Source organism: Rhodamnia argentea, chromosome 3 (assembly GCF_020921035.1).
Source record: "Rhodamnia argentea isolate NSW1041297 chromosome 3, ASM2092103v1, whole genome shotgun sequence".
Classification (NCBI taxonomy): Eukaryota; Viridiplantae; Streptophyta; class Magnoliopsida; order Myrtales; family Myrtaceae; genus Rhodamnia; species Rhodamnia argentea.
In genome coordinates, this window is record NC_063152.1 from 34,301,915 (window position 1) to 34,357,325 (window position 55,411).

Consider the following 55,411-nt stretch of genomic DNA (forward strand, 5'->3'; position numbering starts at 1 on the left):
CTTTCAAGGTAGGTCTCTTGGACGATCCGCATGAGTGCATAGCAACTCAATAATCTCATTGTTCATCACTTGTTTATTCACTCGATAATACAACGAGCAAGGCCAACGAGTCATTATCAAAGGAATTGACTCAAATCAAGGCCCCCGGATCTATGGGGCTGCTTGGTCGATGTTGTGCCCGAGTTCGGATGGCACAAACATCAGCTCAATAATAACTCACTCATTAGAACTCGGACTGAATAATTTCTACAACATTATGAAGTTTCAGCAAAAAGCAGTCGATCTCGGTCATGCTTGCCTCTCGCTTATCTAGCTTCAAATTTGTAGTTCACCAAATACTATATATGATATAACAAAATACTTGGATTTCTTATCCTATCATATCTAGTCTTATCTTGATTATAAATCTGGACTGACCAAGCACACACTAGGAGTTGATAGGCAAACCGCACATGTCTTGGCTAGTATGTATTTTATTAGGCAAATTGATGGAGTATATCCAAAAATTTGTACCAAAAACAATAAAAGGTTCGCTTTTATCGGGTGTTCTTGCAGTAATGGTCAAATATGTTGAAGGAAATATTTTGACTTTCTTAATTACGCATATTGCAAGATAATTCAGTGCATTGGAGATTACAAAATTTTCATCCGATTGCTCTATGAGTGCTCTTTGGGAATTCTTCACTGAGATGCATAGATAAAGCACACTGTAACTACATATTTCTTTTACCAACCAAAAAAGTATGGTAAAATACGGATTCGATTGGCTTTGAATTTATTGATTTGACTTCTTACTTTTAACTTCTGTTCATTTATGGAACTTAATTGGTAAAACAAATCAAATTGACCTTGACAACGCACGTGATCTTGTTGGGAAACAACAGGACATGGACATTAAAGTTTGAATCCGGACCCGACAATTGGGTCGGGTCACCGGTTTGACCTAAATGGGTTGAGTACCATTCTTGCACCCGTAATGAGAAGACATGAGAAAAGTCTTAAAATTTTGGTTTTGTTAGGTTAGGTATTGAAAATGTCCCATTGAACTCAAGTTAACTTTAAAAGCATCTCAATTTTTTGCAGAAAATAAATAATTTAAAAAATATTTTCTTAAAAATGATTAAACATAAACTGCTATCGATAACGGAAATTTTTTTCAATGACTAATTATTTCAAGTTATTTAAGTAATCATTTTTAGGAAAACGTTATCCTAATAATTCATTTTTCGCGAAACAAACGGAGCCTATATTTTCAATACTAAGAAAGTAAATACATGGTAAAGATCATAATATTAAGTAGACATATCTTGCGAAAATCATGACTTCACCAAAGATGAAAAGAGCATCAAGAAAAGAAATTATAAGCTTTAGAGTAAAAAATCTAATTTTTTTTTTTTGTCTATCCTATCTTTAACTCTTCTCTCACCAACTTTTGTTCTGTCTTTTTGCCGAACGCGGTAGTCGAACCCCGCACCTTTGTGATACTAGTATCCCATTCTCCCAATCCCTTTACTAGTAAGGCCGCATGCCTATTGACAAAAATAAAATAAAATCCTAAGTTATACAAACCCGAATGAGCTTCTAGAGAGACCTTCCCAATTATGAACATCGAAGTCGATTTGAGAAGCGCATCAACCATGCAAGGCGACCGACAGATTACAACATATCAGTAGTGCAAATGATGTATAAAAAAGCTTCCTCCATAATGGGGCTCCCGGCGCTCATCTTCCCCGTTTTAGGTGCTCGGAAATAGAATCAACGGGTTGTTGTTACAGGAAGCTATTTTCAAGAGCACAATCTCTTAATTAATATAACTCAGAAGTGGCTTGTCAATAATTCTCTTCCGGTGAATAAGAAGTTCTCATTGGATGGTAAGAGGAATACAGATAAGAGAAGACCTCGTTTGCTTTTCGATTAGAGTTGATCTTTTGGATTTCTAATCAGGATAGAATCGTATATGATATGATATGAAATTCAAGAATTTCGTTATATCATATGCACTGTTTAGGAATCGCAACAATAAACTCATATTTTCATATCCTATCATACCTATTGTTTGATATGAATGACATATTAATATAAACGAATCTAAAAATGTACAAACGAAGATAGTAAGAATTTCTCATGATTTACTGCTAAAGAAATCACAAATGCAGAGATGGAGATAACTTTTATCAATCAATTCATAATTATAGTACGATCTACATCTTAAACAGAAAAATAGCTCATTACAGCATTTTGAAGGCACATTTTTTACAAGAACAAGATGTGTAAATGGACTACAACAATAATAACAAGTTAGATCAACCAGCAAAAGTCAAATCTAATAAAAGAGAGAAAATATGATTATTCATCTTTGCGATTACAAAATGTATAATGCTTTGACTTTTTCGTCACTTGCGTGAAAATTTCAACATGAACCACATAGCTACCGAAAAGAGGAGTTTTCGACTCTTTAGTTGCTTTCATGGCTTTTGACATGGACCAAAATTCTATAAAGGAAAAGGAGCTTCTACTCTCTCATTGTTTTCGTGGAATTTTGACGCAAACAAAAAACTATGGAGGAATTCTAAAGCTTCAACTAGGGGTGAGCAAATTGGATCGGACTAGGAACGAATTGGACCGGTTGAGTTGGTATGGTCCTTAAGAGGGGTGGTCTCGTCCCCGGCTCCATGGTGGATGGAACCGGACTGGACCGTCCATAATATATATAAATATATGTTTATAAAATTTGAAAAAAATATAAATTTTTGAAGAACTAGTTAATCTAATTTTCCTATCTTCTACTCCATACTCACTCATTTCCTCTCCCTCGACGCTCGCGTCTCGCCTTCGCAATGTAGCTCTGCTCGGCGCTCACTCCTCTGGCATTCTCCTTTCCACTCGCTCCTCTAGTGGTCTCGCCTCTTACTTGTCGGTGTCGTCACTCTTCTCATGTCTCGCAGCCACTAGCGAGACCTATAGCGGCTCTTGGTGTCTTCGACTCAACGCTCCTCTCATTGCTTCCTCTCCTCGTCTAGATCCTAATTTAGTTTTTTCTCATTATTTTAGAATTATAAGTACTCATGTGATGGTTGTACGATGGTCATGTGTAAGTTTTATTATTTTGGATAGTTGAGATTGGAAGTTGTTAGTTTAGATCCAAATGTTACATTTCTATAAGTAGCTGGTATTAGCAATCCCACTAGGGCCAGCCCACAGTTCAGAAAATTTGGGGATAGGGACTATTGGTCCGACCCCCGGTTCCATATCGGGACCGGATCGGCTCGGACCATATACACCCATAAATTCAACAAGAACGAGAGATACGGAAAAGAAAGAGACAAGGTAAATTAGTAAGGTCCGTTTCAAGTTTGAATTTGTCCATTGAAAACTAGGATTCCTCTACCTCATTTTTATTTTATAATTATTCCCTTTGTCTATTTATTTCATTTCTATTCCCTTGCATCATTCCTTCATACCATTTTATTAAATAATAAGTTATATTAATGTACCTACAATATGTAGTAATTGTAGCTACTAAATATATATAATATAATATAAAAACAAAAATTATCCATTAATTTTTTATTTAGAATATTATTTTTATAATATAGCCCAAATATTATTTTACATTTATATCTAAATTTAATTTTCTTATTCAAGAAACAAAATTTGAGGAACCATGGAATCTTGTCCACTTTTATTCCACTTCTCCATGTAATATTTTTACCCGAGTTGTATCCCCTTATATATGATTTTGTCATATTTGAGGTAAGAACCAAATACGAATATGATACATCATATCCCGATTATTATCCTGACTATCAAACTTAACCTTAGTATCATCGATTTTAAGCCAAACTACCTGTAAAAACGATTTAAATGATTAGTTAAGGCTCTATCTCTCTGTGGGCCAAAGCTTTTTTGACCGCCAAGAAATTCTTCCCAAATCAATACCACCAAGAAAAGGGTTATCTAGCTGGGGCCCACGCGAAAAGTTGTTCTATTGCCACTATCAAATGTAGTTGGTGGAATTACACAATTAAATAAAGCGCAAAATACTCGTGGTCGGGAGCTTTCCACCTGCTCCATGCACACACGCAGACAAAGCTAGTGGCGTGTGAATGGTAAAAGGTATTCTTGTCGTGTTCTTCAAATCACGTGCGGTCCACGTTAGTAGCTCGTTCATCTATATGCTTGACGTCGTGTACAGATCGATAAGATAATTTGTATAAATACACGCGTAAGATTATTAATTTTTTTAACCGGAAAATATCAGAAAGTCTTGTCACGTATTTTATATACGTATCTATTTGCATCTTGAACATTGAAAGTGTGCAATTAGCATCCCAAGTTGCATTTTGCATTAGGGCTATATATATATGAATTTGTCTTTTTTTCCTTTTGGATTTGCCCTTCCCGCCATTCAAATCGATCCACAAATGAAAACTCACTTGCCCAAAGCCCTAGCTCACTCACTACTTCACCCTTCCACTCCCAGGCATCGCCACTCACCACTAACCGCCACACTAAATGAGTCTTAGCCTATCGAGCTCCACCTAGATCCGAGTTGAGCCCGACTTGACATATTTGTCAAGCTCCATTGACGTGAAGCTCGACTTGGCTTCGACAAAGCTTGAGTCGAGCTCAACCCAAATCTATGGAGCTTTATGCTAGCACCCAAATTCGTTGAGCTCAACGATGGCTGAGAGAGAGAGAGAGAGAGAGAGAGAGAGGAATGATTTAGGGTTTGCAGGAGTTTGAGGATGGCTTGGCCTTTTTAGGATTTGGGAATTCTATTTGATTCATTTTGAAAATTTCCTTCTTCGAATTTTGATGTTTTCTTAGAGTTCTCAAGAGTCAAAACTCGAGGCATAAAAGCTTGAGTTACAGTGTCATTGAAGCTTATGTTCATTAACTAATCAGGTCGAGGCAAGTTCATTGAAAAGCATATTTGAATTGAGGTCAACCTTGAAAGTTAAGCTTAATAAAGATATCTAGGCCCAACAAGCTCAAGCATTTAATTGTCTCGACTCGACTCGACTATACTCCTAAAGATAAGAGTCATGAACTCACTTTGGCAACATGACCGAGGTGAGGCCATTGCTTGCCTTTCTTTCTCTCATCCTATGCGAGATATTGTACAACGATCTATACGTCAATTCATGCAATTAATTAGCTAGAACAATGGTATCACCATTTTCTCTCTTGTGTGGTTTCATTCACATCTGATGCTGTCTTTGGCTATAGATACCAACACTAAAGCTAGAACAATGGTATCACCATTTTCTATCTTGTGTGGTTTCATTGAAGTTCTGGCTTTGAGTGCTTTCGTTCATTGCGCCTGATGTGATAGAAATCATGAAACCCACGCATCTGCTTTTGTTTCTCATTGTGAAAAGTAGAAAGTGAGTTGCTCAAACTAAAGTTCTTATGGAGATGAAAAGGAGAATGATGAAAGATTTTATCGTGGATCACGTGATGTATAGTTGGGTTATTCATCTCTAAATTACGGATGGGCTTGCAATGGCACTAATCCACTACTTGGTTCTTATTTTTCAGTAGATCTCTCTTCTCAATTGAAGGTGAAAGTTATTGTGGTGTGATTGATACTCTTCAATGGCAATGCCTTTTCGACACCAAAGAGCTTTTATAGTTTAAGCATATATTTTTTATTGGTAGTTTGGACTTGCACTCATGAATATCTACTACTATATATGCTATATATACTTTTTTTTTCTTGTAATTGAGTGATGTAACGAGAGGTACGATATGCTAATTATAGTGGAATCCTCTGCTAAACATAGCCTTAATTTAAGGATGAATCATGATAAAATCTCATGTATCAATTTTTCTTTCTTAATTTATGTTTTACTTCTATTTGATTGTTCACCGAATCTTAACAAAAATAAAAAGAATTTGTGGGATTAAAGAACAATGGTTTCATGCATTACAAAAAGAAATTAAACACACAAACTACTTTCTTATCAAGTTAATACTATGGATGATAGGTTCCAAAGTAGGTAATAAATTCCAAATCCAAAACGTAATAGTCTATTATGGTCGGTTCTCAGTTTTTGAAATTTGACCAAGTCCCTAGGACTAGGAATTGGCTGTGATTTTTATTTTTTTTTTTTTTGGTGTTATTATGTATACAATATATGTGTGTGTGTGTGTGTGTGTCAAATATGACTACATTTCATTCCATTCGATGATGATTTGTAAAATACGTTAAATTTCAGCAAATATTTTTCGTTTCAAAAAGAGAGAGAAAGAACTTACTTAGGTTTACGGGTAAACCAATTTAAAACCCATTCGATGGTATGTTCTACCCTACGTTCTCGAGTGGCACCAATCGATTCTCAAATTTTATAGTCAGGAACTAGAGACCGATTCCCTCATGAACTAATCTTGAATCAATCGGTTCAGACCTGTTCCCATGTTGAAATGGTCTGATTGCTCATTTTAGTTATATTACATCGCAATCTTAACTCGGTGGCGAAACCCTCTTTCTTAAGGTTCGAGTTAGAATCCCCAGATTTGCACATTTACTCACTATTACCATCTATGGCACGAACCTCGTGCATAGACAAGAAATCGGCGGCCCTCCCATGAGCAGCCAGCAAAGCTGGGAAGCGGAGGACATGCACCAGCTTTACGCATTCAATGTCTTGCCCTTTTTCCTGTTCCATCTCCCTCTCTCTCCAATCTCCAACCGTCCCCCATAAAGTTTTGAATCGACCGCTTATCTAACTCCCTACTCCCATCCCAAGGACCCAGATGAGCTCCTCTCTTCAAAATTCAAACTTTCAAAGTCTCTCTTTCTCTCTGTCTGCACCTAATTTTCAAGTGGTCGAGCGATCATGGCTCCTGGACGGTTCTGCATTTATGGAGAGAGAGAGAGAGTGTGGTGTGTGTGTGTGATAGGAGAAAGTGAGACAGCTTTATCCATGTCTTCTCGTGGGTTGGCAGCCGAGATTAGAATAGTGCTATTTTTGGCGCCCGACCTTTTTAGTTGATGCATTTGGATGATGACCGGCGACCACTTCCCAATTTCCTTGTTCATCTTGGGACGCGCATAGTAACACTTATGCTTCAAAAATCATCTTATGATCAGAAATTAATTTTTTTACTTTTTTTCAGAAGTAAAAAATTGATTTTTCTACTTATACTTTAGAAGTCATTTCTTATCAAAGAAATTTATTTGGTAATAATTAAAAATTTCTACTTTTGAATTGTTATTAACACAAAATATTATATGAAAAATTATTATCGGTGGCCAAAAAATTTCTAATTCATTTTTTAACATTTTAAATTTCTTTAAAAATAATTTTTATTATTAAAATATTATTTAATTTCTAAAAATAAAAATTTGTTATTTATTTTTTACTCCGGCGGCCGGAGACGGCAACTCAATGACGGCGGCCGACGCCGTGGTCATTGGTTGGCGGCAAGGGGCAAAGATTGGTGGCGATTGCGGCCGGCAAAGATTAGCGGTTGGCGGCGATCACGACCATCAAAGGTTGGCGGTGGTCGGCGGTGGTCGGCGGAGGTCGGTAGAGGCGGTGGTCAACAATTGCGGTCCGAGATGGGCGGCGACCTCCGTTATGGTTGGCTACCGGGGGCGATCGGCGGGTGGTCGCCAACGGAGGTTTGTAGTGGGCGAGGGTAGGTAATGGTTGATGATTGGCGGTGGTCCTAGGCGGCGGCTAGTGGAGGTCGGTGATGGGGGGCGGCTGGCGACGGCCTGCGGCGGCGGAGGTTGGCGGAGGTAGGTATGATTGAAAAGAGGGTGATGACATAATAAAAAGAGGGTTAAGCAAAAAGTACTTCTTGAGTTTGAGAAGTTATTTTTTTAACTTCTCAAATTAGGAGAAAAAACAACTTCAAAAGTGAAAATTTCTTTTAGAAGTAAAAATTTTTACTAAACGAATTTCTACTTCAGAAGTTACGTTGTCAAACGAATTTTTGCTCCGTAATCACTTCTAGAGCAAAAATCTATTTTTAGAAGTGTTATCATGCACCCCCTTACTATCTTGGGGCACAAATTTGGAAGAGAAATCGGTTAACCACAGGCATTTGGCACGTGCAGATAACCATGATTTAGAGCCGTTTGTATGTGAATTGAAAAATAAAAAAACAAAAAACAGAAGGTATGATGCTTTTTAATTTTGATTCGACCAAAAAAAAAAGTACAATGAGTGCAAATGGAAAGTGGTACACAAATTCAGAATCCTTCCAGTTCTCTTTTGGAATGCGATCAGCTTTACCTGATGAATTTATTGGAAGTTTGATTTGACTTCTCACCTCTTACTCCTGTTTACACTAAATCCGTAAAAATAAAAATTGACCTCAACAACCCACATGAGCTCGTCGGAAACTAGTAAGATAAGGACTAATTTCTATACCAAACTGCCAAAAAAAAAAAAAAAAGAATTGTCTAATCCTCCTGAAAATTGGGTCGGGTCACCAGTTTGACCTAAATGAGGGAAGCACCATTCTCGCCCGTTATAACAAGAAATGATAAAAGTCTCAAAATTTTGGTATTGTTAGGTAAGACATTGAAAATGTCCTTTATTTCTAATTCTAAGCGAGCAGATTTATGTCGATAATCATAATATTCGGCTGACATTTTAAGAAAAGAGCTAAAGGTGTCAACTTATGAGCTTTAGAATTAGAAACCTAAGTTATATAAATCCGAGTAATTTTCAAGAACAACTATAGCATCTTATTTAGTATTTTCTCTCACTCTTAGACTGCGAGGGCCCATTTTGCAGAGATGGTCGTTGATGGGCCTTTACTTTTTGGGCCTCTTGACAGGCCCATTTAGGCCCATCAGTCTCGCGAGACCATAGCATCTATTTAGTATTTTCTCTCTCTCATTAAAACTGTGTGGGCCCATTTTGCAGCATCGTTGTTGATGGGCCTTTTCTTTTTGGGCCCTTTGATGGTCCTATTAGGCCCAGCAGTCTGGCGAGTACACATCAGGAGGCTGCCTGCAGGATGGACGAGGCGAAGGTGAGGAACGCAGAGCTCCGGCGGGAAAAAGCGAAGGTGGCAGTCGTCATCGCGCGAATTGGTATCGACATTTTTCTAGGGCTTTCGCGGTCCCATTCGGAGGAAGAATTTCGGTTTAGGAGGAGTAATTGAAGTCGCGGTTGTGTCGCTGGTTCGGGAGGAGATGGAAGTCGGTGATGTGTTGCAGGAGCTGCTGAACGTGGAGGTCGAGCTTCAAGACGTCCAAGGTCTCTCTCTCTCTCTCTCTCTCTATGATGGGCGCCATTACCTGCTCCTTGTTACGTGACAACTGCAATTGATGTCAGGCGTGAAGCTTCTGATAGTAAATCAGGAACGGCTTGGGTATTGTGATTACTTGCAGAAACTAAATCTTTCCGCTTATGCTGAAACTTTTGTGTCAGAAAAACCAAAAAATACCTGTAAAAGTGCCGGCTTTTTCAAGTTTGCTTGTCCGTTTTAGCTTGGGGATTGATTTTGTTTTGATCGGCTGCGTATTGGTGTTGCTCTTTGTTTTGATTCTTTGCCGGCTGCAATGCAGACCAGATAAAGGTTTTGCTTGATCGGCAAGAGAAGCTGTATGAGCGGCAGGCTGAGCTGAAGTCTTTATTGGAAGTATGCGAGGATGTTGGCAGCCCGTCAAAGGATGGCGCTTCGACGTCAGCGGAAGATTGGTCGGGCATGTTTGACTGGGATGCTCGAGCTGACGATGTCAGGTTCAACATTTTTGGGATACGCAAGTACCGAGCAAATCAGCGGGAGGTTAGTGCTGGAAACATCCCTGTTACGATTTTAGTTGTTAAGCTGGAGGTTAATAGTTGCAGCTGAAGGTCTTGCCTAATTTTGGGATCTTTCCATTTGATTTTTTGCTCTGTATGCTTTGGTTAACCTACATTCATGTCCACCCTGTGATTTGCCTTCCAATTCGAAATCATATAAATCCGCTCCCTTTGTTAATGTAAGTTTTTAGGATCATATCATTGTAATTGCTGATTGCATATTATTTCTTCAGAGTGAATGCAATGCATCTAAAGTTTCTTATACTACTATTCTGACTCAGTCTGCTGTCATCTTTTCTTCTAAGTCTATCAACTTTGGCTCTTGTCATTACTTTCACACAAACATCTGCCTGCCTAATGTTTTTGTAATGGGCATGTCTTACTGTTACAATTTCCATTTGTTGTCTTAACCCAACATGTTACTGATAATTCCCATTTCCTTATTTCCAGATCATAAATGCCATTATGAGTCGAAGAGATGTCCTGGTCATCATGGCTGCTGGTGGTGGCAAAAGCCTCTGCTACCAGCTTCCTGCCATTCTTCAGGAAGGAGTTGCCCTTGTTGTCAGTCCTTTGCTTTCTTTGATTCAGGATCAGGTGTTTTCCTACTTTCTATTCCCTTGTAAATATGTGATATTTTGTGGAGGTTTTTAGTGACATAAACTTATGCAAAGTACCGCTTAGGTGATGGGTCTGGCTGCATTGGGCATTCCGGCACATATGTTGACATCCACTACTGGCAAGGACAATGAAAAGTTTATATACAAGGCGCTTGAAAAGGGTGAAGGAGAGCTGAAGATACTATATGTTACTCCAGAAAAGATATCCAAGAGCAAGAGGTTCATGTCAAAGCTGGAGAAATGCCACCATGTGGGGTGTCTTTCTTTGATAGCAATTGATGTAAATATCTGACTATTCTTTCTGGTTTTGATCTTCAGTGATCTCTGAGCTTTAGTGTTGGTATATTTCAGTTGGAGCAGCCTGTGTTTCTGTGCATGTACCAAGGTGATATGACTTTCCACTTCAAACTTGGAAGTTACGCTACTTCATAACGATAGATAAACAAGATTCTGGTAATGTGTTAAACCAAGGATGGCGGGCCACATAGACTACTTCAAGTGATAACAAGCTTAAGAAATGTAGATATACCAATTTTGTTGATCTGCGTTAGGCTGCCACTTGGGCTGCCTTACGTTGAAACTGCACCTAAGGCTTGTTTTTTAGCATTTAAAATTGGTTTTCCAACCTGGAAGAAACAGCTTGCTAGTTTTGGTATTACATTGTTTGTGGAGCAGCACCTAGGATTCAAATCAAGGACTTCATCATAAAGATAAAATGATCAATGATGTTTGATCCAGTTTCCGTGTAACTAACGTAAATAACTGGAAACATGAAGTACGATTGTTTCTCCCTCGAATTTTGGATACAATGAGCTTTCCAGAAGGTGTGTGAGCAGTCGCAGAAGTTACTGGATAGCGCTGTCCAGCTTTGATTCTGTCTTCTTCTGCTGCTACCTCTCTGTTGATCATCTTTAAAGTAGGTTTAATCTCAACATGTGCTTCCTCAGGATAGGTGGTTAACTAGAGAAACCGACAAAGATACTTATTTTGGCAAACTTATAGTCGGTCAACATCTTAGGCTTGTCACTGGGAAAAAAAAAAACATCATAGATTTGTCTAAATGTTACTTTGCTCATCTACAAAGGGCGAGAAAAGAGGAGGAAGTAGAAGGAAATGTCATGGCGCCTTCTTCCCTTCGGTAACATTAATTGTGCACACGACACTGCCTTTTAGGCACTTGTCTTTCATGACCATAACCTATGGACCATTAGGTTATGCATGCTTGTGAAGACTCAAATAAATGCCACATCAATTAATTGAACCTTGATGTCTATGTGCTGCCTGTTAAGGTTAAATATGGGCAAATAGTTGGTTGTACTAAGTCCTTGCTTGTCTGTAAACTGCAGGAGGCACACTGCTGTAGTCAGTGGGGTCACGACTTTCGGCCTGACTACAAAAACCTTGGTATCTTGAAGACTCAGTTTCCCAATGTTCCTGTGGTTGCTTTGACTGTATGTCTTCTCATATCTTCTTTCTATTGATTTTTGGATGACATGGCTGCTCATGTAGTTACTGGCAATTGCTGCTTGGCACAGTTCTTTCTCTAAAGAATTTGTGGTCTCACGAATGATTGGTTACGTTATATTTACAGGCGACTGCTACTCGGAAAGTACAAAACGATCTGATGGAAATGCTGCAGATCCCCAAGTGTGTTAAGTTTGTCAGCACTGTTAACAGGCCAAATCTCTTTTACACAGTATGTCATTGATTGATTTATTGAATCTTTAGTTATATGCTATATACAATGAGCCAATCTTTATTATGGATGCACTGCAGGTACGAGAGAAGTCATCTGTTGCCAAAGTGGTTATTGACGAAATTGCTGAATTTATACGGGAATCTTATCCCAATAATGAATCTGGCATAGTTTATTGCTTCTCTAGGAAGGAATGTGAACAGGTCTAAGTCCTTCATTCAACTCATTCCTTTTCTCTTTTCTGGGAAGTGTACTGTTTTTCCACAGATGACATTCTTCCAATTCTCTTGCATGTGGAGCTGCAAACTGAGATGAATTTAATATCTCATGCTGGTATTTTAGATCATCGGACTCATTACGTCAACTCTTTTCCTTTTGCTATTATTTGCTCTGTATAGTTTTCAATTTTTTGTCAACTTATAGCAGTTTAGTATTATAAATGCACTCTTTGCATGACTAACTCACAAGAGACAGTACTTTGTTACTTGTTAGACTATATCTTCTTGTAACTGTTGATCAAGAAAAGAAGGTCAAGAATTTATGTTGGGCATTTCTTAATTTCCCCTCACATGTCAGCTCAGATTTTTGGTTTGCAAGTGAAATTGGTAAGATGGACCATAATGTTGGAGAAATGACAATATGGATCAAATATATCTAATATAGAGTCTCCTAAAGTTGTTAGGATTGCTGGCTTCATAGTAATCGATAGGTCTTCGTCTTGATTTAGCGAAGAAGGCAATGTCATTTTCTGTTGCGGTTGCCACATGCTATGTGTTCTTAGAATCACGCTTTTTTTTTGTTCTTAATACTGCAAATACTGTAGTCACCGAATTACGTTTCTATAGTTATTTATCTGTACTCACTTCTGACATGTATGGTGTAGAACAGGTTGCAAAGGAGTTACGCGAGAGAGGAATTTCAGCTGATTATTATCATGCAGATATGGATGTAAATGCTCGTGAGAAAGTTCATTTGAGGTAAACATGGCTTTTGCATACTCACTTTATATGTCGATAAGTTCCTTGACTCCCCCCCCTCTCTCTATATACATATATGTGTGTGGCTGTTCACTTGCAAGATTCTGGTGCAATTCTACCTAGATTTTACTGAAACATAGGCCAACAGTGTTATCACCTGGAGAATTATCAATGAAGATGGCTGCCTTGTGTTTTTGTGCTAAATCAGTCTTGCTCTGTCCAACTATGCTATTTCATTACATTAATCAAACTGAAGGTTTTCAGGTTTTATATGAGCTTTATCTGCTGCTAGAAGAACAGTACCCGGGAGTAGATCAATCTTTTGACTGTAGGTTAGTGTGATATCCTTGACAATGTGTTCGACCTCCAAAGTTGCAGTTTGCATGTTTAATCGGACTACAGAAAGTAGATTTAAACAAAGCTCAAAACATTGTTAAGGTGTGGAAAGAAATAGTGGAGCTCACAGAGACACACACAAGCACACACAGCTCTCAACAGTTCTTCAATCCCCCCTTGCCTGCCATGGCGATAAAGAGTTAGGAAAAGGTCCATTTATCCACTCTGGACTTTTTTTTTCTTGCATAGATGTGCTTGACCCTTTAATGTTTGTCCGTTACAGGTGGAGCAATAGCAAGCTACAAGTAATTGTTGGGACGGTATGTGTATACAGATAAATTATATCCTTTTATCTAATTCACTTTACCTTACTTTTTTCTCGTGGTTGTAGGTGGCCTTTGGAATGGGAATTAACAAACCTGATGGTTAGTGTTGCAAAGTGCTATATATACACGCTGATTTCTTTCCTCAAAGGTCTTTTACTCTTTGAATAGGAATTAGTGGGTCATGCTTATTAATCCGAAGTGGTCTTTACATTTGTAGCTCCATTTCTGAGCATTAGAAATTTTTAACTAAGCATACTCTTTGCCAATGTCATGTGCCAGATTTGCCTTATTTTAGAGTTCTTTTGACTTATTTAAGTTGAATCATTCAACTAATTGTCTGACATCGATGGAATCATGGGAAGGCTGGTAGATTCCCTTTGACCCCTTCGGGTGGAGTAAATCGCTTTGTCATCACCTTCTAGTAGTCCCAGGATTAACTAAACTTAGCTGCTTACTCAATGAAACACATTTAAGAGATCAACTGCTGAAACCAATGCATATCTGTGCATGAATGCACATTCAACATTGGGTACCTGTGTCACATCTGAATTTGTGAAGATGCAATAATCTCACCCCTTGAATTTATTATAGATTAACTCTCTGGACTGATGCGCCAGGTCTGTCTCCTGTGTGCGTGCTCTCGTGTGCCTGCATGGAGATTTTTGTTATCATTTCTTTGAGAGACTAATAGCACAGGCTATCATGTATGTGGCCTTATTTGTGGAACCCTTAGGCAGCCAAAATATCTAATTTCTCTGTTTATGGGTATGTCCATCCAAGTACTTCTCTTTTTAATTTGATGTCAAGTGTTAATGCTATTTCCATCTGGTAGTATACTTAATATTGTTATTTCTCGTAGTCAGGTTTGTCATCCATCACAGTCTGAGTAAATCAATGGAAACATACTACCAGGTTTTTAAACTTCCCTTCTGAACTACTTTTCATGAAGTTTTTTGTTCTGTAACACCCTTTTCTTCAGGAAAGTGGGCGGGCTGGAAGAGATGGACTTCCTTCAGAATGTTTACTATATTATAGGGCTGCAGATGTTCCTAGGCAGGTATAATTTTCTTTTAGTTACTCATTTTCTTTTTCTAGTGCACCGTTCATCCATGAGATGTCTCTCTTTTTTGGACAGAGTTCTATGGTCTTCTACGAGAACTCCGGGTTGCAAAACCTGTATGATATAGTGCGGTACTGTCAGGTATTGTCCCTTTTCCCTTCCTAGTGCTGGACTGGCTGATGATCTTGGCAGTTTTCAATTTTAGAAATAGGGCGCCTTGTACAGTACAGAAGTACAACTAAATACATATAATTTAGATAGGGTGTTCCTGTGTAGAAGGGCACCACATTGCCAGTTTTGGTAATTTTGGTGGAAAAATAAATTTGAGCGTGACAAAAGTATGATGCCAAGAGTATGATCCCATCTGATTATGGAACTTGATCTCAGATATGCTGGTTTATTCCTCCTCTTACTGCAATGGCAAATACCGCATTACAGATATCTGTAATATTGAAATGTTACACTCCAATCCTTACTGTATGAAAGGGTCCCTAAACACATGTCTGAAGTTTGGATACTTTGCCAAGGTCGCACATCCTTAATTTTCATAAATCGCCAAAGCGGACATCAGAATCGTACCCTCACCCAGCACTTTTGCCGAGTGTACTAACGAAATTAAAGGGATAAGTTCCCGCTGCATTTGCACATTCGCTTGTTGGATGTCATAATGTATGTTTGCTAAATAAATTTCAACTTGCCAACTCAATCTTCTAGAATTTTTTCAACTTTGTCCTTACTTCATGCTTTCCAGGGCAGGCTAAAAGCTCTGACTTTTTCTGCACTGTACTTCTTAATTACCATTATTTATGCTATTATGGATGTTGAGAATAAAAATTTCCATGTGAATACTTGTAGCTGAATGGAAAAGGAACTTTTATCTCTATAATAGCCTTAAAGATTATTATATTTGTCAATTTCATGAGACTCTAGTTCCTGGATAATTTTCTAAGTTGTTTCTTGTGTTACAGAGTAAAAGACAATGTCGCCGAAGTGCTTTTTTCAGGCATTTTGCTGAGGCAGTGCAAGGCTGCAATGGTATCATCTGTTAATTATGATATTTAGTTCATAGATAATGCTAGAGATGCTACGAATTCTAGTAAGACTGTTTACTGTATGAGGTGACAAAATCATTCACTTCACTCAGTAAATTGATTTTAGAAGATTTTCTCTGTATAACTAGCATTGTTTTAGTTCAATGTTCTAAAATTGTTTAACAACTAGAGCATGTTTTCACTGCCAGGAATGTGCGACAACTGTGCCTTCTCTAATGAGATCAAAGAGTTGGATGTATCTGGTACATTACCTTGGACTTTCAATCTTCATTTGAGATATATGCTTTGCTTTTAACAAAAAATTCATGACGATCAAGCTGCTGGATCTTATCTTTTTTCTCTATGGTATTTTTTTCCTTTCGATGGCCATACACGTCCCTGATTTGTGAGTTTATTTTAGAGATGTGAATTTCCCCTTTTCGATTGTTAAACCCTAGCTACAGTTGAATTTGTTAATGTTAAACCGATGCTGTGGCCTCACTTATAATAAAGTTCACCTGGACAAATGGAGTGGACCGACTTATAAAAGGAAGTGCTATAGCTTAAATATCTGTCAACATGCACTAGAGTAATCCTCTACAAAATGTTCCTGCTGCTCTGATGCCTTTTTGTTTCTTCAAGACTGACATATGTTTTTTCATCTTTGCATCAAGCTTCCTACTACCTTTTTTCCTTTTTATATGTGTATAAATCATGTGTTTTTATTTTGGCTTTCGATGCCATTACCCTAAAGCTGCCTGCTAGCAGGACAAATAATTCAGGTTCGACTGGTGGTCTTATCTGCAGGTCACGCAAAGCTTGTCATTTCTTTGCTTCAAGATGTACAGGAGAAGGATCAGAGATTGACTATGTTGCAGCTGGTTGATAAATTAAAGACAATGCAAAAGGAGTTAGGAGGTTGTTGTTTGTGCATATTGGTATTGTATAATAAATGCATGTAACTGTAAAATAAACACATACTTGTTAGGTTCGTTCGTTTGTGTACTTCTCTAGTGATTTGAGTACTTCTCTTGTAAATATTCATTTGGTGATCCTGATGTGTAGTTCTTCGACCCTTAGGCTTTACGGCTTCATCCTCTAGTTTAACATGATATTCAGGCAGCAAATTAATAGCTTAGTCTGGCTATGTCATTTGTACTTAAATGTCTCTAAATCTGTAGCAGTGTTATATGAATTGCCTCAAGGAGAGTCATGTTGAAGTGATAAATGATATGAGATGTGTAAAGATACTTGAAGGATCAGGTTTTAAATCTTAGTTTTTTATGTGCATCTGCATGGGACAAAGCAATTAAGTTCCTCCTGGGGTCTTTTCAAGAGATGATGTTATTTGGTATCAATCAAACAACTTGACAATCAGCTGCAAATGGATGGGTTTCCGTAAATGGGTTTCCTTTTGTTTTGATACTGATAAATCCCCTATTGTGTGAGTTACGCTATCCATTTATTTTGAATCATCCATTTTTCTTGCTTGATAATGCCAACTCTAGGAGTCTAACTTTCTTTTGCAATTCTACCTAGTTCCAGCTTTATTTTTCTCTCATGTTATTTTTCTGCTGTATATCTTCTCCAGGTTCTGATCTTAAAAAGGAGCAATTAGAGCAACTTGTGGTACAGTTGATATTGGATCGAGTGTTGGTAAGAACTTATAGTCTCCTGACCTTTTAACTTATTTTTGTGATTTTTCTGACGTATTATTGTCATTTCGTCTGGGATAAGAATGAGTACTTGGATCTGTGTCCCTGGAGGACGCTAGAGAAATTCTTAATCGCTCTTGCTAAATAACGGTCTTTTAAGGTGGTTAATTTTCGCATGGGTGAAGACATAACCGAATTTTAGTTTCTTTCTGTATCTTTCAGAACTACGTGAAACAAGATGTTACACCTGTGTGATTTCCTCATTCTAAGAAGTTTTTTTTTCCCCCCCGTGAAGACTTTCCTTGATATGTACACCTGCTAGTTAACATGTTCATACTCTCTTGGTGAGTTCTATTGTTTTGATTTTGTAGAAAGAAGAATATCAACATACACCTTATGCCACAAATGCTTATGTGACAGTTGGACCATTGACAAAGCAAGTTTTGCAAGGTAAGGATTCTTTCTTCACAGCGTATGTCTCTTGTTAGTTTTATTGCATATCATCCACGTATTATTCCCTTCTGTTCTAAATACTACTAAGTAAGGTTTGCAATGACCAGGATTTCCTTGTTTTTGGAATATCTGCATTTGGTGTGCCTGATTTTGTTAATGGAGTTCCCTTGGGGGCATACCCTTGAGGTTTAAGTTTCGGGGATTTTTCACTTGCTGACTTTTCCATCTGTCAATACTTTATAAATATCTTAGCATATATGTTGTGAAATCAAACCTAGAATATCTTGTGCTTAGCGTATCTTGTGAAATCAAACCTAGGAGTATCTTGTGCATCATGCATGCATGCTTCTTATCTTCCAGAAGGTGAAACATATAGTGTGAAAAATTCTTCTAGTTCTTAAAATTTACGTAATCTACGGTTATTTTTACTTGCAGTTGAAACCTGTTGAGATTGCTTGTCCTTGATTAAATTGTTCCTTTGCTCGAGAAAATGAGAATGTGGTCCTCTTGAAGCAGTTACTTGTCCATTGGTGATAGCAGTAAAATTTAAGGACCTGTGCCCCATAAGATTGGTGTTTTAATCTCAACTTCCTGCAATGGATATGTTTTGGCATATCTCAGGAAGTGGACCAGCATATGTTGCAAATTTCATCAATGTGCCTCTTTATTGTTAAGCAAGTCGGTGTTGGAGAGCTTCCAATCAGAACTCTCCAATCCCGCTGTTGAAATAGGCCATACACCAGTGCTCTGGGGAGCTTGGCCACTGGCATCATATCCTTTTAAAGCCAATCTGTTTACACAGTGCATCATCAACTTCCTAATCCATCCAGATAATTAAAAATGAAATAATTGGTGGCCTACAGTTACAATGGCTAGGAATGCTGTTCTTATAACTGACTGACTTTCCATGCAATGGGACGATGCAAGATTCTATTGACCTGATTTTGTACTAATCTATCTATATGGGTCTTGCTGTCCATCTCAATAAAAGCATTAATGTCCAAATGTCAAACCTCTCACTACTTGGACACTTGAGAAGGAAGCGCATGTTTATACTGAATGCTGCTTCACATTTCTTAGAAAGTTAAAAACAGGAAATCCTTTCCCATCACGTAACGGTTCAGATTATTTGAGGAGTTTATTTTGAGGTATGGACAAAGGAATAATTCTGAAAGTCGCGCTTATGAATGAAGATGAGGGGACAGTTACTGCCTTTGCTTTTCCTCTGTTTGTGAATCTTTTTGAGTTCATACCGTAGACATGGCTTCTTTTCTCATGCCGGTTCACGATGAGGGCTTTGTCCACTGATAATTTTTGCTCCTTGTTAAAGCTGCATTTTATCCAGCTTTTGCGTTAATCCTTTATCATGAGCTTTTGCATATTACCCTGTTGTAGAATATGTATGGTCGCACATGATATGCCTATGTGGTAGGTCCAGCAGCTTGTCTGAGAGAATGGGATGTATTCTAACACCGACAGTGCTTATTTTCACGCAGGAAAGATGATGATTAAGCTTGAAGTTTTAAGCAATCAGAATAGAATGAACGGCAATATCAAATCTACTAAGCGCAGCCTCACCACCTCTGGTTTAGAGTTTAAACTTGATGAGCTGCGAAAGGAACTCTCTTCTATTCATGGGGGGATATTACCACATTCAGTGTTGACAACTCAACACATAAATATGATTGGCGCCAGAAAACCCGGCTCAATAGAAGAGGTAAGTGTTGACTATCTTTTTGCACTGAGAATTCATATCTCCTGGTTCAAAGTGTCGCATAAATATGCTTACTTTGTTTGTCAAGAAGAGCTTACCTGAGTATGTTTTCATGAAGATAAAGGAATGCCATTGGAGCATGTATTTTGGAAATCTTGTAAGCCAAGTGTTAATCATATCACCTGAGCTCATTTTTCTGAATGCATCCAAATCTAAACAATCAAATGGTAGAGTAGCCAGTTCAACTTGATAGCCTTTGTCTGATCAGATTGGTGTAGTTCTTTTAGCTGTGTGTGCGTGCAATTGGGGAGAAACATGATTACTTCAGAGCACCTTTATTCTTCATGCTAAATAGCTCAGAGAAGTTTTAGTTTCCAACTAATTTACTGAATCCAGTGATATTGGTAATTTATTACTTATGTAAAAGAAATTTATGCCCGCCAAAAAGATGAAAAAGAGTTTGCTTTGTGAAGCCTGCCCAAAAAATGGACTGGCTTCCCTAGGTAAGTTAATGCAAAGTGGTACAGTTAGTGTTAGGCGATCTTCATACTACCCAAGGAGACAATTTCTCTGCATCTCTTTGTTGCTATTTATTGTCACTTGGATGAGGACTTTACTATGCCATTTGTTATTCTGGCAGCTGGAGAGCATAATCGGGAAGCTCAAGGCAGAGAAGTATGGGAGTAGAATTCTTGAAGAAGTCAAGAAGTATGAAGGCTCTGATCGGCCTGACAAGAATTCGTCGCAAAAATGCCAAGGCACTGATAATAGAGCATCGAAGAGACCAAAGATGAAAAAGCCTCTTGTTCTTATAGAGACAAGCGAAGACGAAGAAGCGTGATAATATCCCGCATCTCCGGAGCCATTTTTGTTGAAGTACCGTGAATTTACTCAAACAGATGGGGATTAGATAATGCTAAATAGATTCACATGCTATGGTCCTATTTGTAGTTGGCTCAAACAGGCGCATTTCGGTCTATCCGATATTTATTCTTCCTCCTCTTTGGGTGGGTGTGTAGTCGGTGGATCAGTTCACTTGTTCATGAGTAGCTTGTATTTTTGTGGCCCAAATTGTGACTCCTTGGCTGTTTCGGGGAGTGTCAAATTAGCCGAGGATGCGACGAAAAATTCTTGCTTGCTAGCCTTGCTTCTTTTGTGGAAAAATTGTCCTAAATTTATTGTAATTATATCAATTCAGCCCTAATTTTTTTTTGTCAATTTGGTTTTAATTTTTTTTTTTATAATTATGTCAATTCAATCCATCCCGTTAAATTTAGCCGGCCGTTGCTGACTTGGATGCTGACCATCTGGTGGCATAATATTTTGATGATATTTTATTTTTTTGAATTCTTTTCCTTTTTTCTTTTTTTTCCTTCTCTCTTCTTTCTCTTGCTGGCGACAGGCCAGAGGCAATGGCAAGGTTCAGATCCGGGCTGACCTCGCCGTCTGCACCTCACCGTCATCGGGCAAGGCCGGCCGAGATCTCCTCAGATCTGGTAGGCCTCGGGGGACTTGCATAAGCATCGGTTGTGGAAGTACACTGAGTAATCGAAGCTCTTGAACCGCCTGCCCACTGGAATCTCCTCGTATAGCCGATTGTAGCTCACGTTCAGGAACTGGAGCTCCAGACCCACTATGGCCTTTGGAATCAACCCATAAATCTTATCGTGTTTCATCTCCAGGGTCATCAGGCTCTTGTTAAACTCCAACCTCGACAGGTCGAACTCGAACTGGTTCCTCAAGATGTCAATGTAGTACGTGCTCTTGTTCCTCTCGAAAACCAGCGATGTGTCCCCTTGAAACCTTGTTCAAGGCTGACGGAGCCGCGTCTCCCATGCCAAATCTGGGCTAGCGAGGTCGGCCTCGCATGACCAAGCCTTGTTGAAGGCTGAAGTAGCTGTGTCCCCCATATCTGGACCTCGCTGTCGCCAAGCGATGTCGGCCGAGATCTCGCTAGATCTGGGCTGGCGAGGCTTGGTCTCGTGCAGCCATGGCAAGTCCGACCTCGTAAGCCGTTGCCTCTATCCGGTCACCAGCAAGAGGAAGAAGAAGAAGATACAAGGAAAAAAAGAAAAAGAAGAAAAAGGAATATATATATATATATATATATATATATATATATATATATAATAAAAAAAGTATTATGTTGCAGAACGCCCGGCGCCGGTTAGTGTCCATGTCGGCGCCGGCCGGCCAAATTTGATCGTATGGATTAAATTGATATAATTATAAAAGATTCATGATTGAACCGGAAAAAAAAAAGTTTAGGACAGAATTGATATAATGACAACAAATTTATGGCTTTTTTTTATAATTTTCCCCTTCTTTCTCTCCGACGCCGTACTTATATTTCGACGGTTGATGATCATTGTGAAGTGGGGCCATATGGTTTGTCGTACGGGGCAATGACAACACTGCATGATCTTCCAAAATTATGGGAAATGTGCAGCAGCTGCTCGAAGGACTTGGTTTTCTTTTAGTGCAGAGTCAACTACCAACTTCTGCAGATTCTTCTGAGCACTCATTCAAGCTTGTTTGCCTAGAAATCTCAGGTGTCCTCCTTAACGTAAGCCCGAATCCAGGTATCATCGTCCAATGTGACTCGTTGAAAAGGGAACTTGAAGGTCCTCTTCTGACCGGTAAGAGCGTGCGTCGGTCTCGGTCCAACTTGCGAATCGACTGAAATTGGTGTGGACGGTCTAGTTCGGGGGCAATTGATGGATAATTGAGGTAACGCAAATTGGCATGTGTCGGAAAGGGGTAAGTCAGTATCCAAATCAAAGAGGAAATCTATTATGAGGCCATTATCTTAGAATCAATGCAAGGCTGAAATCGACGTGATAGAAGATGGTGATGGACGATGCGCAGTGCTTTGTGTTGCCTAGATCATTGTAAATTATAATATCCTTAGCCCCGTGAGGCTACATTTGGTAATCGGGATAAAAAATAGGATGTGATAAGATTTATCATATTCCGTGTTTGGCTTCTGTCCATAACATGACAAAATGGAATGTAGCCTGGATATAATTATCCCATGGAGGAGGTGAGATAAGGGTGTATATGATTTTTTATGTCTATGATATAAAAGCTATTTATTTCCAAGAACAAAATTCTTGAATAATAAAATTAAAATAATAATTAATTTGGAATTATATTTGAATTCTAATATTAATGCCAACGTAAAAATAGAAAATAATTTTTTTTGTATATACCTGTATGTATTTATAAATTTGAGTTTCTTTCTACTTTATAACATATATTTTGTGCGTACACACACTTCATATTCATATCATTACATATTTTAAGTATGGTAGTATAGTTTGTTATTTAATAAAATATTTATTAAGAAATGATGGAACGAAATAAAAATAATGAAAAAAGATATATAAAAATTAAAAAATAAGTAAATAAAAATGCAGTAGAAGAACCATATTTTAAATGAACAAATTCAAACTTGAAAATGATTTTTCTAATTCTCGAAGAATGTAGAACAATGAAATATATATTCTTCTCTTATGTATCTTTGGTTCATATTAAAGTTTCAACATTCCGTTGTATTTTTTAGTTCACGTTAAAACTTTATGAAAACGGTGAGATAGCTGAAATTGTTTCTTGATAGTAGGTTTTTGGTTGACGTCAAAAGTTTATAAAAGAAGAAAAAGAGTCAAAACTTATTCTCCTCCGTAACTTTATTGCTCATGTCGAAGTTTAACCAAACCACGAGAGAAAAAAACTTTCCGTAATCGCAAATGTGAATGATCTTATTTTTTTCTCTCTTACTAGAGTTGGAAATGAATTATGAGAGATTCTTATACTCTCCGTTTGTGCATTTTCGGGTTCTGTTTACATCGATATGTGCAAATGCCAAATAATGAATATCATAGGATATGCACATATCTAATTTTATTACTGCGATTTATCAAACAATGGATGTGATATGGTAAAATCTTTAGATTTCATGTCCTGTTCAATCCAATCCTATCTTGGTCAGAAATCTAGACGATCAAACACACCCTAAGAAGTCATCGGCTCAAGAACTTTCGTATAAGTTTGAATTGTTATTTGGAGGGGAGAATTGAGGTAAATCGATGTGCAGACTTTCGTATCATTAAAATTGTAAGCAAGTTCTATTTAAGGGCGTGCCTACTTTGCGATATAATAAAAGGAAGATTAATATCTTTGAAATTCTATAATGTAGTCTTTTTTTTGGTCAAATATAATGTAGCCCAATGAGAGGGGAAAGAGAGACAATTAGGCACATCATTAAGTCTTAAATTATTTTAACAAAGATGGTGGATTATTAAGAAAAAAACACTGCTTTTCCCTATTAGACTGAATCCTAGAAACTTAATTTTTCTTTTGCCATAGAACAACCTTTTTTTTTTTTGGTCAAAATAAAGCTTGATCTTCTCCCAACAAAATTGGCCGTCCACTCGAACCATGGCAAACATCGGCGGTCGACCCCCGGCCGAAGCTCCCTCTAGCTCCGGATCCGGCAGCCTCCACTGAACATGTGAGCTGCTTCTTCTCCTTCTTTGGTTTTTGAGTGACTCCTATTAACGTAGTTAAATATGATAGTGGAAAAAAGACTTCAATTGTAAAAATCAAGTGAGGAACCTGATTCGGACTTCAAAGAAGAAAACTTAAAAGGACTCAATTGCAACAATAGCTGAAATTAGAGGACGAAATTCAAATTTAGACCTTTTATTGACAATGCGAGATTTTTATCTACTCGCTCGCTCTCTCTCTCTCTCTTTCCTTAAAATTGCCATATCTTTTTCCTAAATCATTTCGTTCTTCGTCGATTATGTCAACGTTGTCAACGATATTGTCCGTAGATCCAATTCATTCCTGTCCATCGCCATTCTAAAAGCTTCTTGTCTAGACCGGCGACCGCTCCACGTCGTCGTCCGACCGGCTCGTTACGGGGTTATCACTGTCCCATGCCTCTTTCGCTCGGTTAGGGTTCCTTTCCGAGCTCTACGATCAGTCCTCTCTTGCAAGTCCGCAGTCGGCATGAAGCTCTCCTTCAACGCCTCCAAGAAGCCTCCCAAGCCGGCGGCCAAACCCCTCTCCACCACCTTCGGCTTGGCCGACGACGGCGAGGCGCCATCTTCATCGGCGCGCGAGCAGATCACCCAATTCGATTCCTCCGATGCCCCGGCGGATGACGCAAGCCGCAGGGTTATCCCACCGAAGCCCAACGAATGGCGCCCCACCAAGAAGATGAAGAACCTCGACCTGCCTCTGCAGCCGGACCCCGCCTCCGAATCCTCCTCCGATCTCTCCCGGTTCCAGCCCCAGTCAAGGTCCCTCGACGATGAGGCCAACGCCAGTGCCGTGTCGTACGGCCTCACTGTCCGTCAGAGAGAGAACGGCGGCGGCGACGAGCTGTTGGGGGACGACGGCGAGGTCAAGCCCGAAGCGCTCGGAAAATCGAGGGTGGATGATTCCAGGCTAAAACTGAGAGAGGAAATGGCAAAGTTGGGGAATGATCCAGGGTACGACGACATGCCCGTCGAGGAATTTGCGGCCGCGTATCTTAGGGGTTATGGTTGGCAAGAGGGGAAAGGGGTGGGGAAGAATGCCAAGGAGGATGTTCCGCCTAGGCAGGTTGAGAAGAAGAGGGGTCGAGAGAGGTTTGGGCTTGGGTTTGAGCCCCTTGAGCCAGTGCGGGAAGAGAAGGCCAAGGGGAGGGATAGTCGGGGAGGTGAAGGGAAGCTTCGAGTGGGTAAAGAGGTGAGGATTGTTGGGGGAAGTAGAGAAGACTTGTTTGGATTGAAGGGAAAAATTGTGGAAGTAGTGGGCAGCGAATCGGTGATTCTGAATCTCTCAAGGAGAGAAGAGGAAGTCAAGGTCAGGATCACAGATCTCACTGAGTTGGGTTCTGCTGAGGAAGAAAAGTTTTTGAGGAAGATGAAGGAGCTTCGAATTAAGAATGATAGCACTGGAAGTCGTAGAAAGAGTGGAAATGAAGTGAAGAGAGATGTTCGAAATGGTGGAGATAAGAGGGGTGACAGTGGTAAAGCTGGATGGCTGATGAGTCACATTAGGGTTAGAGTGATCAGCAAGGATTTGAAAGGTGGGAGATTGTATCTGAAGAAGGGAAGGGTGGTTGATGTGGTTGGACCGAATGTATGCGATATATTGATGGATGAGAGCAAAGAACTTATTCAAGGTGTAGATCAAGAATATCTTGAGACTGCATTACCCAAGCGTGGGGGTTCGGTTTTCGTTTTGTCTGGTCGTTATAAGGGTGTCCATGGGAGTCTAGTGGACAGGGATTCTGACCGAGATACTGGTGTTGTCCGTGATGCTGATAGTCAGGAGTTGTTCAATGTGCGGCTTGAACAAATTGCTGAGTATGTTGGAGATCCAAGCTTAATGGGATATTGATTTGCTTGATGCCTCAACCGTGTCAGAAAGAAGGTAGGCATCCTGTTTGACATGTCTCCTATTTAGTATAGTATTTGGGCAGATTGTCATATTTGATCGATGCATTCAGCAGTTGCTTGATGTGATGGTGATGATATTATATCTTTTGGGTACTTTTTTTTGTCACTAGAAATGTACTAAATAATTGAATGTTCTTTTATTGAGCTGTAATGGCAGTAAGGACAGACTGCGTGCTTGACTAGTTAGATCTCAACCTAATAATCTTATTTGGATGATACTCCTAAACCTCTTTGTAAGCATTTTGCTGTAAATTATTTTGATTTCAAGTTCTTTAGGAAAGAGCTGTATGGATGTACTCTTTGAAAGTGGATCAAGATCGGTGCCTGCGATTTCCAAAAGTTGTGCATGGTGGAAGTAGAGAGTGGATTTCTGAACACGGTGCAGGTTGACTTACTATAGCTTGTCCCTAGCCGTATGATTGTCGACATACAAATATATGGTCCAAAAATCAGTAAAGTTTCATAACATTAACTTCCAGTCTCTTGGTCGTGATTTGTTTGAGTCAAAAGTTAGACGAATGATACATCTAATCTTGAGTTGAGTCAATAGCTGCTTACTTAGTCGGACAATACTGAATCGCTCACCATTTTTGCTCTTTGCTGGGGACTTCGGTGCAACCAATTTTGTTCTCTGGATTGAATCAATCAAACAATCGATTAGTTTGTCTTTGTGCTTGGTGCCTGGCGAATCATTCCTAGATGGGCAATTCAATATGTTTGTTGCTTCGGGTTTATGTAGTTCTTTGGCATGGTTGATGAGCCGTAGTGGTGGTAAAAGTTTTAGAAATTGATGACTTTTATCTGATAAGGCTGATTTGATAGTTTGGTCTTGGGTTGTAGAGAAGTTTGCTGTTAGACTTATTTGTTTGAGTTCCTATAATTGTCTTAACTTGATAAAACTAACCAAATCGATAGTATATGTTGAGGAAACAATTTTTTTTGTCAACAATAAGGCTATGATCCCTCTTGCACCTAATGGAGAATGTTGTAACTGATAGTCGTTCAATGTCTTTGCAGTTTGCATTTTTCCCTAGGAAATAATTTTTTTGCTTGATGATAACGATTAAAGTACTAAGTTACTTCTTCGCTTCTTATCTGTTATTGCCTTAGAGCCGCATCTCATAAATGATGAACTAACTTCATGGTTTGGTTTGACTTTTAACCTTATTAGATTGGTTTTGGTGAAAATAAATTTGGTTTTTTTTTTTTTTAGGGTATAAACTATACACCAAACAGAACCAAGAACCAAAAAATTCCTAGTCACCATGATATGAAATTGTGTTTTTTTAAGTACAGTTGAAGCAAATTTATATTGACACAGTAAAATTGTACTTTCACTTCCCACTTTTTTCTCCTTGTCAACTCACTTATAAGTATTTGTGATTTAGTCTTAACTCTTATAATGGATGGAAGATTTGAAAGAGGAAAAAAGAGAACCCACCCACAATGATTCTTTTATTTGGGTAACTACAAGGGAAGGGAATGGAAGAGAAATTCAGGTACTTCCTTTTGGACTAAAAAAAGTAGTTATTTTAAAGTCGGGGATAAATGATGGAAGTTGTGGTGTGCTGATAACCACAAGAATATCCTTGGTGAGAAGTGGGAAACAAGAGAAAGACCGAGGCTACTTCAATCTGCCAATCAATTTAATTGCCCTCCACATAGTTTTCCCCCAGTATGCCTTTAAGTTGAGAATTCACCTTCCTATCTTATTGTTTTCTCCACAGTACTCGACTTTCACTGCATAATTAGTTTTCAGCATACATCGCCGCTTTCTTCTTAAGCTTTACATCCAATTATCTGGGTTTAGGCTGGTATTTGCTCATGGAGAATTGGATCGGCTACTGTGCAGGGATGGGTATATGATGCATGTGAGTTGCAGAGATATGGCTAGTAGTTGCTGAACACCTAAAAAGTTATGAGGAGCAGCAGATGACCGCCCAAGATTTGATACGAATACTTACCTACGTATTCTGTGAACCATCTGCATTTGGATCTTCACAACCACAATTGCGGGTACATTCATTTGTGTGCATGGCTCTGCGACGGGATATCATCCCATCAACAGTTGGGTGTCGGTTGATTTCGATTTGTATTATTGACATCCAGGTTGCCATAAGAATGAGAAGACTGGATGCTGCTATGTAACTTGTTCGATTACTTCCAGGTGATCAAAGTGAAGAGCTTCTCGCTTCCGTTGTTTCTGTTTCTTTTCGAGGGTCCCTTACTAGAGGAGAAACAGAGGTTTGTTGTATTTTCCTCCACTGTGCAGACACAATATTTACTTCTGCGGGCATTGTGGCACGGTTTTATCCGGCGTTCATGCTGGGCATGCATTGAGTTTGTTCACAGCGAAGATCCAGTTCACAGCGAAGATGCAGTGAGACTGCTACAGAGTGTGTTTCATGCGGGTAAGAAAAATCACACGATAGATGTGACCAAATAGGTCTACCTCTTTTTAGCGGTCTTGTTAAGGTAGGGGTGGGGCGGTAAGAGTTCTGATAAAAAATAATGCTTGGATTAGAGTGGCTCATTATGGGACCGCCGGTCACGGCCTCCCTCTTTGATAAAGTTCATATTATAACTCATGAGGTGGCTCGAATTGACTCCACAGCACCGGCAATCATTCAGCGTTATTCGACGCCGTGCTCGCTTTTGCGATTCGCTGCCGGCCACGGCTGCTCTCATATATACCTGGGAATCTAATTGATCATGGGAATTAATCAGGGTCAATGAATGATAACATGAGGATAATCAAATGATGGGCTGTTCGGCCAACTCTTCTAGTGTAGGAATATGGTCCAACACTGATCTGTCCGCTTCGGCTCGTATCGAAAGAAACTTTTTTGGGTAAAAAACAAACCTTAGTTTAATAGAATCGATTTGTCGTCAACAATAATAACAATTGGAATTCACACGGTACGGAGATGTGATGTGGTCCAATTTGTGCATACTTTATTGTTAATAATTAGAATTATGATTATCCCGTTTCTTATCAAAGAAATGCATGGAAAAATTGAGAACATGCTCATATGATACATTAGTAACCGTAAGATATTTCGTCATACTATGTACGAAATTCAATGATCATTTTGTCTGCGATCTTGTGATGTTTTATCATATCAATTGCGAGATGCCGAGACGTGGTGCATAGAAGTACCCGATTTGGAATCGAGCAAAGGAATCATACGGGCAAAGGACAACTTTTGTGGGCGTGGCCGTACTCCCGAGTGATTCGGAATCCCTCTTAATCAATGAATTTGGATCCTCTGATCGCTTCTCGATCTCAAGAAATTCTTATTTGGAGATCATTTCGAGTTTACTCCAGCTCGTAATCGTGCGGGGACGACAACGGGCTTGTTCAAAGTGAGGGAGTAGTTTCGTATCAAATGAAATATAAAGTGTGTTCGTTTCGCGAAAAATAAAGGATTTAGAAAATATATTTCAAAAAACAATCGTTTATATTATTTGAAATAATTAATTAATGAATTTTTTTTATTATCAGAAATAATTTATGTTTATATATTTTTGTAAACGAGGAATTTTTTCTTATTCATTCATATTTATAAATAATATAAACGATTATTCAAAAAAAATGTGCTTTAATTTTTTTATTTTTTGTGAAATAAACGCGACAGATCCTTTTTTGTTTTTTTATTCATGGGAAAGAGTTGTGACAAGTGGACGAAGTCAATCCCCCGACGTTTCAACTTCCGCCATCATATGACCAAAAAAAAAAAAAAAAACTTCCGCCATCTTCTCGATCATTCGAGCCGCCCTTTTTTTCTCTCTCTCCACAGCAAAAGACCAAAAAAAAAAAAAAATGATAAGCTGGTGGATAAATGGAGGACCTGCTGCTACTCAGTCGAACTAGCGTCGTCGCAGCAGCACGTGGAGGTTCTTCATCGGAGGTCGCGCTCCTCCGTCGTCGTCCTCACCCTTACGTGCCTTCATCGAGTACCGCCCCGGCCTTCGGTCGCTCGGGCTCTTTCAAACGTCTTCTCCGTCCTCTGCCCGGTCACGGATTCTCTGTTGCAGCGTCGTCTCTGTTCAGGTCCCGCTTCCTCTGGTCATGCACGCTTTTGCTTTCGGCGACTGATTTTGGTTTTTCATGTGGCGAGTTAATCGCCGGAGGAAGGGAAATTCCGGTAGTTCGTCTTTCTCGGGCGTTTCTAGGTCCTTTGCTAGAGCGAATGGTCGAGCTTTGGATTCTCATTCTGGTGTGGTTTTGATTAGTTTTGAGAGAGAATGCGATTTGATTTCCAGTGAAGTAGAGAGTGTTGCATGCTTTGTGCTGCTTTTTTGGAGCAGCTTTGCTATTATTTTTTTCTTAATCTGAAGTTGCGATGAGATTAAACAAGTACTTCGACTGTAATATAAAAAGATCTCCTCTTGAACATTACCGTGTCCCGAATTTCGAGTTAAGGGAAGATGAATCTGTGTGTAATTGGAATCATAGGTGTTGGACCGTTGAAGAAAGAAGGTAGATGGGCGAGTCAACAAGCTGGATTGACTTGCTATTGCTTCAATCTTTTTCGTATATCAAATTGGTTGTGCTGCAGCAGATTTCGATATGTAACACAGCACATTGTTTCTCTGATGTGGGAGTCCCCGCATGTCAAGAGCTCTCCTGCTTTTTTCATATATTTTCACATGTAACATGCAGGATGTTTCTCTTACGTGCACACACGATGTCATTATTGTTTCTTACTCTTACTCTAATCAATACTCTTCGATTGGGTTTAGCATTTATGTATCTGCTGGCATGTGGAAAAATAATAAATAGGTGTAGGGCAGAGTGATGCCGATGTGAATCTGTGCCATGCAGAGACGGGACGACAAAAAGTAAGAACTCGAGATTGAAACTTAAAATGACGATTCAAGAAGGTGAGGTGGTGGCTGCGGATGTCACCACTGGCGATATGATTTTTGAGCCTATTTTGGAGGAAGGAGTTTTCCGCTTCGACTGTTCTGCAAACGATAGAGAAGCGGCATTTCCTAGTCTTTCTTTTGTCAGCAGCATGGATAGGGACGCACCGATAATGAGTCATCATGTCCCTTCTTATATCCCTACTTACCACTGTCTCTCCGGGCAGCAGACTGTCAAACTTGAGGTCAGTCAACGCATGTCTTATTTCTTTCTCATGAATTAGTTGGATCACTTGTTGGTTGGTAAGTTGCACTCTCTGGACTGTGACCTTTCCACTACTTTTGGAAATTTTGTTTGCTTGATTTATGTTTTCCAAGTATGTATTGGCCGAGTCCTTTATAACATTATGTTACATATGATTTAGCTACCTGCTGGGACCAGTTTTTATGGGACTGGCGAAGTCAGTGGACAGCTTGAGCGTACGGGAAAAAGAGTTAGTCCTCTTTCCCCAACTTCCCATGCTAGCGTTTGTTTTTTCTCTCCTGAATTCTCAGGGATCTCTCTTGTTGTAGGTGTTTACATGGAACACGGACGCATGGGGTTATGGCCCAAGTACTACATCTTTATACCAATCTCATCCTTGGGTGCTAGCTGTTCTTCCGAGTGGAGAGTCACTGGGGATTCTTGCTGACACGACACGACGTTGTGAGGTGTTGTAAAACTCATACCTGCGATCACATATTGGAGTAATTTCTTGGAAGCTCCGATTTGAACTTGTCTTAAGCTTACAAGTGATATTTTCACATGGGCAGATTGATCTGAGAAACATGTCAAGAATACAGTTCACGGCTCCCTCCTCATACCCTGTCATTACATTCGGTCCATTTGCTTCACCTGGCGCGGTTCTAACATCCTTGTCTCATGCAATTGGTAATTATGCTGCACATGTCAGCTTCTTTCCATAAGTATGCTATGCTGCTTAATTCTGCTCTCCCAATCATTTTCAATGTCTAGCAACTTTTCTAAGATGCTAATTACTATGTTTAAAAAGGGCGTCAATGAATGAGCTGAACTCAAAACAAATTTTCCAAACATCTCTAATGGGCAATATGGCAAAGGAAACAAGTAAAAAGCATGACCCAAAACACGGAAGAAGCTCATTTTGTTAGCTCACTGGACACTTTCAGTTTAAACGCAAGGCTTTTGTGCTTCCCGTACTGCAGATTGTACCACTTTTATTTGGTCCTTTTCGTTTTCTGGACAAGTGATACTTCAAATTCTTAGAATCTTTTCTACAGACGTTCTCTAAACTTTAAGATTTTGATTTCAACATTTGATGCCAAAACACTCTAGGCATGTTTACTGCTTTTTACCACCATGTGCCTCTTATTACAAGTATAGGCTTCATTTAAGTGGTTTTCCTGAGGAGTAAACATGATACGCTGTCAGAATTACAGACACAGAAAATTTGAATGTATTCATTTTATCAGGATATCATGCATAATCCTTGTTACCATGAGCTCTCTGTTTTTCCTGTCTTTAAATGAAGAAAAAGCTTCATGCTTATGAATGAAGTTGTCAAATAAATATTTGTTTTTCTATGACTTTTCTTATCTCAAGAAACACCCATCCGTGGATTTCTAGTTTAGTACTAAATGGACTTTAGAGGACCACCAGAATGACCGGACAATCTCCTTGATAGTCTGTTTATTACTGTTATCACTTGAATTAATGACATAGCTTGCATACATCGTCAGGAACTGTGTTTATGCCGCCAAAGTGGTCCTTAGGCTATCATCAATGCCGCTGGAGCTATGACTCTGATAACCGAGTTAGAGAGGTCAGCCCTTCTGATGCATCTTGCTTGCTTCTACAATCTTTCCTCCTCAACCCTCGTTTCCTTCAACCTGATTTAATAACAATTCATGAGTTAATGCATGATAATTCTTTAGCTTAAATTTTTATCCATTTATTGCAGATCACAAGTAAATTCAGAGAAAAGAAGATTCCTTGTGATGTCGTATGGATGGATATAGATTATATGGATGGGTTTCGCTGCTTCACTTTTGACAAGGCATGGACTCCTGCTTTTGTGTTAACCCTGTTATTGCCTTGTTTGGAAAAATTACAGATTACCTTCCTCTAACTAGGTCCAATTTAACATCTTCTACCTCACTTTCAGTAGGTATCAAACCACTTGCAACTTATGGCTGGCTGAAAATTCACAGTTTTAGCCAATTTCAAAAAGACGTCACATACTTATAATTAAAATTCACCTGAAACAGAGCATAACTACATATCTACATCATGAAAGTTCACCTGAAGCAAAGCATATATCTACATCTACATGTAAGATGTGAGAATTTTGTCAAATATGAGTGAAGATCTGTTTCCAATCTAGGAATAATCTTGAGGAAGATGGTGTTATCATTTTGGAAGTGAGGTAGGTCGTGTGGAATATGTTGTTGGTTAATACACTTTGGAGGCATTGCAATGATCAGTGTTCTTATGATATTCTATTTTCAACCTTAGGTACTGTGCTTGATGCAGAAATGCCATGCATCTCTGTTTTGTCCATCGCTTCCATACATTCAATCCACTGAGTCCTTTTTAGATTGGTGCTCACTTTATGTTCGAAGCCTCCCAAGTGCATTCGTGTCTGGGACTTCTTGCTTGGCTAACTTGTCTAGTAGTACAAGGACATAGGATCAATGCTTAGTAAGCAGTAGACACCTGTCTACTAAATAAGGAGTGCTATTTTCAGCATGGAAGCTGAAACAGAGGATTTACTTTCAGGACTGCTTCTCCAAGCCAAAATGTTTGGTAGATGGTCTCCACCAAGAAGGTTTCAAAGCCATCTGGATGCTTGATCCTGGTATCAAACGTGAAGAGGGGTATTTTGTCTATGACAGTGGTTGCAAAAGTGATGTCTGGATCAAAGCAGCAGATGGAACTCCATTTGTTGGTACCTTGCTGTCTTTCATTGTGGTTTTGGCTAGTCTTTATTGTTGTCTATTTGGTTTTGTTTTTGCCTTCACGTTTTCTCCTTTTTTGTAGCATTTCAAATTTAAGTAACCCCTAAAATCTTTCCAAACATACTAATGTTTACATGCTGAATCATTTGGATTTAGCCGAAAATAAATCTACATGTATGCATGTATGTGTGCAAAATTCTGGAAGGAAAAAATTGATGAGACAATGCTGAGTAACCGTTTGCTTGTCAGGGGAGGTGTGGCCTGGTCCTTGTGTTTACCCTGACTTTACACAGTCAAAAGTCCGTCACTGGTGGGCTCAGTTAGTTCAGGATTTCATTTCTAATGGAGTTGATGGTATATGGAACGATATGAATGAACCAGCTGTCTTTAAGGTAACTAGTACTTTTAGTTTCTGTCATTTTCTGTTGTTGAACTACGGCTTACAACTTCTCTGTCAGTCTGTGACGAAGACCATGCCCGAGAGCAACATTCATAGGGGAGATGATGAAGTTGGAGGTGTCCAGAATCACTCACACTATCACAATGTATGTTTTCCATCCTTTTCCCATTTGTTGTTTGTGTTTCACATTTTAGATTTATATGGAAATAGATATTAAGCGATTTTGTAATGCATCCGCCATGATTGTACTGGAAAAGCAAGGGGTGCCAAGAGTGAAAGAATGAGTTGTTGATTCGGGGTCAAGTGCTAAATGCTTTCTATTGAATATAGTAGGATAAAATATGTTTTCCAGCCTTTTTCCATTTGTTGTTTGTGTTTCACATCTTAGATTTATATGGAAATAGATGTTAAGCGATTTTGTAATGCATCCAGCATGATTGTACTGGAAAAGCAAGGGGGGTCGAGTGAAAGAATGAGTTGTTGATTCGGGGTCAAGTGCTAAATGCTTTCTATTGAATATAGTAGGATAAAATATGATAACTTCCGGCTTTTCACATATGTAGCACAAGCAATGTCATGCTTAGAGTTTTGATTGCTTTATAATAGCTGTAGATTTGGTGTCATATTATAAAAATGGTGAGGCTGGTAGAATGAAAGAGTGCCTTGTTTTCCACCTCTTTGTCTGAGGATCTTCTCTGCCAAATTTGCATTGTGCACTCTGACAGCTTTCTCTCCCCGCGACCTAAGTATTCTCTTCAATGTATACAATCGCAATCAAACCATTAAATTCAAGAAAGCTGAGACTGAGCTAGTGGAAGAAGAGTTCTTTATTTGTAAAGCATTAGCAATACCACCATCGCAAGATTAGACAGGGGTTTTATCTTTTGATTGTTTGGTACTTTCATCATTTACAGGATTGCATGCATCCTTCACAAAACACATATATGCGTTGGTTGAAATATTTCACGCAAAACTAATTGGCGGTTCCATAATTATGGTACCAACATTGTGAAGAGATGAGCAAACAATTGTAAGGTTTTCATTCATCAGTAAGTTTGCTGTCTGAAGGATAACAGGACTGACAGTGGAATGAGTTATAAACTTGAACCTAAAACATGTAAGATTCGAAAGAGAACCACAGTATTGGAGATTATATCAGTGTAGAACTTCGGTTAAGTTAGTCTTATCTTTATCAAACAATAAGCCATGCAGGTTCTGAGATTGCATGAAGAATGAAACAGCTTATCATTAACTTCCAAGCATTAAAAGGGAAAACAGTAAAAAATTGCTTCTATCAAAATCTCAAAGGGCAAAGTGAAATGAAGAAAAGGTTAATTTTGTGATTCTGGCTTGCATGTGCAATCCACATTGCTTGGTTTAGTCCTCTGATGCTCCCTACGTAATTTTTGAAGGCTTATACTTATCTATAGCTCTAGTTTGAACCTTTACGTGGAAAGCCAAGGAGTGAAGAAGACATAAGGAAAAAATAAAGTAGTTCAAGGCGTTACAATGATTGGCAATTTTACCAGATTGGGGTTATTGCTGTTCTAGTGTAGCAGGAGAAGAAGATAGAAAAGATCCTTCGAATGTACTCACAATTAGAAAATCAAATAAGTAGTTCTACTCGTTTCCTTTATTTCGTGACATTAATTTGAGTGGTTGAATATTTTTGGTGATAATTCCCAAGAATTTCCTTGTTATAGACACCTGTGACAAATATTACATCCTATCTATCTTGCTGACGTGTAAACATTGATCATGTAGCTGGTACTCTTGTTTTTATCCATAAAAATCTGGTTACTCAGTTTACCATCCCTGTTGCAGGTTTATGGGATGCTGATGGCTAGATCTACGTATGAAGGCATGAAATCAGCTAATGAAACCAAGCGTCCTTTTGTCCTTACTAGAGCTGGATTCGTTGGTAGTCAGAGGTATGCAGCTACTTGGACTGGTGATAACCTTTCAAACTGGGAGCACCTGCACATGAGCATCTCAATGGTACTTCAACTGGTAAGTGAATAATGTAGGCTATGCTGCTTGTTTTTGCGTGAAGAAATTTGCTTATGGTTTGCACTGAATTTATTGCATTTTCCTGTCCAGCTTCCATCTTTTTTGACTTATTTATGGATTACTTCAAGGAAATGATGGTAGCAAATTTAGGTCTTTCCTTCCAATCTTTTATACACAAGGTGGAGATCAAGTGTCTATAAACATCAGGGTAATTATGATAATATAACTGCAGTGTGCAGCATGGACATAAAAATTTGGTTTTCATCATCAATCATGCGGTAATCATTGCGCATATCATCAAAGAGAATGAGCGAGCAGTAACCTTTATTTGTATTTCCCTACATAGGTGATGCTCCAACATTGTTTAGGTATAGTTGTTATACGCCATGCTGCCACTTTGATTTAAATAAGTAAGCTTGCATTGGACAAGGCATGACAAAGTAACTCTGAATAATTGAGTTCTACTGTTTGTGGGACACTCTTCGCAGAATTAATTGTCAAATGTCTTTTAAGCAATTTAGACCTTTGAAGCACTGGAGCCTGGTTTTGTTTGCCCTCACTTTTTTATGACTTTTAACTGCTATTTTTATCCACTTTGGATTCCAAATAGATGGGTTACTGCAAGCTTATCCATGCGTTTATGCACTCTTTGAATAGAAATCCATGTTTTGAAAGATCCTAGCTTTTTATGTACAGATTTTGAACTCCCGTCAACAAATTTGATGTGGTGTTTCTCAGAATAGTTCACACAACGGATATTCCTTTATTAGATAATGTGTCCTGACTATTCTTAATTCTGTTCAGGGTCTCAGTGGTCAACCACTTGCAGGACCTGATATTGGTGGATTTGCAGGAAATGCGACACCCAAGCTTTTTGGAAGGTGGATGGCTATAGGTGCAATGTTTCCATTCTGTCGTGGACACTCTGAAATTGACACCAATGACCACGAACCTTGGTCATTTGGCGAGGAGGTTTGTGCTCCTTTTCTTGGTGACGTGCTAATGTCATGTGCATGACCTTTTCCCTGATGATTTTTATTTCATTCATTCAAATTGAATTCTCTCCAATCTAAAGCACTTCTGTCAGCTGACCTTGCTCCCAGTTTTTTGAAAGAAAAGGTTTCCCTCATCTGTTACTGATAGACCTGTTGAGAAAGACACCAAATTTCTTAAATGACTATGAAAGATGTGAAATAAATCATGTCTCTCAGTCCTTAGAGAACCTCTGATCCTCCCTTTCTTGTAAAATATATGAAATCACGACTAATTTAGCATGCTGACTATCTAGTATCAGATTCTCTACCTTCCTATCACTGGAATGTATAGATTGCTCTAATTGTCATGAGCACTTATTTTGTAAATTCATTGGCCCCCTCAGAAGATCTTATAGACTATTTTCTTTTTTTTTTCTCTCTTGCACTAGTGTGAGGAACTCTGTCGCCTGGCACTGAAGCGGCGCTACCGCTTTCTTCCCCACATATATACTCTTTTCTACATGGCTCATAAAATGGGCACTCCCGTGGCAAGTCCAACCTTTTTTGCTGGTGGGTTCGCATGGTGTTAAATAGCATGCTTCCCTTCTTACTACATGTATCACTGTTCTTATTTGCATAGGTATCTAAGCATATACAAGTTCTCGTGCAGATCCCAAAGATCCCAGGTTAAGGACACTGGAAAATTCATTTTTATTGGGGCCACTCTTGGTTTGTGCAAGGTTATCCTCTCCTCTATAAAAGTTAAAAATTTTGACCTTGCATATGTCATGAGGAACCCGAGCTCCTTGCTGCTGCTCCACATTTTATTGTAGTCTCTAGTGTCTTTCCCTTTTCTTTTCTCTTTGCTGATCTAGGTTAAGGACACTAGTTTAGTCACTGGTGTCTTTCCCTTTTGCATATGTCATAGGCTATAATTGCTGTCCATGTCTTATGTAGCTTGATCACTTGACATATGCATGTCTCTGCACGTGTGAACATATGTGAACAGTATAATATCAAGGTTCTCATCACTAGCGGACCTGGAGGGGCTGGTGGTGGCCCTCACCCCCGTAGGCTCAGTTAGCCATTGCTTCACACGAATTGCATAGATTTCCTACTTAACTATGTTTTTCACATTTGAGTGTATGTGTCCCACAGTGAGAGGGAAAGCCCTAACAAGAAGAGATTGATTAGGTTAATGTACCGGTACTTTTTAACTTCATGTCTCACTTTTAAAGGTCTTCTGCATTTTGTAGCATTGTCGATAAGCCATCTGGAAAGTTAATGGGATCAGTTAGCAAAAGATGTGATGGTTATCAAGTCTCGAGTTTGTTCTTATTAGTCCCCAAAATAACAGATGATTGTCTGGTTTCTTTGGCCCAAGTTTCTAGGTCTTATAGATGGTTCTGTGACGGTTTAATAGATTGTATTTAAAAAGGCTTTAAGCTGAGCATCAATCCATATGCATCTGCTAATGTCTTTTAATCTTCATCAGCTCTAGGCCACATGAGGAATCAAATGACATGCAGCATGTGTTGCCCAAGGGTACTTGGCTGACCTTTGATTTCGATGATGCACACCCGGTACCACAAGTTCTTAGTTTCTTTGTAATGCTCTTCATGTTACTGGTTTGCCTGCAGTTAATGTTATTTTGCTTTAACTTGACAGGATCTGCCCTTATTATTTCTACAAGGTGGGTCAATCATTCCCTTGGGCCCTCCCCACCAACATGTTGGTGAAGCTAATCTTTCAGATGACTTGATGCTCCTTGTGGCTTTGAATGAGCACGGTACATCTCTTCCACTTGATATTTCTTGTGTGACTCGAATTTTTCTAGGGTAGTGTTGCATCTATGGTTTTGATTATAGACGGGTCGTGAACATATTTTACTAGTGAAAATTCATATTTGGAATGTGTCAAATCACCGATTAGAAATCTAATTATCATTGCCCATCGCTTTCAATTGAAAATTTGACTGTTTCCTCTATGATTCTCATAATTTAGCGTTATGTTGATTGTTCGCAGAATGACTAATGACAAAGTTGCTCAAGCTTAGAACAACTTAAGCATGTCATTAAGTGATTTAATTTCTCAATATTGTTAAAAAAACTTGCTAAATTGTGTCCCATTGTTTTCTTTCCGTCTTTCCAATAACTAAGCTTGTCTAATTCTGTATTTTCCTATCCTGTGACATGCTCCTTCGTCACACACTATCGTTGACAAGCATCAAAAACTTTTTCCACAAAAGTTCTCAATTGGTACTATATAAGTTGATGGCAAAGTGAGGCAATCAGTTTACATTTTTGTTGCTATTAGGCTGAAGTCAAAATGCACTTGGAAGAGAAGCTTTTTGTTAAGAGAAGACTGGTTTAATATTATCCACTCTGATTTGTATCTTTCCTGGCTAACAGGGACCGCGAAAGGCATTCTTTTTGAAGATGATGGTGATGGATATAAGTATTTGGAGGGAGAATATCTGCTAACTCATTACATTGCTGAACGTGAATCTTCACAGGTTACCATAAGGGTGTACACAGAAGAAGGTTCGTGGAAGAGGCCAAAACGTCGTCTGCATGTACTGCTGTTACTAGGTGGAGGGGCAATGGTAAATTCCTTTTTATAAGGAAGGACGCTTGTTTTATCTGATTTAAGAACTTGCTATTAAGCACCATTGGAGTTCTTATTTGGAAATTCTGAGCAATTATGATCACACACAGGTTGATGCATGGGGCATGGATGGTGACACTATCCAAATTACGTTGCCTTCAGAGCACGAAGTGTCTAATATGGTTGCTGCAAGTGAGAAGAAATATAATGCACGCTTAGGTAATGCTAGTTCAAGTTGGCAATGATGTGTGTATGTCTCTGAGGATGCATTCATTACTTTTCCAGGCAAAATAGAATCGTGTTGTGCCATCAACGTGGCTGGACCTCTCTCATTATCAAGTTCTTATCAAACCGATTTCATGAGTTTATGTTGATATCTATTTTTTTTTTTTTCGGTCTGGATGCTACCTATTCCTTTTGTGGGTTTAATTGGCTTTTTCGGTGGAAAACAGATACAAATTTCCATTTTGACATTGGTAGAGTAAATCTGCTATCCATAAGAATTGATTCATTCTGTGAACATGTCAACAACATGGAACTTTAATATTTGTTTATCAATCCTAAATGCAAAGTGAAATCATGAATTATGGTTTGGAAGAAATACTTTGTGCTAATTCATAATCACACAGAGGAAAGTTGCCTCCCTGATGACCGCTCACACTTGTTTCAATTCCTTACTGATTGCCATGCATCAACTTTGAACAGTATATGGATGATAGTTCCAGGACATCCTTTAGAAATTTTTTGCTGTTGGAACATTACTGCACATCCTGTAGCAGGTTTTCTGACTTTTTGCTGATATTTGAGGAAGGTGGCTCCTCCTTGACGGGGGATATCATTCTTCCTCATGGATTATTATGGGTTCCAAGGAAGAATGTTTGACAGTCACTATATTTGTTGATATTATGCGGTGACTTTGCCTATATCTTCTACATCTTCTCCATGCAACCTTTTGTTTCTTGATGCAAGTGATTCTTGCTTGCAGAGAGCTGTAAGCGCATTCCAGATGTGGAAGAGATTTCAAGCCATAAGGGTGTAGAACTTTCGAGGACCCCTATCGAGTTAAAAAGCAGGGAATGGATAGCAAAAGTTGTTCCTTGGATTGGGGGAAGGATCATATCAATGGAGCATGTCCCTTCAGGTGATTTGACAGGGTTCTTTTCATCCTGATACTATTAGAACTACTTAAACAATTTTGAATTCCAACTTTTGAAAGTGGAAGCTTCGTTAATATATTATAGAGCTCGTGCAGCGATAACCATGCTTTGCTGATTTTCCTTATCAGTAAGTTTAAACTAAATGCCAATTCTCTTCAGCAAAATACAGTTTTGCAAAAATTGAATTGTTTGGAAATGTGTTATGCACTTTGGTAGCTATATAGCTGACGATCAGATATATGAGAGTTTCAGTTCAAATCCGCAGAGATTCGTTTAGCACAAGATTTCAAGTATCTATTTTTTTTCTTTGCTCAATAAGTAAATTGATGTGCTTGGATAGACTTTGGGTTGACATTGTCTACGAAGCTTTGCTTACTTCTGTCCCTCCCTTCTTTATTAGGATAGGTGTGATGCTCCTTCTCTGCATGTGTGACAATTTAGAGCATAAAAAGTTCGATTTAAATAAAAATAGATTTATTTAACTCTGGATTTGTAGGTGTTTCTTTTTCCTTTGCTTGGTAGTGAATTAAGTTCTTGGAGAGACTTATTCGGCATTGCCCACAACATTTGCATTACTCCTATCGCATCTTTGTCAACATGGATACATCTTGTCTTTATCAATCTAGAAGGGAGGAACATGACAGCTTGTCCTTAACTTACACTACCCATGAAGCAGCTTGTCATATACCAGATATTTCTTGTTATAGGCAATTCTGAATTGTGTCAAGGCCATAACGATAATTATGCCATAACTGGTGCCGCAGCCTCTTCAGTTGTTATTTTCTCATGAAGAGCAAACATGGAGTCTAGCATCACTATAGTGTGCAAAAGTTGAGACTTCCTAAATCATTAAGTTTGATTCTATGGCATACTTGAGCTTGCTACAAAACTGTGACCTTTATGCTGTCACTGCCACGATGGTGATGACCGTTAGAGTTGATCGTCTATATTGTGCTACGCTGAGGAAGGTTGAGGTTGATCTGATGATTATCAAAGCATGAAAGCAAATGCTGTAAGACAATTATGTGTGAAAACATTTATAAGTTATCAGAATTTAAAGTAGAACCTTTAAATTTTATGTCTGTATTGCAGGTACACAATGGCTTCATAGCAGAATTGAAATCAATGGATACGAAGAGTATAGTGGAAGAGAGTATAGGTCTGCTGGATGTACTGAGGACTATACTGTCATTGAGTAAGTTTCTCAACTTATGTCTCAGTTTTGGTAATTACCTCTCTGCAGCATGAGAAATTGAGTAAAATACTTGAGTAAGAAATTTCAGGTATTAGGAGGAAGAAACAATGAGTTTGGATACCCACCGATCGGTGGCCGAGTTGGTTTGAGTTCAGTTCCTTTCACGAGAGGTCCTGGGTTCAAAACTCCTCGGCGTCGGTGTCTTAAGTGGGGGGTTGTGGTGGTGGGCTCCTGCGCTAGCCCCTTCCGAGGACTAGTCGTGCTCCACCGCTGTGTTGAGCGAAGCTCGCCGGCCGTGCGGAACCTCGGTCATAAAAAAAAAAAAAAAAAAAACAATTGAGTTTGGATTATTAGGGACAAATAGTTTGCTTGAGTTAGTAGAAGATTTAACTTCATCTCTGTTTGGTTTCATCATTATGGGTCTGGGTATTTTATTGGACCATTGATTGCAAAGCACGGCCAAACATGGCAGTGTAAGGGTATGATTGCTGAATCCTGCAAATACTGGAAAATTTGTAAGTCAAATCTATCTACATTCATCAAGTCTTCTTGAGAAGGTCCTGAGTTTAAAATCTTTCCAGGCCTTATTTGCCTCCTTTATCATATACTTCACAAAGTCCAGCTTACGCATGAGGGATAGTGTTAAAGTATATGAATATTAGTCCACGCCTACATGTAACATGTTAAATTTTTTTTACGGAAAGTAATCCCACAAGTTTACATGATACCAGAGCCAAAAGAGAAAGGGACCCAAGGTTCATCTTTCTTATTTCCGTCAAATCTCTGCTTGTCGTCAAAGGGAATCACTGTTTGTCCAGATCAAGTAAACTGATGGCCTTCGTCAGCATCTTCCTTGCCGTCAAGGAGTTGCTGCTCCTTTGTTCCTCGGATTTGCTGTCTGTTGACCACCCATCTCAATCAGTGACCATCAATCTCGTCTTCTCCAGCGAGCTCAAGTCCACTATTGCAAACTTTTCTCAAGCCACTGTCACTCTTAGCCTCATCGTTGGTCAGTTTCTGCCAATCCCAACTGTCACGAGTCTACATAGCTCGCCATCACCTTCTTGAGCTGTTCTTTGCCACTCGTCCTTGTCTTCAAGACTATTACAAACTCCCAGTCAAGTCCCTCTGATCTCCAATCAAGGGTTTCATCAATTCCTTCATTCCAGTAGCTGTCTTCCTATCCTCTGTTGTCATCTGTCGTTTCTGGTTTGTGTTTCGTTCAAGCCTTATAAATTTGCTTGGTTCATGTGCTTTTGTTTCTTTAACAGAGCTCTCTCAATTATAAATGAGATAAGTTGAAAAATATGCTTTAACCAGTGGCAACTCATCTTCAACAATTTCCCCAATTGTGGTCCTTTGAAATCTCGAGAAGCCTACTGTCGATGTTATCCATTGTTAGACTCGTCTTCATTTGAGAGCGTCATCGACGAGTGGGGTCGGCGTCAAGTTTCCAAGAAACTGTGAGCGCTGGACTCCAACATACCTTCATTGAGCTGCCAAAGTCAAGCGTTGTGTGGTGATGGAGCTTAGTATGCCAAAAATCAAGATGATTTTTTGCACGTTTCACCTTTGTTATAAGAGAAAGAAAGGTTTCAATTTTTTTTTTTAATTATATCACTTTATTTCTTCAGTCCTTTCACCATAACTGGTGTCAATGTGGATTATAGTCAGTTTATCCTGTAAGGTCTGGACACAATTGTCATTATCTTAAATCTAGTTTGATATATCCACATCCATTGTCTATCGAGGTCCGGCGTACAAAACGTTTTAGTCACAAACGTTGGACAAAAGTTGCATCTGTCGTATGCAAGGTGGATGCTCTAACTTCAGGGGAAGTGTTGAAATGCATATTTATGATGTTAGCCTATTGGCTAGTAGTTGGTCAGGTGGTCATAAATAGGGAAATTAAGGTTTTGTTAGTGTCCCTCATGCTTTATAAATACAGCCAGCTATATACTCTTTTATCTAGTCATTGAGTAAAGATGCTGTCTTTATTGATTCTATCTCTCCCTCTCTCTTGAAGATCGTAGAATTGCACTTATAACAGTGGTTCATTTTGTCACAACATGAGTTAGACTACATCCTTTCATGGCTTTAGTACAATAAGAAGTGAATCAGAATATTATTAATCTCTTTGTGCATGTGGCCATCAGTATTTTCAAAAGGCTTGAGAATGCTTTTAGTAATGCCAGCAGTTGCAAATTAGACCAAAGTTGAAGTTGACCTTTCATTTACGTAGAAGCATTTGACCACTCGTAGTCTGCTGAATAATATTAATCAACAGTTATCTATATATCTTTACTGTTAGTACGAACAACTATTGCTCCCATTCCCTGTTAACCTTGAAAACATAGGAATTTCATTTTCAATCGGTACATTTGCCTTGTGTAAGCTCTGCATTCCCTGTAACTGTAGGAGAAATCTTGAGCATGCTGGAGAGGAGGAATCTCTTATGATGGAAGGTGAAATTGGCGGTGGACTGGTTCTTCAAAGGCTCATATCTATCAGAAAGGACAACCCTAAGGTCTTCCGAATTGACTCTAGCCTCGTAGCCAGGAAAGTTGGTGCTGGTTCTGGTGGATTTTCAAGGTCAGCTCAAACATAGTTTTGGAGAAAGTTACACAACTACAAATGACTTCTGATAACAGGCCTCTAGGAAATGAGCAATTATGTTAATGCTAAGAAAATGTTATGAAAACTCATTGCTCATCACTATTCAGAACACATGCTTAAAGTTTAGCCTGCATATTTGTTACAGTGAATAAATGTAATCAGAAAATTGAGTGGAGATATCATCAGAGAACTGCATTTTACGCTTTTCGTTTCTTATCTGACTTTCAGATTGTCGATAATCACCTATAATGGTTGTTTATATTCTGCTGTAGGTTGGTCTGCTTGAGAGCACACCCCACGTTCACCCTGTTGCACCCTACAGAATCTTTTATCTCGTTCACAGCTGTAGATGGTTCTAAGCATGAACTTTGGCCTGATTCTGGCGAGCAGACTTTTGAAGGGAATCTTCTACCTAATGGTAACTTTTTTTTCTCACCTTTCCTCTTGGTTCTGAATTTTGTTATCTGCTGCAAAGGCCCGGGTAACTGGAGAGCTATATTCCCTAGTAAACGAAGATCCGGTTGCATCATTCCACCTTTTGGAACTCTTACATTGGGTTGCCAAAACTTGCATTTGGTTATCTGCTGGAAAACCAGGGTAACAGGATCACAAATTCCTTGTTCAACCAAAACCCATGTCCATTGTCAAGGTCTTGGTACTTCTACCGTCTGGAATCACCAAAAGTTGGTTAGCATTGAATTACTGCTATCAGTTTCACTGAAATATTCCCGAAACCGTTGAATGCTTTAATTGATTGACAAGAAAAAAGAGAGTAGAGAAAACAAAATTGAGCTCAGTATAGGAGAGGTTCAGGCCCGCTCCTTCCTCCTGCCTCCAACCAAGGCTGAGTCCCCCTACTTCCACCAAATATATTACAACTCATACTATCTGTTCCATACAAGTTCAGCATAAGTTGCTTCTAGACTAAACCCTTGTACAAAACCCGTCGCTCCTTTAGAACGGAACCATGGTCTCCTATCATTGCCCCCTAGAGTTAAGCCTCTCCCTCTCATTTATCTCTGCAGTGCTTACTAGAGATACAATGATACAAAGATAGTTCAAAATACGCTCGAGGTCTTTCTAAGTTTAGCACTAGTGGAAGTACAAGAATCAAGGTGTATGCTATTCATATTGGTGGTATTCTCGTTATAGATTATCCTCATCTCCTTTTTTGAATTCCAGTCCTCAGTTCTCATGGGTCCGTATGCCAAAGGTCCCTTAGCCAGCCATCCTGCTTCTTCAGTATGTTTACACTGCTTCCAGCTTCTATTTACCTGTCCTCGGTGCAATCTTCTCTTCTTTGATTACATAACCTAAGTGGTCATTTACTAGCATCCTGCTCAAAAGGTTCCTTAATATGATAACCTTTTGGATGGGACGACTATTAATTGGTCGTCCAATTAGCAGCCACTCACTTTTTGACATTTTTGTTCCGACAAACGAGGATATTCTCCAACTCAGCGCCTTACCGTCTACTTTTTCAGGTGAATGGTCGCTCTGGGACAGATGCCTTGGTGTGGGACTAGTCAATCGGTTCAATGTCAATGAGGTCTTCAATTGCATGATCCACTGGGGAACCGGAACGGTTAATCTGGAGCTGTGGTCAGAGGAGAGGCCCGTTTCAAAAGAGTCCCCCCTGAAGATTTCTCATGAATACGAGGTTGTAAGAATGTCGTGACTTTTCAACATTCCACTGTGAAATTAAGAAAACTGAGAAGCTAAATAAACATTCGAGCTGGGTCCCGTTGTTATCCACAACACGTCTACTTGCGGTGTTTTGAGTGAACCACACGGGGGCATTATCACAGAGGAGAAAGTTAATTTATGTGCGTTTTGCTGAAGGTTTGTCCTATCACATGTCATGTGGTCATTATTACTGAATTCCAATCACAAGCTTGTCACAACTGTACAAATCATGTTTTCTCATCTATGACCATTGGATGGCAAAACGTGTTATGATCTCTGCTTATGTTTCCACAACCTGCATCTGCGGGTAATGTTTCGAATCCAAGTTCAGTGGCATATCTGCAGAATCATCACAGAAAAAAAAAAAGCAAAAAAGAACAAACGGTGACAAATTTCTCTGTTAACATGTCATTCAAAACTTACCAAAATATTCTTTGGAAGACCGTATAATATGTAAATCAGCCAGGGGAATTCTATTAGATCAGCTAATTATGATTTAGCCAATCTAATCACTTGATCAGGTTTTGCCGTTGGCGGTTATACTTACAGTCGGTTAACGAAGTTCCAGGGTTTTCTCGATGGGCTCATTTTCATGATGTCAAAGTGATTCCTTAAGGAACATTATCAAAAAAACTCTAAATTTATTGTGTTTTTGCCAATTCAGTTTCAAAGATTTTAATTTTATCAATTGGGTCCTAATTTTTTTATTATTATATTTTTTCAATTGAATCTATCCGGTCAATTTAGGCCGAAAATTGTTAATGTAGCTATCTGCTGTCTTACGTGGCACGGCCGGTGTTGATATAGATAATTTTTAGTAATATTTTAATATATTTTAATATATTTAGTAATTTTTTATGTTTACTTTTCTTAATTTTTAAATTAGATTAAAGAATTAAAAAGGAAAAGCTAAAACTTTATTTTAAAAAGAGAAAACTGAAAAAAGAAAGAAAGAGGAATCGCAGGCTTGTGGAACAGGGGTCATTGGAGGGGTGGTGAAGGTCTCTGGCCAAGGGCGAGGGTGGCTGGCCTTTGCCAGGCTCGACGCCCAGATCTGGGCCGGCGTACCTCACTATGCCTAAGCGAGCATTAGTGTTCCAAGTTTGGGTGCCCTCGCTTGGGCCGGCGTCCCTCACTAGGCCAAAGTGACTACTAGTGTCTCCCAATATTGGTGCGCTCGGTTGGGCTTGGGGAGGGTTGCCGACCCTACGAGATGGCCAGCATTGCCTAGATTTGGGCACCCTCGCCTAGGGCCATCGACGTCCGCTACCCCTCTAGTGATGGGCGCCGACGGAAACACCCTACGATCTTGCCATTCCTTTTTTTTTTTTTTTGTTCAGTTTTCATTTTTTGTTTCAAAAGAAAGTTTTAGCTTTCTTTTTTAGTTTTTTGAATCTAATTTAAAATTGAAGAAAAGAAAATGTAAAAAAAAATTAAAAATTCGAAAAAAGTATTAAAATATCATTAAAAATTATTCGATCAGCGCTGACCATGCCATGCCACATAGGACCGCCATCATCCACGTTAGTGATTTTTTGGACACAAAATTGATCGGGTGAACTTAATTGATAAAATATAAAAAAATTTATGACTCAATTGATAAAGTTAAAAAGTTTATAATTGAACTAACAAAAGTATAATAGGTTTCGGACCCAATTTTCCTAAACGAGATTTCTGTCAAAGAAGCCAATAAGATATTTTTAGAGATCTTCCCCGAGGATGAGTACGTTCGAGCTGCAGGGGTGGTCTCTACAAAAATCATTCACTGGGATTCAATTTGTAAAACTTGTTGTAGACTTGTAGTATAAGCTCTTCCATTCGAAAGAACCCCAACATGAGAATTTACGTTTTGCTGTTAAGATGTTGCTAGATTTTGCAATTCCTAAACCCTTCCCAGTTGACCACGATAGTTGCCGGCTACTCATACATCCAGTTGCTATATTTTTTTTATTTGGTCGGAAACAATATTTTTATTTCACTTAAAAAAGAGATATATTGCTTCAAGATAAAGATGAACATCAAACAAAGCAAGTAAATATGAAAGATAAATCAATTTGGCATAGTTTGTAGAGCCTCATTCATTCCACCATAAAGACATGTCTGTCATAGTATCAAACCCCAACTTGTGGCCGATCAATGAATCTCGCATCACTAATGAGCAGACATCGAGATATCCTTCTCCACTTACACCCTGGTTCAACGTCTCTAGCACCATCACAAAAAACAAATAACAACAACACAAACATGTCGAACTAGTACATAAAATGCCGTATAAATTCCAGATCTAATTCTAGATCGGAATAGGAAAGCGCCCAAATATAAATCTAACTCTAGATGTGGAAAGAAGACTTGCAAAAAGACACCCGATCACGAAATTACTTTCATATAAGCCGACTGCTAAAAGGTAGAGGAGCCATGCTCGACTATATAAAGCAAGCACTAGAGCCGAAGCAGACAAGTAGATCCGAAATAATTTATTCTTTTGAGGCGCTCATTCTTCGAACTTCTCAGCTTGTTGGACAAAACTTTTCACATGGAAAAAGTTGACGAGATCGTCCGCGAAATCAACGGAAAAAAAAAAAAAACTTCAAAAGATGTTGAGGATGCGAAGAGATAAGAAAACAAAAGGGAAAGGAAGAGGATGAGGGGCGAGAGAGAGGCATCCTCGGAAAGTTGCTGCAGGAGGGGCTTGGCGGCGAAAGGAGAAAACCCTAGAGGGACCTCGAGTGATAAACCATCCAGTTGCTATATACTTCGATCCCCAAAATATGACTGATGTGTAGTAACAGCATAATGGGGTTTTTCGCCAAGGGGGGAAAGGAATCAAAGTAAAATTACCAAAAGGTTAGTGATGGTGAAATCTAGTAACCAATATCAAATTAAGGAAATTTTTTAAAGAAGAGCTTCAAATGCCTTGATTTTTTCAAATAAAAGCCTAAAATGACCATGTTAGTTTCAAATAAGGGCATGATCTCATTGGTTGGTCAAAGACTCTTACATCGTTTACTTTTTTGATTTTTATCTTTTTGCTTTTATATTTTCCAATTTTTTTCTTTGTTGCGGCTGGTGATAGAGATGTGCAACCGGACCGGGTTTACTCGTAACCTAGATCGGACTACCTGAAAAATAGGATCAGAAATTGGTTCCTACTCAAATCGGTCTGGGAACAGGTTCCAATTTTTGGAAATCGATTGAAACCGGTCCGATTCCCGATTCTAGATGAAGGCCCACCCGGACCGGTTTTAGAATTGGTTTTAGCTACTGCTTAAAAAAAAAAAATCCTACCTCGTTTCTTTTGCCAACCTTGCAACCTTGCAAGTTTCAAAGTGGGTTTCGAGTCTTTTGACTTGTAAGATAAAAAGGAGAGATTATTAATGAATTTTGGTGGTAGTACGATAGGAAGAATTGCACTTGTTAATTTAGCGTTTTGTAAGATCATTATTGCTTTTGGTGGATTATAACTTCTATTCTTATATTTTGTATTGTTACTTTTAATGGATTGTCATTTTTAATGCTCATATCAAGGATTGTTGCTTTTGGCGGATAATCAGTTTTATTATTCACCTTTTAATTTGGATCATTTCATCGATACTCATATTATTTTAATGTAAAAAATGAAATAAAAAAAAGAAACAAAAAGAAAATAGGTTCTCGGGTAGACCTTGGAACCGGATCGAAAAAAGGGTCGGTTCCAAAATAGGTTTTTGGGATAAACAAGGTCGGTTCTCAGGTCCAAAAATTGAGAATCGGTTATAACATGGTCGGTTTCATGGTCTAAATCTGGACCCTATCCACCCGGCCCATGCTCGCCCTTAGCTGGTGAGGGCTTGGCGACCCTCGCCGGTTGGGCAAGGTGAGGCAAGGCGAGGTGAGGCGAGGGTCAACCTTGCCCTACCTAAGAGAGGCCGCCCTCCACCGCCCAGAACTCTCGCCGCCCTTTCCCGATTTTGGTGAGGGTCTGGCGGCCCTCACCTCGGGTCGGTGAGAGTCGTCGGCCCTTGCTGAAGCACCGGCAACCCCGTTGACCATCGTCGCCGCCCCACTAGCAATGGGGCGGCGACCCATAGGCAAGTGAGCCCTATTTCTTTCCTTTTTCCTTTTTTTATTTTTTTATTTTTTATTTTTTGTTTAGTTCAAAAGCGGAAAAAGGGAAAAAAAAAGAAAAAAAAAATAAAGGACGAAAATAACTTTGATGTGAGGTCCTCTTTTGAGACTCACATGGTCACTTCGAGCCCTTATTTGAAACAAAGTCCATTTTAAATTTTTATTTGAGTAATGATTAGTACCATGAACAACTTCAAACCGATATACTTATGCCAAATTTATCCCAAACTAGTTTTTTGACCGCCAAACTAGTACAACTATAACAAATTTGCTATCCGTTAATTTTATTGTCAAATTGTTTAGTTCGATAACATGTAGCAATTGACGGGTAAACCAGTTTGGAATTTTTATCTTCTGTTTGTCATACTCAATTTAGCGGAAACTAACAGAGGTAAATTTTTGATAATGTATCGGTTTGAGATTTTTTGTTGGTCAAAAGGTCGGTTTGGAGTAAATTTATTACAAGTGTAACAGTTTGAGGTTTTTTGTGATAAAAAAATAAGTTGAGGTAAATGTGTTATAAGTGTACCAGTTTAGAGTTTTTCATGGTATTAATCAATTTTTAAATGAATCGTAAATGGGTTGCTAAATATCCCATTTATGACTCACTTTGATTGGACTTCAATAGTTTAGACTCATTTTAAGCTAATCCTTTAAATGTCTAACAACACATTTACAACCAGTTCAAATATAAAATAAATGAATAAGATCCATTTTGATATCTCTGCTCGTTATCGGACCTCCAGTCATAGGGTCGCTCAAATGAGACTAGCATCGGCAATCATTCGCCAGTATTCGGTGCCGTGCTCATTTTTTGCGATTCACCACTGGTCATGGCCGTCGTCATGCCCGCCAACAATGGACCCTTCTGGGTTGGCTTCATCATCTCGGGGGTAAATGTAGAAAGAGTTGATTATGTAACCCGACGTTCGTTTCTTTGGGTGACGTATTGGAAATTGGCAACAAGGTTCAGTGTAATTGTTCATGCCGTTTTGATTTGACTCATAGCTTCAAGGCCAAATTTGGAGTACATAGTTTGTTCATGGTTGTTTGTTCATCCATACGGATTGCTAGTGTAGACTCCCCTCAATAAGCACATTTATAGGTGGGCTCATGTCTCTCAATAAGCATTTTTATCTTGCTTACCGCACAAATTCATTTTGTTTTGGGATTCATTAAATTTAAGACTAATTTTCTCTTTCATGGTTTCATTTTGATTTTTTATTAGTGAAGTTTCTCTCTTAATTATATCATGCATGCTATCATGCGTCTAACACAATTTGCGTGACAAATTTTTAAGTCATCTTTAGATTTTTCATAATATTGAATAACACATGACGGGTTCTTAAAAATAACTTGACCAAAAAATGTGAATCAATATTGTCTCAACCATTAATTACGTAGATTGTATTTATGGGGCTTACTTGATCAAAGATGGAGATGAGTTTGACCAACAGGTGCAAAGACCATACAATATTTACGGACGGAGAGACTCAAAAGTCCAACCAAGATAAATGCATCATGTGTCAAAAGCTGTAATTGAAAATGCGCATGGAAAGTCGTAAATTTTCTCGTGCCGTGCTTCGCCAGTCGTTGCCATTATTATTGGCATGGCCCACTTCCTCAGTGAAATTTCATCTCACATATTTTCCATGGAAAAGAAAAAAGAGACCAAACGTGACAACCCACAACAGAGAATTTTCTTCCTTATGATAAAGCAGTTGTACTAACCTAAGTACTCGGATTGTGATAATTTTACGATTTCCACTATTTTATGGCTATTAGTGGATGGATTTAAGTGTTATGATGATACCTTCACTTAATCTACATCGTAAGTTCATAAATTTATGAGGATAAGTTAAAAAAAATCTCATGATTTTACTGAGTCAATTTGTGTGATCACGATCAAGCAAAGATAGTTCAGTATTTTATGGCAAAAAGAAGGGATAGTTTCGCGTTTAACATATAGTTTGAGATACTACTAAAACGTACCGTGCGTGTCTCACGTGTCAATACTACATATCTTTTAAAACTCCATAGAAATCAAATTTTCTTGAGCATAGTTTGAAGATTCTTTACTTGACTTTCAGGGTTAATCAAATTTTCTTGAGCATAGGTCGAATTCTCACGCATGCCCTGATTGATCGGTCATATGCAGTCATAGTTGCATAGCTGGTCCACTAACAATGAAGTCTCATACTTCTTCCACAAAAGACCAAAACGGTGAGACTCGCCAAAGGACTTTTGTCCATCTTTTAGATTGACTAACGGGAGTCAGTTCTATAATTTTTTTGAAGTATTCCCAGGTCTTGAATAAAAAAAATTAAAAAATACAAAAACAAAATAGCAATTGAAGTCATCGATTGAATATATTTTCAGATTTTATGTATCATCGCCTCATTTTATTTGATAATTATGACAAGAGAAAATTATCTAAAAAGCCTTAAATCTGTTGCACTTTCATCAACTCAATCATAAACATTTCAATTTTACTAATTGAGTCATTTCGATCAATTTTGGCTGGAGATCGCAAATGCCACTTGTCCAACGTGGCACGTCCGACACTAAGGATTACTTTTAATAATACATTAAGTTTTAAATTTTTAAATTTTATTTTCCTTTTTAATTTTTTTCTTCGTCGACGAAGGTCATCGGCCACTTTTGTGGGCCGCAATGGCCTTCGCTACCTACTGATTGTAGGCGAGCTGGCTTTCCCTAGATCTAGCGAGGGCCTTCCCACCCTACCCTAAGGCCGAGGAGGCCAAGAGGGCCCTAAATAAGGGCTTTGTAGTGTAGGAAGCACCGACACTCTCCGAAGGCCTTTGTGTCGTGTCTGATAGTCCGACGCTCGCCCGACACTTCTTGACTCCTTCCGACATGCAATTCACATGTGGTTAGTGTTCCACACACGTCGGCAACACGTAAATCCAGCATCTTGACACGCTATTGCAACATCAACGGGTCAATTTTAAGTATTTTCAATAAATTATGGGTCAAAATGTGAATTTATAAAATATATATATTTAAGTAATATATCTAGTCAGCCCAAAATTAATAGGGTTAATACCATGAAAAATCCCAAACCGGTACACTTGTGATAAATTTACCCCAAACTATTTTTTTGATCACGAAAAATCTCAAACTGGTACACTTGTGAGAAATTTACCTCAAACTATTTTTTTGACCACCAAAAACCCTAAACCGGTGCTGCTACGGAGGGTGTTTCATGCGGGTAAGGAAAATCACACGATAGATGTGACCAAATAGGTCTACCTCTTTGTAGCGGTCTTGTTAAGGTGGGGGTGGGGTGGTAAGAGTTCTGATAAAAAATAATGCTTGGATTAGAGAGGCTCATTATGGGACCGCCGGTCACGGCCTCCCTCTTTGATAAAGTTCATATTATAACTCATGAGGTGGCTGGAATTGACTTCACAGCACCGGCAATCAATCAGCGTTATTCGGCGCCGTGCTCGCTTTTTCGATTCGCTGCCGGCCACAGCTACTCTCATATATGCCTGGGAATCTAATTGATCATGGGAATTAATCAGGGTCAATGAATGATAACATGAGGAGAATGAAATGATGGGCTGCTCGGCCAACTCTTCTAGTGTAGGAATATGGTCCAACACTAATCTGTCCGCTTCGGCTCGTACCGAAAGAAACTTTTTTGGGTAAAAAACTCATGAGGTGGCTCAAATTGACTCCATAGCATTGGCAATCATTTAGCGTTATTCGGCGCTGTACTCGCTTCTGCAATTCATTGCCGGCCACGGCTGCCCCCATATATGCGTGGGAATCTAATTGATTATGGAAATTAATTAGGGTCAATGAATGATAACACGAGGAGAATTAAATGATGGGCTGTTCAGCCAACTCTTCTAGTGTAGGAATATGGTCCAACACCGATCTATCTGCTTCGGCTCATATCGAAAGAAACTTTTTTGGGTAAAAAACTCATGAGGTCGCTCGAATTGACTCCACAGCACCGGCAATCATTTAGCGTTATTCAACGCCGTGCTCGCTTCTGCGATTCACCGCCGGCCACGATTGCTCTCATATATGTCTGGGAATCTAATTTATCATGGGAATTAATCGGGGTCAATGAATGATAACATGAAGAGAATCAAATGATGGGCTGCTCGGCCAACTCTTCTAGTGTAAGAATATGGTCCAACACTGATCTGTCCGCTTCAGCTCGTATCGAAAGAAACCTTTTTGGTAAAAAACTCATGAGGTCGCTTGAATTGACTCCACAGCATCGATAATCATTCAGCGTAATTTGCTGCCGTGCTCGCTTCTACGATTCGCTGTCGGCCACGGCTGCCCTCATATATGCCTGGGGAATCTAATTGATCATGGGAATTAATCGGGGTCAATGAATGATAACATGAGGAGAATCGAATGATGGGCTGTTCGGCTAACTCTTCTAGTGTAGGAATATGGTCCAACACTGATCCGTCCGCTTCGGCTCGTATCGAAAGAAACTTTTTTGGGTAAAAAACAAACCTTAGTTTAATAGATTCGATTTGTCGTCAACAATAATAACAATTGGAATTCACACGGTACGGAGATGCGATGTGGTCCAGTTTGTGCATACTTTATTGTTAATAATTAGAATTATGATTATCCCATTTCTTATCAAAGAAATGCATGGAAAAATTGAGAACATGCTCATATGATACATTAGTAACCGTAAGATATTTCGTCATACTATATAT

At 39.0% G+C, this 55,411-nt stretch overlaps 3 protein-coding genes across 4 annotated transcripts; all 3 read left to right on the plus strand.

The window, feature by feature from the left end:
• The first annotated feature begins 8,994 nt into the window (after positions 1-8,994).
• On the plus strand, positions 8,995-20,825 carry LOC115727938 (ATP-dependent DNA helicase Q-like 2). Its single transcript, XM_030658254.2, has 20 exons — positions 8,995-9,227; positions 9,539-9,759; positions 10,227-10,373; positions 10,461-10,676; positions 11,743-11,847; positions 11,988-12,092; positions 12,173-12,295; positions 12,981-13,069; positions 13,689-13,725; positions 13,797-13,830; positions 14,591-14,643; positions 14,711-14,788; positions 14,867-14,932; positions 15,760-15,826; positions 16,032-16,085; positions 16,630-16,740; positions 17,414-17,478; positions 17,849-17,927; positions 19,427-19,647; positions 20,285-20,825. The coding sequence occupies exons 1-20, from the start codon at positions 9,164-9,166 to the stop codon at positions 20,483-20,485; spliced, it is 2,136 nt and encodes a 711-aa protein (XP_030514114.1). The 5' UTR covers positions 8,995-9,163; the 3' UTR covers positions 20,486-20,825.
• Positions 20,826-24,532: 3,707 nt separating this feature from the next.
• Positions 24,533-28,451, plus strand: LOC115727940 (protein MOS2). Of its 2 annotated transcripts, none has more exons than XM_048276849.1 (2): positions 24,533-26,073; positions 27,902-28,451. In XM_048276849.1, exon 1 carries the CDS (start codon positions 24,661-24,663, stop codon positions 26,038-26,040), a length of 1,380 nt encoding a protein of 459 aa, XP_048132806.1. In that variant the 5' UTR covers positions 24,533-24,660; the 3' UTR covers positions 26,041-26,073; positions 27,902-28,451. The 2 variants fall into 2 exon arrangements, with proteins under 2 accessions (XP_048132806.1, XP_030514118.1); XM_030658258.2 differs by having other exon boundaries at positions 27,952-28,451.
• A 1,484-nt stretch (positions 28,452-29,935) lies between these two features.
• On the plus strand, positions 29,936-46,807 carry LOC115732538 (alpha-glucosidase 2-like). Its single transcript, XM_048276848.1, has 23 exons — positions 29,936-30,153; positions 30,928-31,213; positions 31,394-31,462; positions 31,542-31,679; positions 31,782-31,899; positions 32,727-32,809; positions 32,948-33,043; positions 33,766-33,934; positions 34,194-34,336; positions 34,403-34,489; positions 36,169-36,354; positions 37,159-37,326; positions 37,778-37,898; positions 37,999-38,068; positions 38,824-38,911; positions 38,997-39,117; positions 39,740-39,933; positions 40,046-40,154; positions 40,921-41,076; positions 42,185-42,287; positions 44,706-44,879; positions 45,176-45,321; positions 46,388-46,807. Exons 1-23 carry the CDS (start codon positions 29,942-29,944, stop codon positions 46,579-46,581), a joined length of 3,231 nt encoding a protein of 1,076 aa, XP_048132805.1. The 5' UTR covers positions 29,936-29,941; the 3' UTR covers positions 46,582-46,807.
• Positions 46,808-55,411: the final 8,604 nt, after the last annotated feature.

Coding starts and splice junctions, on each gene's coding strand:
- LOC115727940 (XM_048276849.1), top strand. CDS start 24,661: ATGAAGCTCTCCTTCAACGCCTCCAAGAAGCCTCCCAAGCCGGCGGCC.
- LOC115732538 (XM_048276848.1), top strand. CDS start 29,942: ATGGAGGACCTGCTGCTACTCAGTCGAACTAGCGTCGTCGCAGCAGCA. Junction 32,810..32,947: donor CTGATAACCGAGTTAGAGAG/GTCAGCCCTTCT, acceptor CATTTATTGCAG/ATCACAAGTAAATTCAGAGA. Junction 36,355..37,158: donor TCTCAATGGTACTTCAACTG/GTAAGTGAATAA, acceptor AATTCTGTTCAG/GGTCTCAGTGGTCAACCACT.
- LOC115727938 (XM_030658254.2), top strand. CDS start 9,164: ATGGAAGTCGGTGATGTGTTGCAGGAGCTGCTGAACGTGGAGGTCGAG. Junction 13,831..14,590: donor GGGAATTAACAAACCTGATG/GTTAGTGTTGCA, acceptor TATTTCTCGTAG/TCAGGTTTGTCATCCATCAC. Junction 17,479..17,848: donor TGATATTGGATCGAGTGTTG/GTAAGAACTTAT, acceptor TTGATTTTGTAG/AAAGAAGAATATCAACATAC.